The sequence below is a fragment of the Podarcis melisellensis genome (genome assembly GCF_964234715.1).
Source record: "Podarcis melisellensis genome assembly, chromosome: 1".
NCBI lineage: Eukaryota > Metazoa > Chordata > Lepidosauria > Squamata > Lacertidae > Podarcis > Podarcis melisellensis.
This window is the reverse complement of record NC_138528.1, coordinates 75,072,381-75,132,039: the sequence shown is the minus strand read 5'-3', so window position 1 is coordinate 75,132,039 and position 59,659 is coordinate 75,072,381. Positions and strand designations below refer to the sequence as shown.

At 43.8% G+C, this 59,659-nt stretch overlaps 1 protein-coding gene across 1 annotated transcript; it reads right to left on the bottom strand.

Annotated features, from left to right (window-relative positions):
- Positions 1-6,182: 6,182 nt before the first annotated feature.
- Positions 6,183-46,696, bottom strand: MUC6 (mucin 6, oligomeric mucus/gel-forming). Its single transcript, XM_081886321.1, has 41 exons — positions 46,570-46,696; positions 44,972-45,007; positions 42,121-42,159; positions 41,180-41,209; positions 40,867-40,920; positions 40,213-40,453; positions 39,197-39,323; positions 37,763-37,850; positions 36,972-37,081; positions 35,552-35,759; positions 35,098-35,220; positions 34,313-34,433; positions 33,667-33,805; positions 32,932-33,036; positions 32,456-32,528; positions 31,530-31,667; positions 30,775-30,936; positions 29,868-29,962; positions 28,453-28,585; positions 27,236-27,485; positions 26,088-26,140; positions 25,884-25,993; positions 24,500-24,651; positions 24,077-24,218; positions 23,563-23,673; positions 22,147-22,332; positions 20,881-21,120; positions 19,700-19,856; positions 18,261-18,410; positions 17,676-17,741; positions 16,985-17,020; positions 15,688-15,723; positions 14,156-14,188; positions 12,483-12,530; positions 8,939-9,397; positions 8,628-8,672; positions 8,071-8,520; positions 7,760-7,804; positions 7,195-7,644; positions 6,884-6,928; positions 6,183-6,768 (listed from the first exon to the last, which is right to left on the bottom strand). Exons 1-41 carry the CDS (start codon positions 46,616-46,618, stop codon positions 6,218-6,220), a joined length of 5,886 nt encoding a protein of 1,961 aa, XP_081742447.1. The 5' UTR covers positions 46,619-46,696; the 3' UTR covers positions 6,183-6,217.
- Positions 46,697-59,659: the final 12,963 nt, after the last annotated feature.

Here is a 59,659-nt window from a genome sequence, read left to right as displayed (position 1 = left end):
GAGGGAAAAGGCGGGCTCCCGTCACGGCTGGGATTTTGGGTTGCCCAGGGCGCCACACGAGGACATGAGGAACAGGTTCCCGGATGACTGAGCCAGACGAGTCTCGCCCTTTTTGGAGGGCTGGCTTACGTGGGACCTGGAGGTGGGAATCCCTCTGCCCCTTTGGCAAGAGAGGGCTCCTGAAAGACTTGTAAGCTGCTGCTGCAGAGCGACCAAGGAGACTTACCCGTGGTAACTGGGACGGTGGTGGTTGCAGGAGTTGTGGTGGCCGGAGTGCTGGGCGTTTCTGTGCTGGTAGGGGGAGCAGTCGTCAGAGTTGTGGCAGTGGGTACTGGAGTGCTGGTGGAAGTGGAGGTAACGGTTGTGGGCGAGGTGGTGGTGGTTGTGGTGGACGGCGTTGGAGGAGACGGTGTGGAGGGGGGCACGGGTGCTGTTGTGGTTGTCGGGGTTGGTGTGCTAGTCGCAGTGGATTCTGTCGTGGTGGAGGGGCTTGTGGTGGTTAGGATTTTGGGGTGATGCGTAGAGGTGGATGGTGTGGAGGCTGTTGCAGTGGTCTTTGGCGTGTTGGTGGTTGCCGTCTGAGTTGATGCAGTGGTTCTGGATGTGGTGGAGGGAGAGGTGGTTGGCGTGGTTTTCGGCGTGCTGCTTGGCGGTCTGGTTGTCGAAGGTGTGGTGACTGCAAAGGAGAAAGAAAGCAAGTGAAAGGGGGGCAACCACACGTGGGAACGGGGGAAGGAGAGAAGCAGAGCTCCTTCGGCACGCTCAGCGCCCTTACCTGTAGGCACCGGTGGTGGAACAGAAGTGGTGGTTTTTGGTGTTTCTGGAACACAAAAGAGCAAAGTCACATAGTGGCGGTGGGAGAGGGAAAAGGCGGGCTCCCGTCACGGCTGGGATTTTGGGTTGCCCAGGGCGCCACACGAGGACATGAGGAACAGGTTCCCGGATGACTGAGCCAGACGAGTCTCGCCCTTTTTGGAGGGCTGGCTTACGTGGGACCTGGAGGTGGGAATCCCTCTGCCCCTTTGGCAAGAGAGGGCTCCTGAAAGACTTGTAAGCTGATGCTGCAGAGCGACCAAGGAGACTTACCCGTGGTAACTGGGACGGTGGTGGTTGCAGGAGTTGTGGTGGCCGGAGTGCTGGGCGTTTCTGTGCTGGTAGGGGGAGCAGTCGTCAGAGTTGTGGCAGTGGGTACTGGAGTGCTGGTGGAAGTGGAGGTAACGGTTGTGGGCGAGGTGGTGGTGGATGTGGTGGACGGCGTCGGAGGAGACGGTGTGGAGGGGGGCACGGGTGCTGTTGTGGTTGTCGGGGTTGGTGTGCTAGTCACAGTGGATTCTGTCGTGGTGGAGGGGCTTGTGGTGGTTAGGATTTTGGGGTGATGCGTAGAGGTGGATGGTGTGGAGGCTGTTGCAGTGGTCTTTGGCGTGTTGGTGGTTGCCGTCTGAGTTGATGCAGTGGTTCTGGATGTGGTGGAGGGAGAGGTGGTTGGCGTGGTTTTCGGCGTGCTGCTTGGCGGTCTGGTTGTCGAAGGTGTGGTGACTGCAAAGGAGAAAGAAAGCAAGTGAAAGGGGGGCAACCACACGTGGGAACGGGGGAAGGAGAGAAGGAGAGAAGCAGAGCTCCTTCGGCACGCTCAGCGCCCTTACCTGTAGGCACCGGTGGTGGAACAGAAGTGGTGGTTTTTGGTGTTTCTGGAACACAAAAGAGCAAAGTCACATAGTGGCGGTGGGAGAGGGAAAAGGCGGGCTCCCGTCACGGCTGGGATTTTGGGTTGCCCAGGGCGCCACACGAGGACATGAGGAACAGGTTCCCGGATGACTGAGCCAGACGAGTCTCGCCCTTTTTGGAGGGCTGGCTTACTTGGCACCTGGAGGTGGGAATCCCTCTGCCCCTTTGGCAAGAGAGGGCTCCTGAAAGACTTGTAAGCTGCTGCTGCAGAGCGACCAAGGAGACTTACCCGTGGTAACTGGGACGGTGGTGGTTGCAGGAGTTGTGGTGGCCGGAGTGCTGGGCGTTTCTGTGCTGGTAGGGGGAGCAGTCGTCAGAGTTGTGGCAGTGGGTACTGGAGTGCTGGTGGAAGTGGAGGTAACGGTTGTGGGCGAGGTGGTGGTGGTTGTGGTGGACGGCGTTGGAGGAGACGGTGTGGAGGGGGGCACGGGTGCTTTTGTGGTTGTCGGGGTTGGTGTGCTAGTCGCAGTGGATTCTGTCGTGGTGGAGGGGCTTGTGGTGGTTAGGATTTTGGGGTGATGCGTAGAGGTGGATGGTGTGGAGGCTGTTGCAGTGGTCTTTGGCGTGTTGGTGGTTGCCGTCTGAGTTGATGCAGTGGTTCTGGATGTGGTGGAGGGAGAGGTGGTTGGCGTGGTTTTCGGCGTGCTGCTTGGCGGTCTGGTTGTCGAAGGTGTGGTGACTGCAAAGGAGAAAGAAAGCAAGTGAAAGGGGGGCAACCACACGTGGGAACGGGGGAAGGAGGGAAGGAGAGAAGGAGAGAAGCAGAGCTCCTTCGGCACGCTCAGCGCCCTTACCTGTAGGCACCGGTGGTGGAACAGAAGTGGTGGTTTTTGGTGTTTCTGGAACACAAAAGAGCAAAGTCACATAGTGGCGGTGGGAGAGGGAAAAGGCGAGCTCCCGTCACGGCTGGGATTTTGGGTTGCCCAGGGCGCCACACGAGGACATGAGGAACAGGTTCCCGGATGACTGAGCCAGACGAGTCTCGCCCTTTTTGGAGGGCTGGCTTACGTGGGACCTGGAGGTGGGAATCCCTCTGCCCCTTTGGCAAGAGAGGGCTCCTGAAAGACTTGTAAGCTGCTGCTGCAGAGCGACCAAGGAGACTTACCCGTGGTAACTGGGACGGTGGTGGTTGCAGGAGTTGTGGTGGCCGGAGTGCTGGGCGTTTCTGTGCTGGTAGGGGGAGCAGTCGTCAGAGTTGTGGCAGTGGGTACTGGAGTGCTGGTGGAAGTGGAGGTAACGGTTGTGGGCGAGGTGGTGGTGGTTGTGGTGGACGGCGTTGGAGGAGACGGTGTGGAGGGGGGCACGGGTGCTGTTGTGGTTGTCGGGGTTGGTGTACTAGACGCAGTGGATTCTGTTGTGGTGGAGGGGCTTGTGGTGGTTAGGATTTTGGGGTGATGCGTAGAGGTGGATGGTGTGGAGGCTGTTACAGTGGTCTTTGGCGTGTTGGTGGTTGCCGTCTGAGTTGATGCAGTGGTTCTGGATGTGGTGGAGGGAGAGGTGGTTGGCGTGGTTTTCGGCGTGCTGCTTGGCGGTCTGGTTGTCGAAGGTGTGGTGACTGCAAAGGAGAAAGAAAGCAAGTGAAAGGGGGGCAACCACACGTGGGAACGGGGGAAGGAGGGAAGGAGAGAAGGAGAGAAGCAGAGCTCCTTCGGCACGCTCAGCGCCCTTACCTGTAGGCACCGGTGGTGGAACAGAAGTGGTGGTTTTTGGTGTTTCTGGAACACAAAAGAGCAAGGTCACATAGTGACGGTGGGAGAGGGAAAAGGCGAGCTCCCGTCACGGCTGGGATTTTGGGTTGCCCAGGGCGCCACACGAGGACATGAGGAACAGGTTCCCGGATGACTGAGCCAGACGAGTCTCGCCCTTTTTGGAGGGCTGGCTTACGTGGGACGTGGAGGTGGGAATCCTTCTGCCCCTTTGGCAAGAGAGGGCTCCTGAAAGACTTGTAAGCTGCTGCTGCAGAGCGACCAAGGAGACTTACCCGTGGTAACTGGGACGGTGGTGGTTGCAGGAGTTGTGGTGGCCGGAGTGCTGGGCGTTTCTGTGCTGGTAGGGGGAGCAGTCGTCAGAGTTGTGGCAGTGGGTACTGGAGTGCTGGTGGAAGTGGAGGTAACGGTTGTGGGCGAGGTGGTGGTGGTTGTGGTGGACGGCGTTGGAGGAGACGGTGTGGAGGGGGGCACGAGTGCTGTTGTGGTTGTTGGGGTTGGTGTGCTAGTCGCAGTGGATTCTGTCGTGGTGGAGGGGCTTGTGGTGGTTAGGATTTTGGGGTGATGCGTAGAGGTGGATGGTGTGGAGGCTGTTGCAGTGGTCTTTGGCGTGTTGGTGGTTGCCGTCTGAGTTGATGCAGTGGTTCTGGATGTGGTGGAGGGAGAGGTGGTTGGCGTGGTTTTCGGCGTGCTGCTTGGCGGTCTGGTTGTCGAAGGTGTGGTGACTGCAAAGGAGAAAGGAAGCAAGTGAAAGGGGGGCAACCACACGTGGGAACGGGGGAAGGAGGGAAGGAGAGAAGCAGAGCTCCTTCGGCACGCTCAGCGCCTTTACCTGTAGGCACCGGTGGTGGAACAGAAGTGGTGGTTTTTGGTGTTTCTGGAACACAAAAGAGCAAAGTCACATAGTGGCGGTGGGAGAGGGAAAAGGCGGGCTCCCGTCACGGCTGGGATTTTGGGTTGCCCAGGGCGCCACACGAGGACATGAGGAACAGGTTCCCGGATGACTGAGCCAGACGAGTCTCGCCCTTTTTGGAGGGCTGGCTTACGTGGGACCTGGAGGTGGGAATCCCTCTGCCCCTTTGGCAAGAGAGGGCTCCTGAAAGACTTGTAAGCTGCTGCTGCAGAGCGACCAAGGAGACTTACCCGTGGTAACTGGGACGGTGGTGGTTGCAGGAGTTGTGGTGGCCGGAGTGCTGGGCGTTTCTGTGCTGGTAGGGGGAGCAGTCGTCAGAGTTGTGGCAGTGGGTACTGGAGTGCTGGTGGAAGTGGAGGTAACGGTTGTGGGCGAGGTGGTGGTGGATGTGGTGGACGGCGTCGGAGGAGACGGTGTGGAGGGGGGCACGGGTGCTGTTGTGGTTGTCGGGGTTGGTGTGCTAGTCACAGTGGATTCTGTCGTGGTGGAGGGGCTTGTGGTGGTTAGGATTTTGGGGTGATGCGTAGAGGTGGATGGTGTGGAGGCTGTTGCAGTGGTCTTTGGCGTGTTGGTGGTTGCCGTCTGAGTTGATGCAGTGGTTCTGGATGTGGTGGAGGGAGAGGTGGTTGGCGTGGTTTTCGGCGTGCTGCTTGGCGGTCTGGTTGTCGAAGGTGTGGTGACTGCAAAGGAGAAAGAAAGCAAGTGAAAGGGGGGCAACCACACGTGGGAACGGGGGAAGGAGAGAAGGAGAGAAGCAGAGCTCCTTCGGCACGCTCAGTGCCCTTACCTGTAGGCACCGGTGGTGGAACAGAAGTGGTGGTTTTTGGTGTTTCTGGAACACAAAAGAGCAAAGTCACATAGTGGCGGTGGGAGAGGGAAAAGGCGGGCTCCCGTCACGGCTGGGATTTTGGGTTGCCCAGGGCGCCACACGAGGACATGAGGAACAGGTTCCCGGATGACTGAGCCAGACGAGTCTCGCCCTTTTTGGAGGGCTGGCTTACGTGGGACCTGGAGGTGGGAATCCCTCTGCCCCTTTGGCAAGAGAGGGCTCCTGAAAGACTTGTAAGCTGCTGCTGCAGAGCGACCAAGGAGACTTACCCGTGGTAACTGGGACGGTGGTGGTTGCAGGAGTTGTGGTGGCCGGAGTGCTGGGCGTTTCTGTGCTGGTAGGGGGAGCAGTCGTCAGAGTTGTGGCAGTGGGTACTGGAGTGCTGGTGGAAGTGGAGGTAACGGTTGTGGGCGAGGTGGTGGTGGTTGTGGTGGACGGCGTTGGAGGAGACGGTGTGGAGGGGGGCACGGGTGCTGTTGTGGTTGTCGGGGTTGGTGTGCTAGTCGCAGTGGATTCTGTCGTGGTGGAGGGGCTTGTGGTGGTTAGGATTTTGGGGTGATGCGTAGAGGTGGATGGTGTGGAGGCTGTTGCAGTGGTCTTTGGCGTGTTGGTGGTTGCCGTCTGAGTTGATGCAGTGGTTCTGGATGTGGTGGAGGGAGAGGTGGTTGGCGTGGTTTTCGGCGTGCTGCTTGGCGGTCTGGTTGTCGAAGGTGTGGTGACTGCAAAGGAGAAAGAAAGCAAGTGAAAGGGGGGCAACCACACGTGGGAACGGGGGAAGGAGGGAAGGAGAGAAGGAGAGAAGCAGAGCTCCTTCGGCACGCTCAGCGCCCTTACCTGTAGGCACCGGTGGTGGAACAGAAGTGGTGGTTTTTGGTGTTTCTGGAACACAAAAGAGCAAAGTCACATAGTGGCAGTGGGAGAGGGAAAAGGCGAGCTCCCGTCACGGCTGGGATTTTGGGTTGCCCAGGGCGCCACACGAGGACATGAGGAACAGGTTCCCGGATGACTGAGCCAGACGAGTCTCGCCCTTTTTGGAGGGCTGGCTTACGTGGGACCTGGAGGTGGGAATCCCTCTGCCCCTTTGGCAAGAGAGGGCTCCTGAAAGACTTGTAAGCTGCTGCTGCAGAGCGACCAAGGAGACTTACCCGTGGTAACTGGGACGGTGGTGGTTGCAGGAGTTGTGGTGGCCGGAGTGCTGGGCGTTTCTGTGCTGGTAGGGGGAGCAGTCGTCAGAGTTGTGGCAGTGGGTACTGGAGTGCTGGTGGAAGTGGAGGTAACGGTTGTGGGCGCGGTGGTGGTGGTTGTGGTGGACGGCGTTGGAGGAGACGGTGTGGAGGGGGGCACGGGTGCTGTTGTGGTTGTCGGGGTTGGTGTGCTAGTCGCAGTGGATTCTGTCGTGGTGGAGGGGCTTGTGGTGGTTAGGATTTTGGGGTGATGCGTAGAGGTGGATGGTGTGGAGGCTGTTACAGTGGTCTTTGGCGTGTTGGTGGTTGCCGTCTGAGTTGATGCAGTGGTTCTGGATGTGGTGGAGGGAGACGTGGTTGGCGTGGTTTTCGGCGTGCTGCTTGGCGGTCTGGTTGTCGAAGGTGTGGTGACTGCAAAGGAGAAAGAAAGCAAGTGAAAGGGGGGCAACCACACGTGGGAACGGGGGAAGGAGGGAAGGAGAGAAGGAGAGAAGCAGAGCTCCTTCGGCACGCTCAGCGCCCTTACCTGTAGGCACCGGTGGTGGAACAGAAGTGGTGGTTTTTGGTGTTTCTGGAACACAAAAGAGCAAGGTCACATAGTGACGGTGGGAGAGGGAAAAGGCGAGCTCCCGTCACGGCTGGGATTTTGGGTTGCCCAGGGCGCCACACGAGGACATGAGGAACAGGTTCCCGGATGACTGAGCCAGACGAGTCTCGCCCTTTTTGGAGGGCTGGCTTACGTGGGACCTGGAGGTGGGAATCCCTCTGCCCCTTTGGCAAGAGAGGGCTCCTGAAAGACTTGTAAGCTGCTGCTGCAGAGCGACCAAGGAGACTTACCCGTGGTAACTGGGACGGTGGTGGTTGCAGGAGTTGTGGTGGCCGGAGTGCTGGGCGTTTCTGTGCTGGTAGGGGGAGCAGTCGTCAGAGTTGTGGCAGTGGGTACTGGAGTGCTGGTGGAAGTGGAGGTAACGGTTGTGGGCGAGGTGGTGGTGGTTGTGGTGGACGGCGTTGGAGGAGACGGTGTGGAGGGGGGCACGGGTGCTGTTGTGGTTGTCGGGGTTGGTGTGCTAGTCGCAGTGGATTCTGTCGTGGTGGAGGGGCTTGTGGTGGTTAGGATTTTGGGGTGATGCGTAGAGGTGGATGGTGTGGAGGCTGTTGCAGTGGTCTTTGGCGTGTTGGTGGTTGCCGTCTGAGTTGATGCAGTGGTTCTGGATGTGGTGGAGGGAGAGGTGGTTGGCGTGGTTTTCGGCGTGCTGCTTGGCGGTCTGGTTGTCGAAGGTGTGGTGACTGCAAAGGAGAAAGGAAGCAAGTGAAAGGGGGGCAACCACACGTGGGAACGGGGGAAGGAGGGAAGGAGAGAAGGAGAAAAGCAGAGCTCCTTCGGCACGCTCAGCGCCTTTACCTGTAGGCACCGGTGGTGGAACAGAAGTGGTGGTTTTTGGTGTTTCTGGAACACAAAAGAGCAAAGTCACATAGTGGCGGTGGGAGAGGGAAAAGGCGGGCTCCCGTCACGGCTGGGATTTTGGGTTGCCCAGGGCGCCACACGAGGACATGAGGAACAGGTTCCCGGATGACTGAGCCAGACGAGTCTCGCCCTTTTTGGAGGGCTGGCTTACGTGGGACGTGGAGGTGGGAATCCTTCTGCCCCTTTGGCAAGAGAGGGCTCCTGAAAGACTTGTAAGCTGCTACTGCAGAGCAACCAAGGATACTTACCCGTGGTAACTGGGACGGTGGTGGTTGCAGGAGTTGTGGTGGCCGGAGTGCTGGGCGTTTCTGTGCTGGTAGGGGGAGCAGTCGTCAGAGTTGTGGCAGTGAGTACTGGAGTGCTGGTGGAAGTGGAGGTAACGGTTGTGGGCGAGGTGGTGGTGGTTGTGGTGGACGGCGTTGGAGGAGACGGTGTGGAGGGGGGCACGGGTGCTGTTGTGGTTGTCGGGGTTGGTGTGCTAGTCGCAGTGGATTCTGTCGTGGTGGAGGGGCTTGTGGTGGTTAGGATTTTGGGGTGATGCGTAGAGGTGGATGGTGTGGAGGCTGTTACAGTGGTCTTTGGCGTGTTGGTGGTTGCCGTCTGAGTTGATGCAGTGGTTCTGGATGTGGTGGAGGGAGAGGTGGTTGGCGTGGTTTTCGGCGTGCTGCTTGGCGGTCTGGTTGTCGAAGGTGTGGTGACTGCAAAGGAGAAAGAAATCAAGTGAAAGGGGGGCAACCACACGTGGGAACGGGGGAAGGAGGGAAGGAGAGAAGCAGAGCTCCTTCAGCACGCTCAGCGCCCTTACCTGTAGGCACTGGTGGTGGAACAGAAGTGGTGGTTTTTGGTGTTTCTGGAACACAAAAGAGCAAAGTCACATAGTGGCGGTGGGAGAGGGAAAAGGCGGGCTCCCGTCACAGCTGGGATTTTGGGTTGCCCAGGGCGCCACACGAGGACATGAGGAACAGGTTCCCGGATGACTGAGCCAGACGAGTCTCACCCTTTTTGGAGGGCTGGCTTACGTGGGACCTGGAGGTGGGAATCCCTCTGCCCCTTTGGCAAGAGAGGGCTCCTGAAAGACTTGTAAGCTGCTGCTGCAGAGCGACCAAGGAGACTTACCCGTGGTAACTGGGACGGTGGTGGTTACAGGAGTTGTGGTGGCCGGAGTGCTGGGCGTTTCTGTGCTGGTAGGGGGAGCAGTCGTCAGAGTTGTGGCAGTGGGTACTGGAGTGCTACTTTTCGTTAAGGGTTTTGAAGTTACCGGTGTTGTGGAATGCATGGGTCCTGTCGTGGTTGTTGGGGTGTGTTTGCTTGTTACAGTGGATTCAGTAGTCGCTGTGGAGATTGTAGTCTCTGGCCTCCTTGTTGTTGCCGTTTGTGTTAATGCTGTAGTTCTGGAAGTTGTTGGTACAGAAGTGCTTGTTGTTGAAATAGTTTTCTTTGGAGTCGTAATCATTGTTGTGTGTGTTGTATGTCTTAGCGTCGTTGATTCTGTGCTCTTTGTATTTATGGGCGATGTTGCCTTTCGCGAAGTTAATGTTGTGCTGCTGGTGCTTGTTCCTTTTGTTGGCGCAGTCTCTGCAGGATAAGAGATTCCATGAAATAATGTGCTAACCTGATCAACCCAGGTTCATTTACTTAACTGTCTCTACTGTGAGAAAACTTATTTGAATCCATCTTATACAGCATTCTAACGCGACATGGGTTTATTTTCAAAGCAATTTCTCTTTAATTCTCTAATAACCTATTTCCTTTGAGGATATGCTCCTGAAAGTGAAAGCACTACAGCTCAGTGAGTATTGGTAAACTTTATTGTTATTTTTTCTTTTTGATGTTTCATGTATTCAGTTTTTCTGTATTGTTTCTATTTGTAATTTGGATTTTTCTGTGCTGGCATTCATTATTATAAGGTATATTGTTTCAACTGTTTGTTTTTGCTTTGCCTTGGTAACAACATACTGGATAAGTTTTGCTTTCTCTGCTTATGTTAATAACAAAATAATAATTTTATTGTTTATACCCTGAACACTGGGCTGGTATACCCTGAACACTGGGCTGGTTTTCTCCATCTATTCTGGGTGGCTTGAAGCACATAAAAAATTGTAAAACATTAGACATTAAAAATCTCCCGGTACAGGGTCGCCTTCTTATGTCTTCTAAACATCAGATAGTTGCTTATTTCCTTGAGTTATTTCCTGATAGGAGGGCGTTCCACAGGGCAGGCGCCACTACTGAGAAGGCCCTCTGCCTGGTTCCCTGTAACCTTGCTTCTCATAGTGAGGGAACCGCCAGAGGGTCCTCTGAGCTGGATCTCAGTGTCTGGGCTGAACAATCGGGATGGAAACACTCCTTCAGTTATACTGGGCCGAAGCCGTTTAGGGCTTTAAAGTGTCAGCATCGCCCTTGAGCCAGTGCAGCAATTGGACTCATGCACCTCAACCCCGACTGGGCTAGGCGAGCTGGGTAGCACTGCCAGAGACCACCTTTCTCACAGGAACAGGTCACAGTGCTGTGGACTCACAGCTTAGAGCTGAGAGCACCGGATTCACTGTCTCAATAATACAGTCGTTGCGCAGCAGAGTCTTGCAGAGTATAAACTCTGCAACTCTGTAGAATATCTTCCTTTTATTCTGTAACTACAACTATGATACAAAACTATATACAGAGCTGAATATTCTAAGCATAAATCAATGCTACACTGAGAGTCTGCAGCTGCTCTTAGCAGCAACCTTATCTCTAGACACGATCTCTAACACTCTCTCTCTCCCCGATACACTGACTGACTGACTCTCACACACACATTGATGTGGTGCTGGGGCAGAATAAGTAGATAGCAGAACACGCCTCCTCCTCTCTGGAGAGTCAGCAGAGATCATCAGGAGATCATCAGGAGATTCTTGGATATGGGAGGGGTGAAATCTCCTCATAAAGGTCAGCACCTAATTGTGCTCGGAAACGTACTGGGAGCCAGTGAGGATCTTTTACGACCGGTGTTATATGTTCCCGGCAGCCACTCCCAGTCACCAGTCTAGCTGTCACATTTTGGATTAGTTTAGTTTCTGAGTCACAGAGCTCATCATTGCAGTAGTCCAAGCGGGAAATAACCAGAGCATGTGCCACTCTGGCAAGACAGTCTGCAGGCAGGTGGGATCTCAGCCTGCTTCCTTGATGGAGCTGTTGTTGTTTTATGTTGCAGAGAACCAGCAAGTTTTAATTAGGGTTATGAGGCTTATATAGTGTTTCTTTTGGGACCATGTTTTAATTAATTATTTAAAATTATTCACCTTTAAATCAATAAAAACCTCCATGGAGTTTATATTGAACAATGTAAAATACTGCTTTTAATACTAATAGAATCAAACATTAAAAACAAATGGTCATAGATATTCTCAAAATATAAAATCAGCTGGCTTGAATGAATATATGAAATAAAGTTACAAGTTAATTTGGGGGGTGTTATTCAACTAAGGTTTACTCAGAGCAGACTTACTGCAATTAATAAGCATGGCTACGTTAGGTCTGTAAATTTCATTTTGTCTCCTTCTTAGCTGATTACCTTATCTGATTATCATCCTGTATGTCTTTTTAGGCTTTCCTAAACAAATATATTTTAAACAGGTACTGAAAACAGTACAGCACAATAATATTAGTGGGCAGGGGAGTTCCAGAGAATATGTGCTACCACAATGAAGGATTGATTCATTGCAAGCTGAAAGGAAGTGTTAGGTGGCACTTGTAAAACCATCATTTTGACAGATCAAATTCGTCAAATGGGCCACATGGGCTAAGGCAATCCTTTAAGTAAACTAGTCTAGTCCAAAGTTCCTGAGGTTTTTACACACTACAGTAGTACCTCGGGTTACATACGCTTCAGGTTACATACGCTTCAGGTTACAGACTCTGCTAACCCAGAAATAGTACCTCAGGTTAAGAACTTTCTTCAGGATGAGAACAGAAATCGTGCTCCAGCGGTGCGGCGGCAACAGGAGGCCCCATTAGCTAAAGTGGTGCTTCAGGTTAAGAACAGTTTCAGGTTAAGAACGGACCTCTGGAACGAATTAAGTACTTAACCCGAGGTACCACTGTATTAATAATATCTTGACCTGGTAGCAAATCAACAGCCCGTGCTGATCTCTTCATAGGAGCATAATATGTTGACAGGGTCTCCCTCCTGACAGCTATCAAGCTTCACCATTCAGCACCAGCTGTGCTTTCTGGATCAAGTACAAGGGAAGCCCCTAGGGAAGTACCCCTATCTCAAATGTATCCATTCCTGAGATGCTGTGGTCCATCTATCCAGGTTCAAACAGGGTTGTAGCCGTCTGAAGGTGATAAAAGGCACTCACAGCCACCTAGGCCACCAGTGACGATGTTGGATCCAGAAGCACCCCTAAAATTGTGTACTTGCTCCTCCTGAAGGAGTATAGCCCCATCCAGGGCAGGCATTTGGACTATTTTTCAGACATGGGGAACACTCACCTGCAGAGACTCCATCTTGCCAGTTCAACTTTGGGAGCAAATTGTTAATAGCTAGACAAGGAAACCAATTACAGGTGGTGGGGGAGAGGATAAGCCCTCGCTTCCCAGATGTCTTCAAGCAGTGCCTGGATAGCCATCTGTTGGAGGTAATCAGCAAGAAACCAAGGCGGATAATAGAACTGACCTGTTGTTGTTACTTTGACTTGCGGTTCTGTAACAGGCTGAGGGTGAGCTACAAAGCAGAAGTGGGAAAATACATTTCAATTAAGGAGTGCAAACAATCCACACAGCATTCATATTTTAATGAGACTAAAATACATGATTAATCGAGGTCTCATTGAATAATTATTATTCACAGAGACAGCACTGAAACCATTTCTTTATTGTGCGGTTAATGGAATCTAAATGTGTGAGATTGGGATTCTGAGTAACATATTGGTAACATTTATTATTGATAGCATACCATGAGGCATCTTGGCTATTTAATTGTACAACCCCTCGAAAGTGGCTCATTGGTTTAAATATCATCTTGTTTTCCACGACTAATTTTAGAAACCTCTTCAAGAGGAAGGTAATGTCAAAGTATTTTAAGATTTCCCATTGGCAACTATGCAAAGACAGACAGATGTAATCCATTTATTTATTTTGATTTAGTATCACTTTTCTATAAACATAGGGTTGTTGAGATGTAACATGACATGTTATGTGAATGGGCCTTGAGCTCATATGCTCCACCCTCCTCTTGCCCCTTCTTTCATGGAAAAAACATAGTTTACAATTCCACTTCAAACTCGAATTATAAAACAGCTATCAACAGTCCTGAACATGTCTAAAGGTAAAGGTAAAGGGACCCCTGACCATTAGGTCCAGTCGTGACCGACTCTGGGGTTGCGATGCTCATCTCGCTTTACTGGCCGAGGGAGCCGGCGTACAGCTTCCGGGTCATGTGGCCAGCATGACAAAGCTGCTTCTGGCGAACCAGAGCAGCGCACGGAAACGCTGTTTACCTTCCTGCCGGAGCGGTACCTATTTATCTACTTGCACTTTGACGTGCTTTTGAACTGCTAGGTTGGCAGGAGCAGGGACCGAGCAACGGGAGCTCACCCCAACATGGGGATTCGAACCATCGAGCTTCTGATCAGCAAGTCCTAGGCTCTGTGATTTAACCCACAGCACCACTCGCGTCCCTTCCTGAACATGTCTACACAGAAGTACAGTAAATCCTACTGAATTCATTGGGAATTGCTCCTTGGTACATGAGGATATGACTGTGGCCTCAGTTACTATCTCATGTAAAGAAAATATAGATGGCAAGTGTGATTCTTGTGACTATAATGACTGCTGAATCTAAACAAAATAAAAAAATTCCTTCCAGTAGCACCTTAGAGACCAACTAAGTTTGTTCTTGGTATGAGCTTTTGTGTGCATGCACACTTCTGACTACGGCAGACCAACACGGCTACCTACCTGTATGCTGAATCTAAATGTAAGATGCTTCTGGCACCTTGGAAACAGTAGCATATAACAATATGTTGGGACATACTGAATTATGCACAACTTGTTACACAAACTCATTTCCCCCCATCCTGATTGCAGGATGGATGATAACATACATAGCCATCCAAATTGTGCTGGAATAACAAGGACTGCATGTGGCGAATGTTCATTCACATCCAAAATAGACCCAGCAGTGAAAGTCTCATTCCCCTCACAGATCACACTTGTGGGATCAGCATACCTGTGTTTTATGTTCTTTGTTATCATTGGGCAATACTGGAAAATGGACTTGTTGCTTTCAGTGCACAAGAGTGTAACTTATATACCTGTAAGTAGCATGTGTTAAACTCTTATATTCACCTGTTTTCGGAGATGCTGTGGTCCGTGTTGGAGCTATGGAAAAGAGAAGAAGTGTGAGCATAATGTAGAATATAAAATTGAGGAGCTTCTGAGTTTTGAGAACACCAGTATATTTCATTCATATAGTCAAGAATTATTATTTTTTAATCAAAGAGTTCAATGTTCTGGAAACATCAGAATTCTTGTTTGTTCAATTCACACACACCATTCCCAAGGGGTAAACTGCCAAGCAGGGCGAGAAAACATTTCAACCATTTTCAGGGAAGTAAAACAGTTCACTTTGGCTTTAGGAATGGAGGAAGGGGGTACTTAGGGCCATTTATTGTGGAGCAATGGCAACACCTTTCTCTTGACACCCCAACTTTCAACACTTAAAAACATTGCTTGTTGTGCCTGAATCAGAGCTTTTGGGTGCCATTTTCCCCAGAATGCATCTGAAATTAAACTGGCAGTGTGAAACTAGAGTCACAAGAAACACAAAGAAGCAGGGAACAGGGATGCAAGAAGAGGAGGAGAGAAGTGGTCAAACACTGGGTTCAATTTTTTAAAAAAGCAAATGGAAGGGTGGAAGCACAATTTGGGCTTGGGATTGCCTAACATATAATCTAGATGTCTACAGCTTGTCTCTCCTCCATGATTACATACTAAATAGGCAACAACATGCAAAATCACTTTATTCACAAATTTTCTGCAGTGCTCAGCTTTTGATTTTATTTTTTTTGTACAAAGTGCACATAACCCTGTGTGTGTTTGGCTCAGCACTCTATATATCTGTGAATTATTTTGCCCATATGAATATATCCCATTTCTATTCTTTCTTCGAGAAACGTTAGAAAAAATAAACATTACAACTGCCAAAGGCTGTAAATTAATTCACTATGAAAGGTACCAGACTGAATCAATACTTCATATGAGAACATGTAGATGATGTCTGGCTCTTTGAGCTGTGGTCTCTGCAGAGTCTAAATAACAAAATTCTTCAGTTCCATACATATTTGCAAATGACAAGGTGTTAACATATGATGAGTAACACACAACTAATGATTTGAGGATCACAATCATGTGCATATAGTAGATGGGGATAAGCATCCTTGTCCATGTAACAGGATTGATATGATCATGCATCTCCATCCATATTGTGAAGTATTGATGAGGACTGCATGTGTGAGATGTTCATCCTCATACACTGTGCACTGATCACCTGCTGATTCTAACCATAGCTGTCAACTTTTCCCTTTTTTTAAGGGAAAATCCTATTGGGAATAAGGGAAATTCCCTTAAAAAAAGGAAAACGTTGACAGCTATGATTCTAACCTAGGAAAGGGTGGTTCCTGTAAATAAACCCGATTTCTCCAAAATGGATTTGATTTGATGGATCAACATATCTCTTTCTTCTGTTCACCATCATAATCATCACCACTGTTATTACGATGCAATACAGGCAAATTGATTGTTTCCTACCACTATGCAGACTTTACATTAAACTCAGTGTCATATATTTTAAGATACACATTTTAAAATCTTATACTCACTTGTTGTTGGTGATGGCGTAGTTGGAGAAAGTGAACCTGGTGGAAAGACAATTTTTTATTTTATTTATTTGTTTACTACAATTTATATATAGTCAACTGAACTTATGTGGGGGTTACGTTCCAGCAATAGTGTGTAAAAGCCAAAGTCGTGTATAGCAAAAAATAAAATAAAAACCTTCCAAATGTTCTCCTAAGGCCTCTCACACAGTCTCCAATGATCACTGCACCTCCAAATTGGGTGGGGTGGGGTGGTGGTATTGCCAATGTCCTCCCCTCCAAATGCCTGCCCTGCTCCTTTTTTCAGTGGTGCATATTCACACACGTTAAATTTGTGCAGGTTGCAAGTCGACTGTACTGCTTGAATTAATTGAATTAATTTTATAATGAAATGATTTTGGAATGTTGTATTATTTTACTGTTGTTAGCCGCTCTGAGCCCGGCTTCGGCTAGGGAGGGCGGGATATAAATAAAATTTTATTTATTATTATTATTATTATTCTTGATTGTAAAGAGGGTGGGGGACTAAGCCATTTAAAAGAATAAAACCATAAAATTATCAATAAAACCAGTTTTTAAAAGCTAAAATAGTAAGTATAAAACTGTGAGTGCAATGTAGCAGTGAGTATAAAATGGAATATGCAATGTTTTATAAAATCAAAGGGGTCGAGTGTTTTAGGAACACCAGTATTTTTCATTTTGATCCTCTACATGCAAATAACTTTAGTGGCAGGAGACCATGTGGACACATCACATACAGTAAACACTTGTTTCACCAAGTCGCATGTTGCACATGTCAGTTACAGTTGTGCAACAAAAAACCCATATAGATATAGAGTTGTATATATGTAGTTTTCTCACATGGAAGTTACATCTGTGTAGAAAAATCACTGAATGTGAACCAACTCTTACATTTGTTGATGGTGTTGTGATGGGAACCTCTGTAGTAGTATTAGTAAATTATACTAGCTATACTTTTCTATGATGAAGATTTCTTACTCGTCCATACCACAGAATTGACAAGAGCATGCAAAAGTACGGATGAAGTATTGAAGAGGACTGCATGTGCAATATGCTCTGATCATCTGCTTAATCCAATCTAATCCATGTAAATAATTCTGATTCCCCCCAGTGGATTTTATTTGATAGATCATCATATCTGTGTCTTCTGTTCATCATCATAATCACCATTATTGCTATGCAATATTGGCAAATGGATCATTTCTCATCCGTATACAAAATAGACATTATATTCAGTGTTACATACTTTGAAATATACATTTCAAAATCTTATACTCACTTGTGGTTGGTAATGGAGGAGTTGGGGAAACTGGACCTGGTGAAAAGACAAATGTGAGTTACAGTTGTACAACAGAAAAACCTATATATAAATATAGACTTTTACATATTTAGTTTTCTTGCATGGAACAACATTTGTGTAGAAAAACTACTGAATATTAAGTGACTCTAATTTGTTGATGATGTTGTGATGCTAACCACTTTTCAATAGTAAAAGTACAACTTTGCATATGAAGAAGTAATCTAGAATTCCAGGATTTAAGTAATTTGAGAAGTTTTAATTTATTGTGGTATAGTGGTTAGAGTGTGGGACTAGGATATGCAAGACCAGCATGTTCTAATCCTAGCTAATTATAATTTTACTACTTTTTCATCAACCACTGTATACACATCCTTCCTGAATCACCTAAACTTTAGACTCTAGTAGACATAGTACAGTACATTTCTTAAAGTTAAGAACAAACAAATGAATAAGTGAAGATAATGCAATGACAGCTTTAAGAGGTCCTCTGGTTAAATAAGAGTCTTAAATAAGACAGTTAAATAAGAGTGTAATCCTATGTATATTATCCACATTAGGGAAAAAGTCCCATTGAAATCAGTAAACATGCAAAGGATTTCACTATAAATGATGCTTCTTAAAATAGGAAATGTTGGAAGCAAGGAATTTGAAAGTGGACTTTTTAACCTACCACTACAAGGCACACATTTTTTCTCCTTAGGATTATAGTAGTCATGCTCTGAACAGTTGTAGCAGCCTAGGAGCAAAGAAGAAATATTGTTCATCATGCATACAGTAAAAGTTTTGGGTAAACACTAGTCTCAGAAAAAGGTTTCAGAAAGAAGAATTCCTGTAATGTATAAGACAGTCTTAGAGAACCAGCTATAAACCCACATTTCCAACCATGAATTCAGGTCTATTATTTCCTACGAATTGTTTTGTAAAAAATTTACAAAAGCATTTTGCCTACTTACTACTAGTTTCCTATCAATAATATCTAGCACACTCTGGCGGAGGAAGAGGAATGCAGGGGGAGTGCACTGCCCCCGGCAGCGCGATCCCAGTAGGGTGTCATCGCGGCTGCCCCCCCTGCGCTGGGCGCTATGCCCCTGCAGACGGTGTGCCCTGGCCCCAGGACACGTGCCATGCTCCTGCGGGCAGCGCGTCATGCCCCCTGGGACGCCTGCCAGCCCCGACCCTGACTGCTCTCCACCCCCACATGAAGCTCCGCCACTGCTAGCACGGTTGCTGTTTTTTAAAAGTAGGGGGGAAATACCTTCGATGTTTATTTCTCTGAAGGTTAGTAGCTGGTATGGACATTTACAGGGGCGATAATGCCAGGTGCAATTCAGTTCATTAACAAAGTTATGATAGGTGCCATCCATGGCATTCTTCTTATGGCTGTTGAAATAGTCACAGTAGACAGCTAAAGAGATGAGAAAATGACTGTTATTCAATCTATCCACTTACATTTCCTAAAGGAAAAAATAGCACACTGGAGAAGCATTGCATTGTTTTCCCCTGTAGCAAACTCATTTAAAGATGGAAGCATCTAGTGAAAGATCTTCATTATCTGTTTCTTATGTTATACTTGATTTCATCCTTGAAGGTTGTGGCCATATTCTCACTCTGGCTCAGTCTGCATGCAACAGTTGCAACACTAAGCCAAACCATAGTTTAGCACAAATATGCAAGGGTGCAGTTTCCTGAAGAGGAGATCACTACTGTTTTTTTCTTTCTTTTGTCCTCCTGCTGCTGTCAAGCCAGCCATGCTCTGGCTTAGGATGTTGTCTGAGCCCAGGCTTGTGGTCTCCAGACAAACCCTGAGTTGTAAACCAAGGACAAAGATCCTTGGTTACAACATGGTGAAACAAACCGTGAGCCTGGATTTTAATGGCATGCAAAGCCACACCACGGCTTACCTCACAGCAGCACCGGAGGAAGGCCTAACCAGCTGTGAATTGCTTTCCAGAAATCTGCATGCTCACACATTTGCATTAAGCCATGATCTAGCTTAGGTTTACATGCAAACTGGGTCACTGAATGCTTCCATACATGGGGTATATTGGTGCTTCAGTGTTGAGGAAATCTAGAAGAGCAAGGCTTCTTTACATAAATGAAGAATGTCTTGGCCATGTCTTTGGCAGTGGACCAGATGGATTTGGCTGTACTTTGACTTGAGATGTAAAGAAATCTGTGTAGAATCCAGTTTTTCATCATGTGCCAAGACTGGATTTAAAACTTCCTAGCTCCAGGGATTCTGTCCCACATCAGATTGTCCACTGGTAAATTTCTGCATGTGAAATGCTGCACTGAAAAAACTGGCATGATTGAAGGGGTAGGCTTCATATGCTTCATTGTTGCACAATTGCGCACATAATGTTCCAATAATTTACCTGTGGCTGCAGCTGCACCTAGAAAGCATTAAAGGCACTCCTACATCTGCACTGTGCAAGAGAGGCTTGACAGAGAGGACAAGCTGCTTGTAGTGGTGGCAGCTGGCCACAATTATTGATCTTCTCATTGAGTCGACTTCAGAGGGTTGATACGGTTCATGAAAACACTGCTCTAAAAATATGCTTCCTGCTCCATAGTTTTAGCAGTCAGCAAACTTAATAGGTATTATCCAGTTCTGAATATTATTAACATATAGAAGTATCAATGCATTTTAAGAAACCCAGCACACTTTAAAAGAGGCATTGTTAAGAAACTTACGACAGAAGTCTGGGGTTCTCCAGTCAACACAGACGCCAGCTTCTAAGCATGCTTTTGCATACACTGCAACAGCATCACACATGCACTCACAGTCCCCTCCTGTGTCACAGCCACATGAATCCCGGACACAAGCTTCATAATAAGGCCTGCGGTACACCTGGGGCAGGGAAAGAACAATGAAGCCAAACCAGAAAGTTGGTGTTAGTTAAAAGTTCATCCTTACATTTTCAGTGGGACCAAACAAGCAATATCCGCTAATCAAACCACACATCCACTTTACAGTATCACCTGCTGTATGAACAGAGAATGATATTTGGCCTAGCAAATTTCCCTTCCATAGGAACCAATGGGAAGAAAATGTAAAACAAACAAAGGTGAGAACACTGGCATTGCTGGGGAAGAACAGCGCCCCCACCCCAGATCCACTGTAGCCAATACAAGACTGAGAGGGCTTGGCTATGGTGCTTCCTAGGCTACAAACTCTCCTCTCCCACCATAGTTGGTTTGCTCTACCAGGCTGCAATCCTATGCACACTTACCAGGGAATAAGGCTCATTGAACTCATTGGCGCTTACTTCTATGTGGAGACATGTATAAGACTGCACTGTTAATTTCAATCACTTCATGAAATCACTGCTGGATTTTTCTCTGTGATTCTCTGTCTTGTTTTAACTGCTGATCTTTTATTATTGTAATATTTTACAATTCAAACCCCCACCTTATGCTGGGTTCAGGGCTGGTGATGGATTGAGTGGAAGCATCTCTCTGTGGGCTTCCACTGGCTCAGCCAGACTTCTCCCACCTGATGCCAATAGAGTGACACGAGTGTCACTCCATTGATGGAGACCTCCTTCTTCCACTGCCTGCATTGGGGTGGGCGGGAGAGGCCCACCACTAGTATCTCTGCTGGCCAAACCAAAATGGGGCGTTCTGAGGGTGGGGCTCATGGTCAGCATTAGGCCTGATCTGTGCACAATTGTTACGCTGCCGATTCGTCCCAATCTACCTTCCCACCTCCACTGTAAAGGAAGGATTTTTTTTAAGAAGTAGATAAATACATAATTAAATATATCAATTCAAAACAATAAAAAGACAGCTGGCATTTGGAAGCATGCATAGGTGGAAATGTTAGCACCTGAAGAGGCAATGTTACTATCTTAAAGCATAGGATAAACTTTTACCTTGCTGTGGCAGGAAGCAAATACTTGACTGTTGATAATGGAGCACTTCTTTTCTGCCCATGCTTTGCGATAGGGGTTGTTACTGCATGGATCAGCCACAAAGAACACATCCCCACAAAGGGGATTCTCTTTCCAGGAATTCACAAACTCCAGTTCATTGGATGCCACATATCTGCTTCGAGTTTCAAAGTCATCTCTTATATTCCCATTGTAATTACCACATAAACCACAGAGGTGATCCTAGATTAGAGTAAAATAAAAATAAAAGTTATGGACGTCAGAACAAAACATAAAAAGGGAACCTTTTAAAATGTAAATGAGCCATGTGAGTGGATGATATTGATATTGAGTGGATGACCAGTGATGGTAGAGCCGAGTGGAGAGAAAGGATCTGTTTAGTCCTTTCTTTGACAACTCCTTTGTTTAAAATTATCCCCAGCATTGCTTTCCCATTAGGAGGGGAGATATATGTATATGAGTTCCCCCACATCTCTTTCTTCTCTTAGAAAAGCAGCTGGAGTATGATTTTGAGCAGAGAAACACCCGACAAAGAAATAGTCCCACCTCCAGTTTCCTGCTCAATCTGACGTGACCCAAAGTCACTTTGCCTTGTAAAAAAAATATGAAAAGTGGAACTGCAAAGAGTGTCTGTCTTATCATTTCTCTGCGGAGACTAGCCTGTGATAAATCTTCCTCAGAAATTTCTGCTTACAACAAATTTTGGCACTGCAACTTCCCATTCAGCTTTATTAGCCTTTCCCAAGAAACAACGGATTAGGAATTGGCTACACATAGCATGCCCAGTTGTGTGGAGTGTGCTGCCCAGTGTGAAAAACCGGCAGACAGACCAATTAGCCAGCAGGGGAAAATTCCTCCCTGGCCCCAAATAGGGTTACCAAGCATTCCATAGCAAGCTGCTCACACAATCCAATCCACACACCTTTGGGCAGAACCACCATGTAATAGGGTGGGAGGGTTGGAAATCCAGTATCATCAAAAGAGCCCGGAGCCCAAGCACCATTCCCTTTTATAAGGAAAAGGCAGAGCTGGTTTGAGCCAGGTCACTGCCTCCACCTGACTTACAAGCCTTGACATGATTGACTCACATCACGGGCCTCTTTCACAACATGCAACAGTAGAAGTTCTAATGTCCCCTTCTGGCTGCAAGGATGAACAAGTCCCCTAGCTCCCCACTGTCTGCGCTGCAGCTGTGCCGGTCAGCAAAGGGCCACCCCTGAAGCCCCATGGTAAGAGGTTATTTATTACCTTTGCTCCTCTGAATATTTTGATGAATATGTTCATGTGCCTGTTCCAGACAAGGGACATGTCATATTTGCCAGGGATTGCAATCTCAATAATCAAGTGGAGGGCATTCTCTTCTATAAAGAACTCTGTCATAGGATTCCAACCAGAGACAGTGTATGTTCTGTCTGCCAAAGTGATTGTCAGATTCTGCAAGGAAAATAACATGTGACTAGAAAAGCTATCTAACAGAATTTCTGTAGACTTTTGCAAAGAATGAGTCGTTTACTTGTGTGCAATGTAATTTGGTCTGTGTTTTAGCAGCTCTATGGGAGGAGCCTAATCAATCTTTTTTTAACAAAAGAGACTTGCATACAATTCAAGACTGCAGTACACACACACTTTTCGAGTGCTGTCTACTACTTTGCTGCTCTTCCTTTAGAAAGGTAATCACCCAAGACTCATTAAACATCTCCATTCCTCACCCCTTTCGGTTTAGCCTTTGCTACAAAAGAGTGAACAGTTCACAATATTATTATTATTAATTTATTCTTTTTTAATTTGCATACCGCCCTCCATCTGTAGATCTCAGGGCGGTTCACAGCATAAAATTTACCAACATGGTGGGAGGAGATCCTAGTGAACACCTGCTGTATAACAATTTATCCCTCTTCTCTCTTCTCCAGAGCCCAACCCAGTCATGCCCTTAACTGAAATATTATCTTGCAAAAAAATTTACTGTAATGTTTTTAGTGGAAAGAGTTTGTAAACTTTTATTTATTTAGAAAAATTATAAACCTCTTCCCCCAAAAGATACGCCAAGCAGTGCACAAGTGCAAGCAGTGTACAAGGCGAATGGTCATATCTGCCTTTGAGGAATTTACCCACAATTCACTATTACACATAGGGAATGAGTATAAAAATAGAATGATTCTGTTATAAGACAGTTCTCTCTGGGTCTTTGCAATCTATAGTTTAATACACATAGGATAAAATCCCACCTACAGTGAAGTATCCAGTTAGTGTCTCCATAACTTAGGTGTACACAGGGCTGGCCCAATATATTTTGCCATCTGAAACAAAAGACAAAATGTATCCCTTCCCTCCCAGGTAGCTGCATTGCCAGTTGAATTTTACTTTAATTCCTGAGATGGAACATGGTTCTATATTGCACCTCAAAGCAACCAAAATCTGCTGCCTTAGGTGGCTGCCACACTCTGCCTAATGATAGAGTTGGCCAGGGCCTGCTTCTTCAGACTGGAAAATTTGACTCTCAGGCCCAACAGCTGTATATTAGTTTATAGTGCCTTGATACTAGAGGATGGCAGAGTGCTGGGATGACAAGAGTGATCAATCAGTTTCCTTGGAGGGTGTTAGGAAATTATTTCCAATGTGGTACAGATGAGTATATATCACATAACAACAACATTTCATCCTTACCCCAAGGTGGATCTTGATTGCTCTGGAACATGTGATCCCAGTATTTCCACAGACAACATTTTCAGTCACTATTTTGAAATGATGGGGAGAGCCACCCATGCCACAACCATCCTAGGTAGAGAAGTACAGTCAGATAACCATTAGATAGCAACATGTATGTGAGGATTTAAAATGCAGAGCATGGGTAGGATTATTGGATAACTCAGAATCAGAAACCCTTGCTGATCTACTGCAAACTACCCCAGAGATCTACCAGTAGATTCTGATCTACTTTTTGCAGAGAAGATCTGGTTCCACTTCAAATCCTGAAGCTGAATTTAGGGAACAAAGGCCATATGAGTTCATCTACTTCCTATTTTTAAGATTATAGTTGTAAAATATTTGAGACCAATTTTGTTCTACCTTAAGACACTCTTTGAACTTCAAGCCTTAATTTGAAGTGCCATATTGATTCAAATATGCTTATACTGATGATTATCATCATGGCATGTAAGTGCAGTCAAAGTGATATTACCATAGCTAGTATGTATTCACAGTTGCCATCAAACACAAAACGTTGTCCATCAAACGTGGTGATATGGCCTTCCCCATAGAGACTGCATGTTGAAGAGCATCTGGAATTTTGGATGCATTTCCATTTTCCTCTTGTGCAGGTGCTGATGAGGAACAAGAAACTTGTCATAAAGCCTTCAAATGCAAATAAAGGTAGCACAATATTGGGTAAGCATTATTCCTTGATGCCTTCATGTGATGTTACCTTAGATTTCCCAAAGTCCCATATTTAGTTTAGCTATATTTCAGGGCAGCTGGCACAAGCAATATATGTAATAGAATTATGTGGATGCTCAGATGTGATGTTTTCTAAGCTCGTTAACGATCATTTGAATAGCATACTTGCATGGTATAGCCAAAGGGATGAAAGCAAAAAAAATATTACCAGGACTTGCATTCAGTGTGAATCTCCTCTCCTTTTGCATATGAGATGCCACCATATTCACAGGGACACTCATCAGGTGGCACACATGTACCATCTAGCTTTTCATATAGTCCAGCAGCACAAACACAGCCTGATTCACACTTGCTGGGGACCTGGAAAACATCAGCCAGTCTCAAACTCAGATTTTGAGATATGCAAAGTCCAGCCCAACACCAGCCAACTATAAGGTTGCTCTTAGCCTGTGGCCCTTCAGATGTTGCTGGACACCCATCTCCCAACAGCACCAGCAAGCATAGCCACGAGTCAAATATGATGGGATCTGTAGTCCAGCAAACTCTGGAGGGCACCAGGTTCTCCTGCTCAATGCTGTTATGCAGCAACCATAAATAAGTATGTGAGTGATGGGGTGAGAATAGAAAGGTGAGAACAAAATTGTGGGCATGCTCAGACCTGGTGTTTTCTAAGTCATTGCCATATGACTGGGAGAACATTTAAAGGAAATCTGCATGTATATAAAGTATTTAGGATAAAGTTGTGATTTTTATTATACAGATATTGTGAAGGATCCCAGCTAAGTCTAAAAGTGAGGTACATATTGGGAGCTGGCCTAAGGAGGTCAACAGTGCAATCATACGTATGCCTATTCAGGCATATGTCTGATTGAATTTAATGGCACTTACTCCGAGATCAGTAGGTATGGGGTTGCATTCTAAGAGCCTGAGCCAGAATTTTCCTGCCCATATTTGAGTTCTACAGGTGGACTATGGTGGCCCTCAGGTTCCAGGTCTGCCTTTCACTCACTGAGCTTCTACTGCAGTGTGTGGCTGAAAGGAGGTGGGAAAAGTTATTCCCATCTTCCTTGCTTATGGTGAGAAGCTTGCAGTCCCCAAAGTGAGAGATTCCACAGCCCCACGCAAGTTATCAACTGGGGGGAAATTCTGGTCTCCCACACTTCTGGAAACATGATTGTAATAACCCTTAAGGAGCCACCAGATTGTGGAGGCTGGAATTCAAACCAGCACTAAGCATGGAGTGATGTCTCCCTGCCTCCCGGAACGGCATAAAGGTAGTTGTGAAATTCCTGCTATTTTTTTTCTATTTATGCCTAATATCTCATACAAAAAAATCAGTTATACACTATTTTCACTGCTCTGTGTTAGTTTTGTTACACTACGAATACATGGTTTTAATTTCATAGCAAAGAATGAGAGCATTTGGCAAATTAAGTACTACAAATTATTGCATGCTGATGATAATCACAATGATTATATATATATATTAATTTTGATTTTATTCTGTGCACCGCCCTGAGACCTCTTGGTATAGGGCAGTATATAAATTCAATAAATAATAATAATGATGGTAGCAAAAGTATTGAACTTACACATGCGATTCCAGTAGCCAGCATTTGGCAGGTTGGTGCACAGGCAGCTCCATATTTGCTTTCTGAGGGTCCTGAGCATGAAATATATTTTTTGGGAGGCTTGCAGTTTTCTAGGAAAAAGGAAATAAGATGCTTGTGAAATGATGTTTATGCAACATTTGGAAATAATGTGCTTTTCAAAAGAAAGGGTAAAGAGATCCATACCTGCAGGGTCAACAGGTTTGCCAGTACAACTCAGATTCCCATTAATGCAATAGCTAGAATAGAAAAATGAACATTAGATTACACTAAGGGAATGTATGAGATCAGGTATGTCTGAGCTGGAATACCTTCCAAAAGAGTTTATCAGGTTTTCTCTTTGGGCTGGCTTTCAGCAATTACGAGTTCAACAGATGTGGAATAAAACAGATTTAATACTGGCTATTATTGATTTATTATTAACAATCGTTATCTGGCCCAAATCCTTGAGAAGAAGCAGGATAAAACTTAAGTAAGCAAGCAAGTAAATAAAACATCAATTATATGGTAAATGCTATACAGAATGTAGAAGTGACATGACAATGACAGTTAGATGGAAATAACAAAGATGGCAATGGAGTGGATGGGGATCAGTAAAGGGTTAATAAAAGGTAAGAGGTAAGATATTTCAGTCTACCTCCTTAATTGGTTCCACAAGTGTGCTCCAAATACCTCCCATGCTAATAGCAGTATTATTTTATTCGTTACATTTATAACCCACCATGATGGAACTTGAGGGTGCAATCTCCCATAAAGACACTGAAGAGGCCTAGCCCGACTTAGATTCAGCAAGGTCGTTCCGCCATGTACCTTTAGACCAGAGATCAAAGACTACACCCTTGGACTTCGTTGTGCTATTCATATTTCAGATATGTAGGTCTATGCCTACAACATACCTCTTCAAAATGGGACAAGAATGGGACATTATGTGGGTTTTAATTATTTTACATTTCCTTTTTCTCTTAAAGCTCAGAAATATCTTTGATGAAATTTGTTTTATTTTCAACAGGATATTGAGTGTTCCTTTCTCAGCTCCATAAACATTAGGTGTCTGTTTAATTTATGTTGCTTCACTCCCTTATAATGCTATTTGTTGAAGAGATTTTGCCTCCCTCTCCCATTCACCATACTTCTATAATGCCCTTTAATACTTTTAATTCCTTTCAGGGTGTTTGACGTACACAAACAACATTGCAACCATAACATTTCTGAAATACCGCCCCACCACCACCGTTGCCAGTGTTTACTTTTCCTGCAAGACCATGCATTTGAGGAAACACTAATGTGCTAACAAAGCCAATGGAAAATCCTCATTTGCTGTAGCCCATACTTACCAGGTAATTCCACCAATTATGGTCGACTGATCAGCATGAATGAACTTCCTGTCTTTCAAGTAGCAAGGGCACTGGGATTTACGGACACACTCATTTTTGTGATTGAGATAGGTGCCTTTTGGACAATTGCAGCCGTCAATAGGGATGTCAGTGGGGTGGCACTCTAGGCCTCGATGGGAGAGGGACAGGCATGTCCGGTCACAGGCTTGAGTGTTGTAGCTGAATGTCTGATTACCAGTACAAGAAATGGCTGTCAGTAGAAAAAAGTATAGTACAATTAGGTTTTTGCTTTCAGCTGGTGAGATATTCTTCCCCCTTCATACTTCTGTCTCACGCGGGGAACAGTTGGCAGTTCAGTGAAGCAAGCTACCGGAAGTCTCTGGGAGGGACAAAATCTTATTCCTCTTTTACCAATTAGACTACTGATGGTGCAGTAGCTAGAAGGTCTGCAGAAAGTTCTCAGAGGACAACAAAACATGCTTAACTCTGCATTGGTTCCAACGATCAGCCAGGTACTCTCTTCCTTAAATAGTGCTTACGTGAGCAGCGTAATGAGGGGAAATTTCACAGTTCGCTAGAGTAGACCACCTGTGTGATTGACTTTAAGCATATGGAATTAAATGTCCCTGTTTCTTGTTTTGTGAGGGGGGACTATATCTATTATATGGGTTAGGTCAGACACAAGGTTCCTAAGTGAATGTTTCCTTCCCTGAGCACAATAAGTAAGGATGTATGTTATATGCAGGATCATTTGTGTGCATGGCCTCTCAGTTCTAAATGTAATCATTTAAAAAATAGTCTTGCCATTTATCATGGAGCAGTGTTTAAGGCAGGGCTGCAGCCAGCTTTAGTTTGCTGGGGCTAGATCTCAAAACCCCCAAGAAATCTGACATCACAATAAGATAGTTCATTGATGGAAATATTAGCGTCAGCATATGTCTGGACTCTGAAACAATACAGTGGTACCTCGGGTTAAGTACTTAATTCATTCTGGAGGTCCGTACTTAACCTGAAACTGTTCTTAACCTGAAGCACCACTTTAGCTAATGGGGCCTCCTGCTGCCGCCATGCCGCTGGAGCACGATTTCTGTTCTCATCCTGAAGCACTATTTCTGGGTTAGCGGAGTCTGTAACCTAAAGTGTATGTAACCTGAGGTACCACCGTAGTAATACAGGGGGGGGGGTATCCCTATAAGTATCAGTTGGAGACTACTTACTGCAGTTGTCTACTGTACTCCGCCAGTTCCCAAGAAACAGTCCCATTGAAGCACACACACGGGCATATGATCCCAGAGCGGAACAAATATAGGGAAAGGTTTCCTCATAGTTGCAGGCTTGGTATATACATCTCTGAAAACAAAGAGGCAGGATATGTTTTGTTAATAAGCAATCAGAACTGCTGACTGTAGATCATAAAATGGTTTGTCAGTGCATGTACATCACTCGATTGTATTGAAAAGTATTGCAACTGAGATTATATAAAAGTGCTATCTTTGGTGATCTGGGTCGGCTCTTTCACACAGCCCTATTCTGAGGGGGCAGTTAAAGTCCCCCCAGACTGGTGTTCCATTGTGCATGTGTTCTGCAACATTTGTGGTGGATTTATTCTGTTTTAGTTTACATATTTACGTTCTTTATTTTGGTCCAAAGACCCACAAAAGCATCTTCAAAAGCAAAATAAAACAGAAATACAGGGAAAGGATTCCATGGCAGTCACTATGTCTTATGCAGAGCATGTAGGTTTCTATTTCTTATTAAAAGCCTCCTTGATTGGTCTTTCACCATCTTTTTGGGCTATGATAGTGCCTTTAAATCCTGAGGCAGAGGTTATGGGATATTTCATACAGTGATCTTCACTCTTGATCTTATGTAATCTGTGGAATGTTTGCATCTGGAATCTACTATGGCCATGATTATCAGTGACCATCATATTTCATAAATCTGTCTGTACCTAACTATTGCCAATTATTCACCAAAGCCAGACTAAATGTATTTCCATCAAAAGTACTAAATGGCAGACTGTCTGGTATACCCTATCAGAACTTACTCTGCTCATGTTCTCAGGGTGTCGACTCTATGAAGCATATCCTACTACACTGTGAGCCATTCAAACAAGCCAGGGATCAGTTAATTTAACCTCTATTGGTAAACTTAACTGGAAAATCCAAAACCATCTATCTTAAGTACCTCCTTGGAGATATGTCAAATGATACTACCCTGACCATGGCTAAGTTCCTCTTGGAAGTAATAAGTTCATTCTGCAATTCTTCCCCAGAAGGGTTACTGCACAACAAAAGTGGGACAAACAAAAACCAGAATATTTGTGATATAAAAAGTTACAGGATTTCAGCTGGAAGTTGGATGTCATTTTGGCTGTGGGGAGGGGGGATATACAACTTTTTCTGATGTTTACAAACTTTGTAATTACCTGGGACTCAGTTATACAGCTGCAAATAAATGTTTTAAATGTGCTGTAAAGTGCAATATACAAATGTACAACTAGATGGAAACAGTGAGCTATGTCAAATTCAATGTATTTTTCAAAACTTTTTTTAAAAAAAAGCATTTTCACATCTAGTTCACATCTGAACATCTAGTTGCTGTCTTCTGAACATTTTACAGAAACCCCTACCTTATAAAATGGAACAGGATTCACCACAGAATGACATTTCTCAAATACTGTTTCTTTCTTGATAAGAACAGAGCAATGGGTCTCGGCACACATTTCTAGACAAAAAGATACAACCAAAGGTATTAGGCAAGTTCATTTATTCCCAAGCTAATATTAAAAGATGTGTACTAATAAGGGGGGGGGGGGAGATAAAACAAGTCCTGTGGTGCAGTGGGTCAGTGTGCCTGGCTGTTAGCCAGAAGGTTGGTGGCTTGAGCTCATTCAGAAACAGCTGTAGGAGGGATTCCAGCATTGCAAGGCACTGGGCTACTAGATGACCTTTGACATTCCTTCCAACTCTACAATTCTATAATTCTATGAATAATAGCCAGTGGCTATACCAATAGCCGACCTGGCCTATTTTCTGAATACTTGTGACAAATGCTGTTATTTTGTTATGCTTTTCTTGGACATTCAAGAAGTAAAGTGAATCTCATTTGTCATCTTCCTTTGACAATGATTATAGAATGTGTACATTTTAAAACTACCACAAATGGCTCTTGGCTGCCTCTTTCATGCTCATCAATCTGAGAGGCACCCTCAAGGATACAGCCCACAGTGACTTTTAAAATGATGCAGCATTAATGTTCCCCTTTCATATTTTGCATTTGTTGATAATGCCTCCTTCCCAGAGCACCACTTCTCTGATCTCCAAAGCAGCTCAGGGAGATGTGAATAGGTAAAACAAAAAGTTGCATGGGTTCCTGTTCATAATTATTCCCTCTGTCCCTCATATACTGAAAGCAAGACAAAAATTCTACAGCTCATTTTCAGAATCCTACCATGGCCTTGAATGTATTTAATATTTAAAAAGCTCAAATAAATAGAATAAAACAGAGTGCAAACAAAAGCAGACCATGTCACTTACTGTTTAATTGACTCATAGAACAAGGATCTGTATCTCTTTCTATGGCAGGGGGGCAATTTCCGGATCTCCAAGAATCCACAAAGAGAGGAGCTGTTCCTTCAATAATATCCATGCTGGTCATGAAGTCGTCTGTGGTTTCTCCATTGTAGTTACCACACAGCCCTAGTGACATGGAAAGAGATGTGCAGAATGAAAAGCTAGGAGCATTTTTCTACAGCAACACTGAAAAGTCTCTTGTTAATTCTATGGCAGGCCTGTGAATTATACCTGTACTATATATGCCTAATATAGCTAGCAATGTGAAAGCCACAGGTCTCCTCTCCATAAAGTATATGAAGGCCCTGGAGCAAAGAAGTTCTGGTCTGCCCAAAAGGCTGCATTGAATTGTCGTAGCTAAAACATTTTTAACAGTCTGCTTGAATCTCTGAACTAGTTTCCACCCAAGTGCAGAGGCGTTACTATAATTATGATTATTAAGATTTCTTACCCTCTGTTCACCATGAGGTCCCAGGGTGAGTTACAATTTAAAATACAATATCAAAAACAATTAAAAATAATATAGTGGTTCTCCACCGCTTACTAGTGTGGTAGACAGGTGAATGACATCTTTGACCTTTGCTGTCCCCCAGAGGTCAAGTATAATCTAGTATGGAGAGGTCACAGTTTGAAGGTGTCCCCAGGCTATGCTAGATCTCATCTCACAAACTATTTCCACATCAGATCTGGAATAGTTCAACAGAAACCAGGTACTTTACCTCGGGTATTGTCTTTGAACTGAAGTCCAACTTTAATATAAACTTGAAACACTGGACTAACTTGAATTACCAGCTCCAGCCCAAAGGTTGTATACATTTGAATGTGAGTAGATGACTGTCTGAAGATGATGATGTCTCCTAAAGAAATGAGATAATTGAAAAGATGATGACTGTTTTATCTATTTAAGTTATTAAATATTTTAAATATATTGATACGTTTACTTCTTTGTTTCTACTATTCAATTTGAATAGATTGCATTATATAAATATTGCATTTTTTGTTATTTTGATAGGAGGAATGGTTGCTTATATATTTATATTTGCAGCTCACCTACCCCAAATATTGAGTGGGTAACAACATATTTAAATAGAAATAATATAAAATATAGAACATATTGTTGGCAGGATTGTCTTTATCTGGATCTTCACTGGCTCCCAGTACGTTTCCGAGCATAATTCAAAGTGTTGGTGCTGACCTTTAAAGCCCTAAATGGCCTCAGCCCTATATATCTGAAGGAGCGTCTCCACTCCCATCGTTCAGCCCGGACACTGAGGTCCTCCTCCGAGGGCCTTCTGCTGGTTCCCTCACTGCAAGAAGTGAGGTTGCAGGGAACCAGGCAGAGGGCCTTCTTGGTAGTGGCACCCGCCCTGTGGAATGCCCTTACATCAGATGTCAAGGAAATAAGCAACTATCTGACTTTTAGAAGACATCTGAAGTCAACCCTGTTTAGGGAAGTTTTTAATGCCTGATGTTTTATGTTTTTAGATATGCTGTAAGCTGCTCAGAGTGGCTGGGGTAACCCAGTCAGATGGGTGGGATATAAATAATAATTATCTTATCTCTTATCACCTTATCTTATCCTATCTTATCTTATCACCATCTTATTTATTGGGTACATTTTCCATTTTCTTCTTTCTTATCTTACCTGATTTATAAGGGAGCCTTTTAAGTTCGTCCTCATCCATTAAAATTTCATTTTTGGAAATCACAATTTTGTCCTATGTGGAAAAGATAACACAGAATCCTAAACACAGAGCTGGGTGTAGGGTTAAATGCCACTCAGGGTCAATCTTGAATCCATGAATCAAGACGGATGTAGAATGTGTGTAACCACATGAAATAAATAAATTTTTGGAGGAATCACTGAAATTAACTGCTACCATCATTTTTGCAACTGAGAACAATGATTGTGACTATTGCATCTAGGTACTTATCTCACCTTTTCACTCTGTTCCGCATTCAAATGCTCGTATCTGTACATCTGGACTACAATTTAAGCACGTCCTTTAAATCCAGCTGAGATCAATGTGGCTTGGGCATACCTCATTCTGTGCTGAACTCTATCTGATTTTTTTCATAGTATGCACTCAGCAGTAACATTTCTATGAGAGGCACACTTACTTTTCCTGAGACATAAATGATGGCTGTCAGTGATGTCTCTGAACTGGAATAACCAGAGTTTTCATACACAGCCATCAGGGTTCCATTGTGTGGTAACATAGGACTCTAGAAGGAAAGCAAAAGCAAAATAATGCAAAGTTTGTAGAAGGGAGAAAACTCAATATGTTCACATCCACCATTTAAAATTATTGTCGAATGTTTCCATACTGTACCAAATGTTTCCTTTTCATTGACATTTTATTCATTTTGCTGCAGCAAATCCAGGTGTGCCACCAAACATACACTCAATATGGAGCTGTTGCCAATTGTGACTCCCTGACTACTTCCGTGACTGTGCTATTGTAAACATTTTGAGCCTGGTGGTTTGGAGGCAATGGTGCTTTGAATATGCTGGCTGCTTCCACTGCACTGGATTCTACCTCCTCTGCCCCCCACCCAATAGGATTGTTCTACCCAATGAACAGAGTGGAGAATGTTCATCTCCCACTTGTTTGAAGGCCCCCGTAATGCTTCTTGTTTCTCTTATTATTTGCACATGCCATAAAAAAAGAGGAATACAGAGTTGGATCTTATGGTTAATAGCATGACTGTGGTACTTCCTGTCCTCTATGAACAGTACAAGGTAAATGCTGACCCCTGGAAAATATTAAGCTCTCAGAAATGAAAATTCAGTGACTTTTAAAATATTATTTTAAAAACAAATCCGATAATACTGGTCATTATTAGGTAGAATACCTTCATAAGAATGTAGGTGCAAACTCCATGGAAACGGTATGGCCTAGAGTCGAATGTGGTAACAAATGACCCTCCCTCCAAGGAACATCTGCCTGGACATGGCAGTTCTGTGCAGCTCCACTGACCCATTGTACACTTACTAGGAAAAACAAAAGTACATGTCAGCTGTTAACTGGAAAAGCAGATCTAAGCTCATCATCACTTTCTGGGTTATTTGTTTTAGGTCAGGATAGCTGCGCAAGCACAATACATGTAAAAGCACATTCCCCCACCCCCTAAGGAGCCTCAGAACTGTAGTTTGTTAAGGGTGCTGGAAGCAGCAGCTCTCTGAGGAATAAACTACAGTTCCCAGGATTATTAGGGGGGTGCTTTCAATGCAAAGTGTGCACACAACCTATTATATCTCTCTTCATTTGTGCAATAATATTTGAAACCAATACACTTTAAACATGAAAATCCAAGTTGGACTTCTAAAGACAGTCAAAAATGCACATCATATCCTGATCTATGTGCAAAAATCTCTAATTTTTTTAAAATTTCTATCTCTGTCTTTTTTATGTATGTTTCAGCATATCAGTGCCAGGTATTCTAACCAGCTTCATGACCACAACCCATCCTTCTTTAATTAGAATACCACCGTACTCACCAGGTTCTACATGTTGCTTTCATAACATCACCAGGAGCATACATTTCCCCATTCAGTGTGCATGGACACTGTTCTACCGGAACACATGTTCGGTTTTTTGAAATGTCATCCAAAACAGTCCCTGTCAAAGGTGAAAGCAAATGAATGGCAAGCATTTTAATTCCTTCTAAATGTATATAGCATAAAGCTTGGGAACTTTTGCAAGGTTTTTTTTTTCCCTCTGGAGGAAATTCAGGGGCAGGTCTATTCACTTAGGTGCTCTTCATATCATGGACAAATTGTGTTCCAATTTCATAGCAATAAATCTGAATAGAGACCAAAAACCATAGGTAATTAACTAAATATAAAGTGTACAGCATACACAGTCATTTGGCCATTTGGCATAGTTGAATTTAAGTTACATATTCCTAAACATACTTTATAAAGAACTTGGTTTAGCTTCAGAATCACAGATAATTTCCACTTTAAACCTGTTCCTAAATAAGATGATTCCTCCCTGAATGACTATTTTTTCTACTAAGCCAGGAAAACACTCCCAGCTCCATCGAGCATCTTTACCTTCTCCTTAGGGAAATAATCTGGGTTGTCATGCACAGCCAATCCATAAACAAGTCATTTCTGAGCCCCATCTAACAGTGAAGCCCTAACTCAGCCCTACCTGAAAGTTAAACTGTCAGGTTCTAATTTGTAACCCTATATTCTCTTCTGACTGGATGACACTTCACCATCCCTGATTATCTTATGGGTCTCCAGGAGGCTGACCATCCATCACAATGTCCTTTTACCTTCTGGGCAGAAGCAGCCATATGTACAGTAGCTGGAACAGCTGTAATCTGGATTGGAACATGTTTTGAGACAGGGAGAACCACACTCTTTGTAGATTTGGTTAGCTGGACATCTTCCCAAAGCTGCAAAACACAATGGTTCAGAGAGTGAAGTTAGGACATATGGGAAGGGAAGAGGTACAGCAAATTGTCAATAAGCAGAAAAAGTAATGGAGAATAGCTACAGGGGGAACAAGGAGCAGCAACAACAATAAGGAGCAGGCGAAACACTGATGGGGAGCATACGGTACTTTCTTCCTGTCCTCATTGGCAGCCCTGTCTTAATACATGTAAATAATGAGGCATTTACTAGCTGTGCACATTTTATTTCAGAATACAGAAGCTGATGTTTATGGTAGTTTGGTCAATGTGTTGTTAATACCTGACATGTACAGTCATGATCCTCATAACTTACAGCAGAGGTCAGTGCTCCTCCAATCTGACACTTCCTGATGGGACATGGCACACTGCCTGGAGTACTCTGAAAGGGTAGCACAAGTACAGTTCCTCTGCCCTGGATCAGGGCAGTTTTGCATGTCAAGTTGGCAGCGGATAACAAACCCTTTCCTTGAGATGTTGCAAGATTGAGACACGAGTCCTAGAAGCTGGCTGCAGATCCTAGACTATTGGAAGAAGAAAGAAAGGCAGTTTCAATGAATGCAATGCATTTTGGGACAGGGTGCGATTATACCACAGACTGAATTGCTTTGACAACTTGTTGTTACCAAAAGCACTGTGTGCTTCCCCCTTATCACCATATAAGTTATGGACTGGCAACCAAAAGCCACAGGCGGCAGTCCCTGGATCCAGTGCATTGTTCCACCATCACCCATGTCACTTTCAATGGTGGCAAAACCTCCCACCTTGCTTCCTGTTGTCTGAGGGCTGAATAACATTTAATCCTGAACAGGAGAGTAGATAGGCAGAATTATGTGTGATATCTGTTGCCGTGTAGGGATTAAAAGGAGAGAGTAAGACACACAAAGCTATGTCATTTTACTCTTCCTTGTCTATCTAACATTAACCCTTCAGGCTGCTGCCCTGACTGTGACTCTCCAGGGTTCCAGACAGGAGTCTTCTCCAGCCCTATCTGCATTTGACCTCGGATCTTCTGCATGTTCTGGTCTTTTATCACATTTTGAAAAGTCTTAATAAAATCTTTTTTAAAATAAAGAAATGAATGGATCCCTTTTTTATTTGCAATGCACAGGGGCCACAGCAGAGAGCAAATAGTTGAAGCCTCTGCACCATCCTCCCACCAGAGTTCCGATCCAAATCAGGCCCCAGCGCACCTGACATTTGAATTGCCAAAAAATAATATATTAAAACAAATGGATCCTTTTCTAGCAATGCATATTGTCCACGTGTGTGTGTGTGTGTGTGTGTGTGTGTGTGTGAGAGAGAGAGAGAGAGAGAGAGAGAGAGAGAGAGAGAGAGAATGCATGGATGGGAGTGATATGAGAATATGAGAATGCGGATAGCGATGACCACTTTGGGCTCTGGCCACACTCATCTGGGGCTCCTGCCCTGCTACCAAGAGAATACAGTCTCCATCATGTTGTGCTGAAGCTAGAATGTGAGAGAAGCAGGGAACTAACTGGGGAGAATGCCATTCCCTCACAGCTGGAAAGCCTAAATTCTCCACTTTTGAAAATCCCTTTTATGAAAAACCTCCAAAAAGATAGGAAGCATTCCATGCTTTCTACCCAGTTCTTTCAGACCGACTTAGCCAATCTGCTACTGTATCTTCAATCATGGCAGTGTTTTCTCAATTACTGCCTCTGTCTAAAAGTATTGAAAGGTAGGCAGATCCAGAAAAATGATATGGTACATACATATTTCTTGCGAGGAACGTTAGAAACTGCCATTTCCTCAACTGGGCAGATCTCTGCAGGATCATCAATTTTCTGCAAGGCAGCATATTTTTGAGGTTCCAGAAGTTTGTCTATTAATCAAAGTATAAATTCAGTTGAGTTTGTTAGTGAAGAGTCCATCTTAGGCAACCTATGCACTATATAAATGGGGGTCCATTTATACACCTGACTCATTTTACATTAAAAAACAACAACTGTGCATGTAGGAAGATAGGCGGGTGGCTTGTTGTTGTCTGGAAAAATAAAACATAAGGAGTGGAGATTTTAAGGGCAGTAAAATGATGCCTTCTTGACTCTAGTCATGCTTTTCCCTTCATGGATGGGCTGTTGACCCAGTGAACATCTTTGCAGAAGGCAATGTTTGCCAATTTCCCCACTCCACTACAGCCCCTATACTCTATAGAAGTTTGGAGGACCCTCCAAACAGCACAGAGAATGGCACAGGGGGAAGGGCTTGGCAAAAGATTGCCTCCTCAGCTCTCCTGTTAATGGAAACCTCCACTAGATTGAAAACTCAATTGGATATAACCAATGCTTTTACCTTTTCTTATTATAATACCACAGAAAAGTGATGGGAAATAAAAAAACCATGGGACCTTACTGCCATGTGTGAACAAGTAGTCCTCATATTATCTTCTTTATTTTATCAACTATACTAGAAGTTTAGGCAATTAGATGACAATGTTTGGCTTAATAAGTTGTCATGAAATCCAAACCTTTCTGTCATTTATTTCTGCACCGGAAAAACTCACCTTCACTCATAAACTCATTTAATTCTTTCCCATCAAAGTTCCCACACAGTCCACATGTTCTTGTCATGTATTTTTCCTCAATCAAAACCTAAAAGAGAAAACTGAATTAATTAGAAAAATAGCTGTGCATTATATCTTCTCAGCAGATGATGTATTTGGTGAAATACAAAGCCCTGAGTGACTCAGGTCTCAAGTACTTAGAGGAGAGCTGCTCTCTGCCAGCCCATACATTAAGATCTGCTGAGAAGGCCCTCCTTGTGATTCTGTTACCCAAAGTAGCACATGTTGCTGTGATGTGGGGAAAAGTATTGTGTGCCTACTTGAGACTTAGCGTGCCTACTCGAGACTTGCACATATGCACAGAGGACACACATAGGTTGGCATACATAGACACACATCACCCCCTCCTAAGTTGATATGTGCAGATCAGAAGAGGAAGAAGGTTTACAACCCCCTTTCCCTATATGAGATTATCAGTCTGATGACTGGGGTGAGGGTGCCCATCCCGACAATGAGTCTACTTATTTCTTACGTCTTTCTGAGCACAGATTGATAAAATGCAGCGTTGTGCCATTTTTGCCAGGAGAATGCACACCTGAGTCAACACCAACCACAATTAGCGCAGCAGCAAGCTCAACGAAATGTCTGAGAACCGCTTCGTGGGCTGCTGTCCAGGTCAGATTGACCCATGTTGCATTATTAATCGTGCGACTACCCGCTATTAGATGAGGTTTTGTTTGTTTTTTGCTTTGCTTTTTTGAAAAGGAGTCTTGTTGTGACACCTTGAAGGCCAACAGATTTATGCCAACAATTAATCTGCTAGTTTTTAAGGTGCCACAGCAAGACTCCTTTTTGTTCTTGCTGTTAACAGGTTAACAGGCCTCCCTCGCTGGAATTTGTCATCCTGAAGAATGTAAGTGTTCTCCCCCAATCATATTTTCTATGGGTGAAAACAGATGACCGCTTAACCATGTGGCTACTGCTTCAGTGTGTTCTACCTGTCAGCCCTAATCAGGTACGGAGTTTGTCATCCCTAGGCTGTAGGGAGCCCAAAGTAATGCAATGCCTGCTTATATCCTTTACTTGCAGGGAGGATGGGAAGAGCCAGCTCATGCCATGTTGAGAACCCCATGAAGCCGCTGATGCCCTTTGTGACCGCCAGGGCAGGAGGCAGGGAGCATAAAGAGTAGGTAGCCAATACCAGGCACAGCAAGCTAATTCTAGTTTTGCCCCCTCTCCCTGCTGAGATCCCCAAGGGCAACACTTAGACTAAGGACGATGCAACTTATACCCAGGGACACACTCTGGACTGGTTGTAAGAAGGCAGGTGGGGGCTGGCTTCTTCATTACAACCATGCAACAATAATGTAAAACCTGTGCGGTTTTTATCATTCCAAAAATATGTTCAGAAGGTGAAAGCAAGTCTTTACCCACCATGAGATAATCATCATTATTCCAGAAAACGGCAAGCTCTATCTCCATCAGCTTGGCCACTAGGCGGATGGTGCGTCCAAAAGGTGTAATCTGAATTCCATTTCTGGTGTACGGCAGCCTGATAATACTATTGGAGTAGTATGGAGAAGAGGAAAGAAGAAACACATCGACTTAGAAACTTAGTAATTCCAAGGAATTTCTAGGCTTTGTGTTCTAAGTCAAAAGCTGTCTTTTTCATCCAAACTTTTTTTTATCATCCATAAATTAGAGATGCTTAGCAATGTCTATTTCTCACCATACACTTCCATTAAAATTAATAATTAAAAGTTTCCTAGTCACTTTTAACATTAAATTTAAAACTATATTTGTTAAAGATCAGACTGAGTCTGGAAAAGACCACTTTTCCCAATTAAGAACGCAAGGCGGGTGAAATAGTACCAGCAAAAATAAGCATTTAACTCATTCATGCCTAGTGGGATGCCTTTCATTATTAATATTCATGGGACTGTTTGGGAATTTTAAAAAATGCAGGCAAAAGAGCTCTAAAATCTACTAGAAACCAATTTCAGTTAGGAGAGGCCTCAGCCTTGGATCACACAATCTGAGGAAACTTCTGAGCATGTGTAAAATGCCATTCCTACTATGACAGAATCTTGGGAGTTTGGCAAAGTCCAGCTTTCACTTTTGACAAGCTGAAGAATTGGAAAGAAATGCTTCATTTCTGCCATCATGTTTTCATAAAGTGCAAAATATGTTGCTGTTGTTTGGTTAAACCCTAGGTTTTGGGGCAAACTCCTTTTGCATGGCAAGTTTTATGTTTGTCTCCAAACAATTTCCATTAACACTATAAAAATGAAAACCATCCCAATCACAAATAATATTATGTCAAAAACTGTATTAACAACACCTTCCGATAGGAAAAGAAAAAGGCCAGCTTGAAACCTGAACCTATAGTTGTTGATTTAAAAAAAGAGCAAAGCTTTCACCACATGAGCATTTTACTATCACGTGCTTACCCAACATCCTTGACTGATATGATGCCATTTTCAATTATGATAACATTGGGTCCCAACTCGATGATGATTCTGGTAATTTTTTTGTTTGGCCCACGACGGAACTGGATGTTGAAATCCGGGTTGACGTCATTGCATACGGTGGCAAAGATGTAATTGCAAGTCCCAGAAAAGTCATACAAGTAGTTGTCAAAAGTTGAGAAATGCCCAGTGCCCCAGGTGGAGCATGAGCCCTTATCCACAGCTTAAAGAAAGGAAGCAAAACTATAGTGAGGTTCTGTTGGGCTCTCATAATGCTGTTGGCCATTCTGAATGGCATTGTGCATATACTTTAGTAGTATTTTAATCAGTTGAATGGATTCATCTTTTAAATCTGTTCTCCTGGCTCATGATACATAAGCAGGGGCATGTATCGTGTTGTCTACCAACAATTATTTTTTCTAAGAGTTTCCATTCATAGCAGATGCCCCTATTAAGTCCCCGTCACATGTGCTTTTTAAAGAATCCAGCTTTCCTTGATGCAGAATTTGGACTGCTGAGTGCAGGACTGTAATAGTTTTTTAAAGTATAAAATTCACGCCGTGTTGCGTATATCTGCCTTTGGAAGTACTGTGAACCTTTCATCATGATTTCCCACTAAAACAAGGGGAGTAATACCTGTATGATGAAGACGGGCATGATCTAGACTTCTCAACTCTTCAGAATAGGTTTCTAGAAAATAGGAAAAGCTGCATATGTCAAGTCTACATAAGTTAGCATTTCTAGTTATCCTCCAATCAAATGCATTTTCATGATGAAAATATGACCCCCATACTATCCTGTAGCTCATTTTAGTTTCTAGAATGTCTGCAGGAGTATCTCATTATTGGGAAAGTAAAGAAAAGGGAATTAAAAAATGATCATTCCCCCCCCCTCCACTACAGGGAAGCCTGTCTCTGTAGGTTCTACTTCTAGGAAAAGAAATACTTACCAAGGTCAAGCCATTCAGCACTCCTTTGGCCTAAAGTGAAACAAAGGTATATTTGTTGTAGCAATGTTGGACATATATATACTGATTGTATTAAAATAACTTACGATTTACTGCTGAACCCTATAACAGAATTTCAATTTCCACTACTAGAAAACAGGGCATAATGATAATACACTTCCCCTCCCCAACGAAAGGTGAAAGGAAAAAAATGCTCTTAGATGTTATATTTCCAAAGGTAGAATTTATCTACACACACACACACACACACACACACACACACACACACACACTGCTTTGTTAATTGAATTACTTTTTGTGGCTTCAAATATAACAGCAAAGTGAAAACATTTCCATCCTTTGCCTGGCACATTTTGACCCTGAAGAATAGTCCCATGGACTTGAAGCTCGAAACACGCATTCTAAACTATTGGGAATACTAAATACCATTATTTTCCCAAGCATTACTTGACCTCTGACCATTCAGCACTGATCTTCTTCTCTTGAGAGAGACCTTTTGAGAAACCTACTACCACAGTGACACGTCCTGATGCCCTCCAGATATTGTTGGACTACAAGTTCCATCTTCTCTGACCACTGGGAGGGAGTTGATGGGAGTTGTAGTCCAACAACATCTAAATGGCACTTGGCTGGGGAAGACAGGCCTTGAGCCTCATTATAGGAGTAATCTCATTACAGTGACTGCTCTCCTGCGGTTCCATCCCATTCTGCTGCAGTGATGTTAAAAAATGGAAGACGTAGACCAGAAAGTGCTGGCAACATGTTTTCTTTCCCCACTGGTCTTGCAAACTACTCCTGCATCATTTCTCCCATTCCAGTATCACCAGGAACACATGGAATGGGGCTCGGCCAGAATAGCAGCCCCGCCACTGCTGTCGTATAAGAAAGAGTCCACAATGGATGTTAAATGTGCAAATTATTACCTCCTCCTAATGCCACTTCCTGTCTTTGAAAGGAGGCACCTATGAAATAAAAATGGAAATTAAATAGAGAATACATATACAATTAATTGAAACGAACAACTTTTCACAAGTATTCTTGGGATTATGCATCTTGGTTTTAAACTCATGAATGAAATAATTATTTAGGTTAAAAACAACAACAGTTGACCAAGTGGATATTGTCTGCATTAAAGCTATTCGAGTTTGTTGTTGTTTAGTCGTTTAGTCGTGTCCGACTCTTCGTGACCCCATGGACCAGAGCACACCAGGCACTCCTGTCTTCCACTGCCTCCCGCAGTTTGGTCAAACTCATGTTGGTAGCTTCGAAAACACTGTCCAACCATCTCGTCCGCTGTTGTCCCCTTCTCCTTGCACAACATCTTTCCCAACATCAGGGTCTTTTCCAGGGAGTCTTCTCTTCTCATGAGGTGGCCAAAGTATTGGACCCTCAGTTCCAGGATCTGTCCTTCCAGTGAGCACTGATTTCCTTCAGAATGGATAGGTTTGATCTTATTGCAGTCCATGGGACTCTCAAGAGTCTCCTCCAGCACCATAATTCAAAAGCATCAATTCTTCGGCGATCAGCCTTCTTTATGGTCCAGCTCTCACTTCCATACACCACTACTGGGAAAACCATAGCTTTAACTATACGGACCTTTGTTGGCAAGGTGATGTCTCTGCTTTTTAGGTTCAGTTATACAGTGCTAATCTTTTGCAAGCACATTTACTCCATCATTCAGAGAACCCTTACTCTGCCAATACAATGGATACAAAGGATAAGCAGCAGTAGCTTTTTACTTTTTAAGTAGTAGTAATAGGGCTGTTTTTTTTAATATAAAAAATAAGGTAGTAGTAGCATTTTTATCAGGAGAGAGAAAATGATCACTAGTGTCTTGTGAGTGCAACGGTAGGGCTTCCTTATTTGTTATGGAGCTGTCTCACTTTAATAGTCACATTAAATGGACAGACAGTTTCCCCTTCATAATATTACAGTGGCAAAAGAAGCTGCATGCATCTGGCAAAGTTTTCCATTTTATGCCACAGGTATCTTTCATTGAATCAGGAATGTTTAGCCAGGAGAAGAGGCAATTAAGAGGTGATATGATAGCCATTGTCAAATATCTGAAGAGCCATCAAAGATATGAAGGAGCAAATTTGTTTTCTGTTGCTCCAGGGGACCAGAGGGCAAGACCTGAACCAACATGTTCCAATTGCAGCAAAATTGACTAAATTTCAGTAAGAATTTTCTGACAATATGTGCTGTTCAACAGCCGATTGTTTTGGAAGATGTTGGGCTCCCCTTTATCAGAGGTTTTGAAGCAGAAGCTGGATAGTCTTCTATTAATTATGTTGTAATTGAGGATTTTCTGCATTGGAAGGGGTTGGTTTAGATGACCTTTGAAGTATCTTCCAACTGAGAACTTGGCTCTGCATTTGACCTGACAATCCTGATATTTTAGAAGAGCTGGTCTCAGAACTGAATTCGCTTATTTCCTTCTACATTTGCCCACAATAAGTGGTTGTGTCAATGATATATGAGTCAGCCAAGTGTGGAATGATATATTTTGGTATTTGCTGCATAAAAGTAGTGGAAGGGGCGGGGAAAAGAAAGTATCAAAAACTTCCTGATGGCTAAATGGGAAGGAAAATAATATCTACTTTGCATTTTATTCCAGGAACTTTTACCCATGGAAGATGCCTGACAACAGATGGAATTGCGCCAAAGGTAGTTTCTGACATTACTATGCTCTTCCCATTATGATGAGAATTGACACCATTGTGGAAATGGATTGTTTCAAGATGCTACTGTAACTTCAGAAACAAAATCTTTACAGCTCTGGCCCAGCATCAGAGGCCAGCATGATCAGGCCCATGCTGACACCCCTGAGGCACAGAGGGACCCATAATCAGTCCTGCTCACACCACCATTGAGGGCTCCATCAAGCATTGCCATCAAGGTTCCCACCATCGGCTTCTCCTGCTCTACTGCTGCGTTTTGCTGCTGCTGCCAGTCACTGACTCCCTGGACATATTTACTTGGCTTGACTCCCACCTATCTATTGCTGCCGCCAGGAAAGATAAACATGTCCAGGGGCAGCACGTGAACAACAGGCAGCAGCAGCAGCAAGCAACAGGGCATGGTCCCAGATGACACACATTAGGAAGACCTTCCAGATGGTAAGAGCTGTCCAATGGTGGAATGGACTACCTTAGAAGGTGGTGGACTTTCCTTCATTGGAGGTTTTAAAACAAGTTGGAAGGACATCTTTGGGCCAAAATACACAGGACACTAAACATATCATTTGAAGACCCTTATATTGGATGAGCTGATTGCCTTAAGCAGCAATCCTATGCACATTTTCCTGGCAGTTAGTCACACTGAACTCAATGGGACTGACTTCTGAGTACACTTTTAGAGGTCTGTACTGCTAAGGAGGTTTATAAATTGATCTGTGAAGTTTAAGTAAACTTTTTAATTGTTCTTTCTGGGGGTTGTTCTACAAATCCATCTTTCAGGAATATGTTCTTCTATGTGGTTAGTGTCAAATGGGTCATTAGGTGCATTAGAAAATATAAAAGAAATAAATTTAGAACTGTTCAGAACACGTCTGTATTGTTTTTAGAAAGAAAGACTTAAAACTATGTGCTTGGAATGTTTTTGGCAGTACTGGGACCAGTTGTAACAGCAAATAATTACAGGTGAAAAAGAAAGAGAGCAAATAACAAGAAACCATAATCTAGAAGAGAACCAAAATGAGTTACAACAGAGTTTTAGATAAGAATCATATACATATAGTAAGTGGGAAGAACAGTACATCTTTCACAGACTTACCTGATAACCTGTCTGAATGATCCATATGATTCTGATCTGAGTAATAAAGAAAAATAAATTTTATGAAACAAAAACTATGAAAGTAGAATATAAAACAGGTATTTTGAAACCACAATTGATAGCAAAGTGTTTATAGCCATCTTCATGGAGTATTACTGTATTAGCTTTTAACCGGTGATAGGTAAATAGAACCACCTTCTTCAGAGGCAAAATACCTATCATTACCAGATTCTGAGGACAAATGGTGTCAACTTCATGCTCTATTTGTGAGCTTCTAGAATCTAGCTTGGAATGCTGAACTACATGGATCTTTGGATAGATGCGGAAAGACATATCTTACATCCCTAGAAGGATTCACAGAACAAATTTATTTTTCGAATCAAAAAGCGTTGAAGTATTTATCTTCTTTCATGGAAGCGTTTTTCAAGTGAAATATACAAAATAATGTATTGTTGTTGGGTATAATAGTTGGGCTCCATCCTAGAAGAGTTTCATGTACAAGTATGCAAGATTGCTGAAGGAATATGTAAGATCTCTTGCTTCTGGGACCATTGGAGGCTGGTATTTAATGCAGTTTCCAGATATGAAAGTGTATTCCATTGAAGGTTCTATATGTCAAATAAAGAGGATGAATGCTGAACCGTGGCATGAAAAGGTGATGGAGTACATGGAACTGGCTGAGATGACTGGCTGAATCCGGGACCAAGGAGAAGAGTCGGTGGAAGAAGATTGGAAAAAATTTAAAGTTTATCTTCAAAAATATTGCAAAATTAAGGATTGTTAGAAAGAGGTTGGGAAAAGAAAATTATGTGGTTTTAGTGGAAATAACATAAAGGATTAAGTAAAAATGAGTTGGTGAAAGAGAGAATGTAAAATTATAGTATATTAAGATAAATTACGGTATTAAGATAAAAATAAGGTTGGAAGGATTTGCTGAAATAACAAATTGAATTAGAATACAAAAATGGGATGTGTGAGGAGGTCAAGGAAATAGGTGAATGCAAGCAAGTGAGGTTTGATTTGTTTTTTGTTTCTCTTTTTCTTTTTTCTGGTTTCTGTTTTCTGCCCCCCCCATATATATTGTTTTTTCCTTTTCTTTCTTTCTTTGATTGTTATTATTTTTTATTTTTTCTGTAATTTTCAAAATCTTAATAAAAAATTTATTTTAAAAAAAGAAGAAAAGCAGGGAGTGTTCCACAAGTACCCAAGAGAAATGTCAAAGTGCAAAAGTCAAGAAGAGAACGATCAAATCATTTAGTTTTGCCTAAATATTTTGTGTTTCAAACCAGTCATTCCCACTTTATAAGCACACTGGGATCCTTCCTTCTTTCCTTCCTTCCTTCCTTCCTTCCTTCCTTCCTTCCTTCCTTCCTTCTTCCTTCTTATTTGGTTAATTATATATGATGGGCATTCCAGACAAGCAGTGTCAAAGAAAAGAAGTGAGGTTAACTTATCTATAGCATCTTCTACCACTTTATTCCATCCTATCCCTATATATTGTATGTCCTCTAATGTTTTGGCATCCTTTCCCCCCAAAATGACAAGATCGAAAGAAGTCCCATGTTATCTATGTATTCTAGATGTGATTTTAGACTTACCTGAACTATGCAGGAGGCTGCAGAGGAGAACCAGTAGTGCCCAAAGCATGATGTTGAGTGGAGAGTCCTTTCCCCCACCTTGGACTCTCCTCCTCCCCTATCTACTCACAATGGGCAGTGCTGCTGCTGCCACTCTAGCCTCACCTTGTCAAGCTTGGATGCTTTATATATAGCATTACAAGGCCCTCCCTTATTCCCATGCACATTCTGAGATGGCTACAGCTGGGTAAAGTGGAGTAACCGCCAAACAGGATCTTCACTTTATCAGGCGTAATGCACGCAAATGCTATCTGGAAATATAAAAGAAAAATACACCTCCTCTACTTGAGTATCATTTTTCCATAGCTAGTTCAACGGACTTGGCCTGCGACAATTTACACAAACACTTTTAACAGTATTTGCTGTAGAAGTGTGGTGTGGAGTCCAAAAGAAATGCAGATCTGTAGTGCAGGAAATCTGATAACCCTGATAAAGGCAGAATGTAGCACATGGAAGATGGAGCAAGCTTGTTTTCTGCTGCTCCAGAGGTTAGGACCCAAACTAATGGATTTAAATGACAAGAAAGGAGATTCTGACTAAACATTAAGAACAGTTAAGTTGTTAAACAGAGGTTTGATGGCCATCTCTCAGGGATTCTTTAGCTGTGGTTCCTGCATTTCTGGGGGTTGGACTTGGTGACCCTTTGAGTCCCTTCCAACTCTACAATTCTATGATACATAGACTATTGGCCAAAGAGGCAAGAGGACTGAAGTTGGACAGTCTTGCTGTGCTAATATTATGAACAGGCAATGAAAGGAGACTCTCTCTCTCTCTCTCTCTCTCTCTCTCTCTCTCTCTCTCTCTCTCTGTGTGTGTGTGTGTGTGTTTAAAATAGAAGGCAAGGCTGATGATTTGAGATCCTACAGATACAGGTTCCTAATTTTCCTTTAAAATCTTTCTTTCCTCCAGTGTTTATCCCTTTCAAACATAGTGGGAATGAACATTTTTCAGCCCTAAGCAATGATATTTGTTCCCTGGAGGAGGGCTGGACAAGCATAATTATAAAGAACAAGCTTCAGAATGTTGTGTCAAAAAATGCCATTTGAATGCAGTTCCACTGTACTAGGACACCATGAAGTTCTTCTGTCCAGGTCCCGTGGAAATGAATGGAAGGTGTGTTCTTGTATGACTCCTGTCCAGTTTCAATGTGGGCTTTTGCCAGATAACTTTGTAGTGATTGTGCTCTCCAGAGGAAGAGGGAAAGAGCTGTAGCTCAGAGGTAGAAACTCTGTTTTGCATGCAGAAGGTCCCAAGTTCAACCCGTGGCATCTCCAGGAAGGCTGGGAGAGAACCCTGCCTGAAACTCTTGAGAACCGTTGAGTGTAGATAATACTGAGCTACTGTCCTGAGTTGGTAGAAGGCAGCTTCCTATGCTCCTATAAGGTTCTACAATTCTCCAGCCATCTCTTCAGATTAATAGGTAAAATATGGTGTGGTCTACCCATGCATTAAAATGCAGGGGAAAGTCATGAGAAAAAGTATTGAGTTAGTAGAATGTACTGCAAACTGCAAGTGAAGGAACACATTTTTAATGCTCTCCTTTGGCAAAAAACAATACAAAGCAAACATACAAAAATGTACTCTCCCTACTTCTACCATTAGGCAGAAGGAGGCAATCACTTCAGGTGGCAGAGCCTGAGAGGAAACATCCCTGAATATTTTGTCTGAGCCCTCCAGCCATTCCCCTTAGTTGTCTCATGCCTGTCCCAGGCTCCCTGATCTGTCCTACTGCCTCAGTTGTGGTGAAAGCTGCTATCTACTTACCAGGTTTGAAGCAAAATTTAACTGCTGGCCCAGTTAGCTTCTCTTTGTGGGATGGGAATGCCATCTTGTCCTTTGACTCAGGCAGCAAAATACCTTGCACCTGCCCCAGCAGAGAGGGGGCTTGGCTAGAACCTGTTTCACTCCTGAGTTACTCTTTTTTACTAGCAGAGAAGGAATGTTTTTTATTTTGTTTTCTGAAAATAGGGTGTGTTTTAGTGATATATGGGAGGTCACAGAAGAACACAAAACTCTCAAGTGTCAATTCAGGGTTTCCGTAGCTCAAAGCACATAGAGCCAAAATGCCTTCTTTTCCAAGACAATACAAGACGGCTACTGGCTCTGCAAACATACTCTGTCCACAGTTGCCAGCCTCCTCAGTTAACACACAAGAGGAAGACTGAGAGTTGTAGCCAATATAGTAGTACCTCAGGTTACAAATGCTTCAGGTTACAAACTCCACTAACCTGGAAGAGTTACCTCAAATTGAGAACTTTACCCCAGGATGAGAATGGAAATCATGTGCCGGTGGCGCAGTGACAGCAAGAGGCCCCATTAGTGAAAGCACACCTCTAGTTAAGAACAGTTTCAGGTTAAGAACGGACCTCTGGAACAAACTAAGTTCATAACTAGAGGTACCACTGTATAGCACTAAGAATCTTGATTCAGCAGCACAAGTGTTTCTCCTTGTGCAATGGTACATTCGCTTCCTGTCCCCCCACCTGCACATTCCCTCAATCTGTTTTGGGGTTTCCCCTAACCCTCCACAGCAGATTTGGGTATGGTGTGGGGTACATGAAGAGAGGAAAGGGAGAGAAGCCCATTGAGCCACCAGTAATAATTGCATGTGTGCAACTAGTGTAGGAACAACATGGAAGGGAAAAGGTGCTATTTGGTAACACCTTTTTCCAGAGTCCCTGGTTTGAATCCCCCAACATCTTAAAAGGTGCTGTAAAGCAAAACATCTTAGATACAGAGGATAGGACTGGACCAATCTTGCTTAAGCTCAAGTTCTCTGGCTGATTTGAGGATAATAAGATGCCTGAATGTAAGAGCATGTAACAATTTACACCAAGAGCTTAACATATTTCTTTCTCCTCTGGCTGTCTTAAGAACTCTGCACTGCATGGGAAACATTATTTTGAAATTAATTCCTAGGGACAATGGTTTCATGCCTCACTGTGTTGGCTCAATGCCTGCAATATCTCAGATTCCCTACGTGTTAGACCTCTGAGGCTGGAACTACATGTGTCAGCCACTCCTTGTGTTCCCCCACAGCCTAGGTGAAGAGATATTTGTAAATGCTGCACTCCACAGAGCAAAAGAGCAAGTTGACAGGGACAGAGAGCAGCAGGTATCAAAAGATTTTTTTGGGAGGGGGCGAGTTTCAGAAACATTTTTGTAAGCACTAGGAAGCATCCTCATAATCAGTTCCTGCATTTCATTCATTTCCCCAAAGATTACAGTATCTACCAACAAAGGACAGGTTTTATGTTTCTTATTTTAGACTGTGAACCCTCAGGTCAGCAAATTATCTGTTTTATGCTTGTAAAGCAATAAAGCACCAGGATTTCCTCAAATTCCTAACAGCTGAAATAGAAAAGTATTGCTTTTAAGACAGATCTTCACATTACAATGAACAAGGCAATTACAGAAAATGGAAAATAATGTATTGGATACCTCCTCTCAGACGCAGCCCCCCTCCCCTAGGAGCCAGGCCTCACGGTGAAAGGAGAAGACATGACAACATATATTTGAGATTAAAATGACCACAACTTTATTGAATTCAGATGTAGGTAAACTTTGGCATAGGCACTGGGCATGTATCCCTCTCAGCCCCCTGCTGGGGGTCTGAGGCATGACAGGGTCAGTAAGGGGAAGATGGGACCAACACAAAATGCGTGTTTACACAGCTGGTCCCTCCCCAAATCGCTGAGGACAGCACTATGGCCCATCTGCCATGCCACCGGAAGCGTGTGAGTCACCACTTCATACCTCTTTTAGGTGTTTGACTAAGGATTCCGCTGAAGGCCTAAGTCACCAAAGATGTGACAATTGCTATGGGGAAGGCGAAACCTGCAAAGCAGGGACAATTCCTTCCCGGCTCTGAAGACAAAAACCACCGTACAACCACAGCAATGCCCGCGTGCCTGGAAAGAAAAGGTTAGTCTGCAAGAAAACAAGATTAGAGGTGGGCTGGGTGGGTGACACTCTGGGGCTGACTATGCTGCCGAGAGCAGCGCCAGACCCTTTTTGTTCTCTTGGAGCGGACCGGAGCAAAGCTTCCTCCAGTGCAGTCCACTGGTGAGGGGAATAAGGCTCTGCTAATAACTCTCACCACCCTTAACAAACTAGATTCGCCAAGATTCTTTAGGGGGAAGTCTTGACTATTAAAGTTGTATAAGTGTGTTAAATAGCTTGGGTGGGTGTAGCCCAAATGTGTCCGTCCAGTGCACCATGGGGAAAAATAAAATGGTGGCTACCAGGAGGCCGCCTTGCAGTAAATTTGACACTCCTTACAGTTAAAGAAAGCAAAACAAAAAGTCTGTTCTGCCATGCTATATGGTAAGGACCCACCTACTCATGCAGCAGGAGGCCCAGCAGTTTGCCAAAGCTACCTCAAACCAGCATTTGGCCTTATTCAGAGGCTCCCATCCTCTCTGAGTTTCTGCATGGAGCTAAGTCCTGAGGACAGAATAGGCAGCAAACAGGGGCTGAACTGTGGCTTCATCTAAGATTTTGCACTTTTGAGGCAGGAAATGACAAGGATGTTTGCAGAACGCTAAGAGCTGGTAACAAGAAGCAAGTGATTAAATATCAACACAATGCTTTTACTCGGTTTTTTGTTTGTTTTTAAAGCTACAGATAGCATTTCTTCTACCAACGTGAAAACAATATCTGGTTATATAACTTCCAAAGACAGCATGCTTAGTATGAGAGTTGGCTGTAGTGGAGGTGGAAGTTTAGAGGCTGAGGCCAGAGGTTTTGTGAGGGTTTGGATTGGAGGCCAGTAGTTATAGCTAGGTCCTCTTTCAGACCACAACATAAAAGCTGTCTATTCACTTAAGCATTACAGTGGTACTTCGCAAGACGAATGCCTCGCAAGACGAAAAATGCGCAAGACGAAAGGGTTTTTCGTTTTTTGAGTTGCTTTGCAAGACGATTTTCCCTATGGGCTTGCTTCGCAAGACGAAACGTCTTGCGAGTTTGTTTCCTTTTTCTTATAACCGTTAATACCAGGGTGCATCCACACTCCACAAGACGAAAAATCCGCAAGACGAAGAAACTCGCAAAACGAATTAATTTCGTCTTGCGAGGCACCACTGTATAGCTTTTATGAGGGGGATGTTCCCTTTCTTCTCTGGCAATTAATACGAAAACAAAATACAGTAGTACTTTGGGTTACAAACGCTTCAGGTTACATATGCTTTAGGTTACAGGCTAACCCACAAATAGTACCTCTGGTTAAGAACTTTGCTTCAGGATGAGAACAGAAATCGTGCTCTGGCGGCGTGGCGGCAGCAGGAGGCCCCATTAGCTAAAGTGGTGCTTCAGGTTAAGAACAGTTTCAAGTTAAGAATGGACCTCCGGAACGAATTAAGTACTTAACCCGAGGTACCACTGTAAAAATAACTGGATGGTACATTCTGCTCCCCTGCAACCCACTGGTTGCCAAACCAGCCAAGAGGTTCAAATGCCTTTTAGGGACTCCTGGTTTTGAATGGGTAATCTTTGGGTATGAGGCTGGGACATACCATACCCAATAAGCTATCCCTAGCCATGTAGACTACAGCCTCAGAGCTTTCTTTAGACATACAAAGAAGTGACATATGCAACATCCCCCTCTGCAATTGGTAGGCGGTATGAAGCTTCTGGATCAGCAGGCCCGACACAAACACTGCAAAGTTGGCCTTTTCCTTTTGCCTGGTCAACAGAGCAGTGTTGCTGTTAGGTCAAGTTCCACTTAATTATGTCATGAGCTGACAAGAAGAGGACATATTTTAATGGATTGCCGGGTTAATATGTTGTTGGTCCCTCAGTATTTTATTCATACATAATTTTTAAATTATATTTCTGTGTATGTTGTAAACCACCCTGAAAGAGTTTACACTCACAGGCAGAATATACAAATTTTAAATAACAAGAAGAGAAGAAGAGTTCTGCTGCATCAGACTGAAGGCCCACAGCTTCCCACAGTGGTCAATCAGTTGTTGCTGGGAAGCTGACAAACCAGACATGAGGGCAATGGCCCCAACTCCTGTTGATGTTTCCCAGGCACTGATATTCAGATGCAGATTATCTGTGATCCTGGAGACAGCATATAGTCGTCATAACTAGTAGCCGTAGGTAGCCTAACTTTCCATTAATGGGTCTAATCCTCCTTGAAAAGTCATTTAAGTTGGTAGTTGTAAAACAATTCTGACCTAGATTGAACAGGAGTTGGACTTGACATAAAGAAGATTCATAAGTTCAACAAAGATACATGACCCCCATAGAGGGGTCCGCTGTTTTACATGACAATCTCAAGAAGTAAAGACAAGAACATGCTTCCTACTTTTATAGCCCACTAGAATGATTTTTTTTTTTAAAAAACCAAACATTTATACCCTGCTCTTCAGGAGAAACTTGCCCCCCCCGGTAAACAAAAAATTGAAAATAAAAATTACAGTAAATACAAAAACTATTGCATACTAACACCAACAGCAAAAAAGATAGAGCAGACAATTCAAATATTATAAAACTCCATTATCTAAAAGGCCTAGGCAAGTAAAACAAATCTTCACCTGGCACCTAAATAGCATACATTTAATGGCTTCACTTCATGGATTTTTATATAATCTAGAAAATGTTAAATCCAGCATTAATTTATAAAACCTCTGAGTCCCAGAAATGTCCCAGAAGTGTTGAGATTTTACAATCAATATTATCTTGACTGTAGTGTACCTGATACTGTTTACTGTTAACTGAGTTTCCAGGACCTGCATTTGTTTGTCCATAGATAAGAGAGGGAAAGATTATATACACCTGGCAAAAAAGTTCCCATAGTGATTTTAAGTCATTTTGACTTAAACATCAAAATTTGAGGTCAGAACCTGTACAAAGTCCAGATGTGGATAATGTCAATGGATGTTATGCAATATGTCATAGCTTTTCTGAATAAACGTATTGAAAAAATGTTTGGAATTGTTGATTTGGCTGTGATCTCATTAATGAAATACATATAGAGGGCTCAACTAAATGGTGTAATATTGTGCGACCAGTAACCATTATGGACTTTGAAGCTTAGTCTAGTTCATCTGTTGTGAATGTTGTTTTCAGTGTAATCATTGCTTAAGACATGTTTGCGTGGACAGGCGGAGTCCCCAGATCCCACGCGGTCCCCCCCGTCATGTGGAATAATGACTCAAGACAACGTGCTATGGGATTAAATTGGCCTCAACTTTATTAAATTTCAAATGTGGGTAGACCTTGGCTCAGGCATTGGGCGTTATCCCTCCCCAGTCCCCAGCCGGGGACCTAGGGAGCATCAGGGTTATCCGGTGTGTGTGTGGGGGATGGGCTGGCTCTGGAGAACATATGTTCAAGCAGAGATAGCCGCCACCGTTACGCCGTTGCCGCAGGGGAGAGCAATGACGACCTTTTGGCGTACGGTCAAAGCCTCCCTTCAGAAACCCCTTTAACGGGGAACCCTGTTATCGCCGCTGCAAAGAGGAAGATAGACTAAAGGAAAGGCCTGACACCGCCAAGGTTGTGATGTTTTGCTATGGGAAAGGCAAAACCTGCCAATGCAGGGGAATTCCTTTCCGGCCCTTTAACAGCGACCTTAACGTAGCAGTGCCCGCATACCTGTGAAGAAAAGTTAACCTGCAAAATAAGACATTAACTGAGGGTGGATAGGGTGGGAGAAGCTCTGGAGCCAAGTGAGGATTCCCAGGTAAGATCCTCCCTCTATTGTGTGGACAGGTAATCCCTACCTGGCCTGGTCTCCTTGGCAAAGCTTCCCCCAGGCGGGATTGGACAACTGACTGAGGTAGGCAGAGACCTCCAGGTATCCCACCTGAGGGAAGGTGAAGCCAAGCCTATGCTGATGGAGCCGCTCCAGATCCAGGGGCTGCGCGCGTCCACGCAAAGGCCGCCCCCCATTTTTATGCAGGGAGCGGTCATTACCAGCCTTTGGATCTAAGGGAGAAAAAGTGGGTTGGAGTGGGCAAATTTTATGGGTCCCTCCCATGCTGTTTGTGTCCCTCCCATAATGTTACTTTGCTATTTGCAAGGAATGTGCTTCCCATATCCATCTAAGTAAACAGTATTCAATTTTTGGCCTGATTTATAGCAACTGAGATTGTAAAGCAATTGTGTTGACACTTCATTTACTTAAAAGATTTATCCCCTGACTTATTTAAATATCCGAGGTGGCTTACTAGCCGGAAGGATTGGAGAAAACAAAGCAACTGCACTCTGTGATACTTCAGTTCCTCAGTGTATAGGTATGTCTATTAATTGCACATAAGGGGAAAGCATGGATGTGCATAAGACATAAGTGACATATTGAACATGCTCTAGAACAGCAACATGACAAGCGCTTGGCCTACGGGGAAGATTCTGTGTTAATTGCTGGATCTAAAGTGTAGATACAGCACACTTTATAGGTGTAGTACATCTTTTAGGTAACTTACAGACTATTACAGGCTTTTGTGGTTATGCACTTGCAAATGTCAGTGTTTCCCCTTTTGTTTCCTCTTAAAAAATAAATATAAATGAATCAATAATCAAAAACAAAACAAAGTCACCAACTATGACTCCTCAAATACAAATATGCAAATCAGAAAATGTTAAAAACCACACACAGATACATGGCTCCCTGCTAATAAAGGTCCAGACTGAATGGGTTGTAGCCAACTAGGTTTTACTTGGAGTAGACCCATTGAAATTAATGTACCTATGTACATTAATCATGTCCATTAATTTTAATGTGTCTACTCCAAGAATGCATAATGTTGATACAGCTCAGTCTCTTCTTCTGCAAACTCCACAGGTTGGCTGGTTTGTTTTTTAAAGTAATACTGTACTAGTATCATTTGTGGAAATCTAAGCAACAGTTGACATTGTACTGTGTTCTGATGCCTTGCCATGGGCCAAAGTTTCTCATTTAGCTCCTCCTCAGTGTGGGACCGGAAATCCGCTTCATCCCATGGAGAATCCGTGTTCCTTGGCAGGGCTTCTCTTTAAACTTGATTGCCCACCTAGAACTCTCCATTGTAATCCTCGAGGAAACCTGCCTGCTTCTGTTTCAACATGGCTATCCTTTAATTGATTAATGTAGCTTAATTTATTAAGCTCTGTTGACATGAGTAACATTTCTTTCATTTTATTTGAACTAGATTTGACCTATGGTTGAACAGTTAATGGCTGCTGGATTTGATGGTCATATCGCTGCAGTGCATGTGTCGCAACACCGTGCGTAATGTAGCATTTACTTTGGCACCAATTTATCCTTTTATGTAATTACAAATCAATTATGTAACAAAATAATGTTACACATCTTCTAACAGTCCAAATGATTAAAAATACGCTGGTGTAAAGCAAGTACAAATTTGGGTGAAATGCTTTTCTAGAATATTGACCCAAGAAAATATTAACATCATAGGTGAAAACAAGATTCATGAACACTATGCATGGCCAGTGTCCAGGGATGATGAAAGTTGTAACCCAGAAGTGGGGAACCTCAGGTACAATATGGACTTCCAGGCATGTCTACCTAGCCCTCTGAACTCTCCCCAGGCCACGCCACTAAGCAACCCAGCTTCATATCCTGATTTTATGTGGATGGAATATATCTTTGAACTCTGAAAATGCCTCTTTGCTTGTCTGAATGGAGGACAAAGAAGAATATGTGAGCATGTGTAGAAACTAGCTTACTGTACAAAGGTAAATTTTACATCTTTGGTTTGCCATTTTTTGCCTCTGGTCCTCTCCACCACTGGCATGTGGCCACAAGCTGGAAAAGGTCCCCCACCCCTGTTATCATCCAACAACATCTGGTGGTCCACAGGTTCCTCACCTCCGGCTTCCCCATTTCCTTCAAGTAAATTCACCATGCCGGAAACTCAAACCCAGCTGGTTATCTGCTTCCGTATGTAAGTACTTGCTTGGAGTAAGTCTTTCCAGGATATAATATTCCATTCCATGACCTATATAGATCTTTCCTTAAATTTGTTTTTGCTTTTGACTAAATTGAAATGCATGGCTGATCAACCCTCAGCAATTGCATAGTCAGGAGGGATAATACATAGCGCTGGTTTCCCCTTGTCCTCTCCAGGTGATCAGCAGAGCTGACAATGGTGACCATCTCTTTGCTAGAGCAGAAGCCCCATGTGCATGACTCTGGAAGCTGAATAAAGTTCTACCCAGGAGCTTTTTGTGTGCCCCGTTCAGGATATTGACAACTTGCCACAGCCCATCCTTTGCCTATAGATCACCATCACTGGGTCATGGTAAGTTTAGCACTTTTAGCAAGACTTCATTTGATCAATGTTTAATGACCCTCTGGCTGTGTTCCAAATATAGTACACAGGTTATAAAATTCCTTGTCTCTTATCAGTTTGCAGTTCTTGGGAAGCTGGCCCTTTCATTAAGAAAACTGTTAACTGCATTAAGAGTGTCAACAACTGCACAACCCAGATTTTACATTAACTATTTCCTTAATGCTTCGAGTGTGCCATTTCTTTTTGTCATTTCAGGATATTCTTAAGAACAGCATTGTTTAAAATCTGATTATTTAACAGTGGCTTGACCTCTTGACCTTTCTGCCTCCGCTCTTTGTAACAATGCATTGCTTATTTCCATTTGGTCTGATTTGCAATCGGGGCCTGGCTTGATAGGATTGTTGCTTTTTTCCAGACTTGAGCCAAAAAGCAGGGAGGGAGGCAGCAGCAGGTGATAGATTTGTGTGGCTTAGGATGTTGTGGCTCACGGTCTCAGTGTATGGAAGCAGCTACCTGGTTTGTGTGGTAGTTTGAATTAAAAATAATAATGACTCAAAATCAGACACAAAGAAGATGATCACAGGCCCGTCATCAGTCACTTGACAGAATTGTTGATAGTTAGCTCTCTGCAATTAGTGGCTATGGCTCACAAAAGGGGCAGAGTTGGTGCTCCTGTTGCAATAAGTGGACTCATGTATTAAAATCTGATTTTTTTCTAGAGGTCATTTCATGCTAATAAATAAATGAGCTTGACTAGTAAAAAGCATTTTGGGGTTCCAGGCAAGCATAATTTAGACCTCCCACTCACACATGGGCACTCACACATCAGCAACTGGCTTCCGTGGGCAACTGGCAGGGCCCTCTGCTGATGCCCGTCTTGGGCTCTTGTCTCCCTCTCCCCCACTTCTCTCTGAACTGAATCAAATTTCTGCCCCATCTCCAGGGCTTTTTTCAGCCAGAACTCACCAGAACTCAGTTCCCACACCTCTCAGGTGGGTGCCATTGCCATTATACAAGAACAAGGATGAGTTCATGGTGAGTTCTTCTTCCAGAAAAATTGCACTGCCCATCTCTGTGATGAATGAGTGAAAGATGTGTGCAATAGTTGCATTATTTGACTGTTAAAGTCAAGGTTTCCTAGCAAAGCCACTTGGGTCTTCTAGGGAAATTACTGAAACAAGATCCCCACCCGCCTCTTCTAACAGTGTTACTGCCTTTCAGTTAGCATGGTGATTATGAAGCTGCCTTATTTTTGCTCAGGGGATATGAAGTTAAACATTTCTGTAAGGACTTGTGATATCCCCTCTTACTTCCCACAATAGTGTGTGTTGTGCTCACTGCCACACTTGGATCAGTGCAACATAGGAGCCCAGAGGCATTCTGGAGTAATGAAGGTGGTGGGTGCTGCTGCAGCCACTTCATCTGGAGTTTATCTAAACAGTATTGGGCTGAGCAGTGCCACTGATCCCTGCTGATGTCACCTGGTCCAGGCAGATTAAGGGGGAGAGGCAGCAGCGAGGATGGGCAGCAGCATCACTCTGCCTGGTGCTGAGACAGGAGATCCCGGGTGAAGTGCCTGTAGCAGCCCCTCCACTGTCATTTTTCTAGGCGGTGCAGACCCCTGGAGGGCCCATTATCCAGGGCCCATTCAAGTCTAGTATTGGCCTTGCTGTCATGCACTCATTAACTGCTCTCTCATTGGTCACACATCCCCACAGAACACTGTCAATGCTGTACCAACCAGACAAATTGAAAACATAGAAATGTACTATTGCAAAAGGATCTGAAATATTTCGGGGTCACAATCTATTTGCATAGCTGTTTATCTGCTGGTAGAAATGTATCCTCTGGAGGATTTATTTATTTTTAATCACTTGAATGTAATCTCTGAGCAAATTACTTTCTGTACCCTATATTTGTTTCCACAATTCTCAATCACCTTCCCCAGAAAGGAAGCATTTGTGACTCGGTAATAATTGTTACAATCCATTACACCTACTAACAATTCTGTGGTGTTTGTTTTTTTAATGTTATGTTGAAATACCAGTAAATTCTAAATTGAATGTTTTTGTTTGTTTTCTTTTCTTTTACTAATAAAGTGCTGAGAGACAGGATTGACTGGATATTTGATACACATTCGAACCTTGAATGTGGGGGAGCCTACCAGAAGCCCGGAGTATATCCTCATGACTATGAATCATCTCCCAAGTTTGCAATTTTTTGTTTAGGTGGATTTAAAATGTGTGTGTGTATGAGTGTGCGTGCGGCTGGCACTCATTCTTTTTCCTTCCTTTCCTTGTATGATCCACCCCCTCCTGTCCAAACTTGGTATATTTCTGTACAGCGGTAGCATTATCCTGTTCTGTTTTTGGAAAAAGAAAAGCTAAACAAGCTAGAGGAAGGAGACTATTAGGAACAAAGTGATGGTTCAGATTAAGTGCATGTACAGATCAAACACTGCAAGCAGAACTTTCACATCCAGTCACATCTCCTGAAGATATAATGCTGTCATATGGTGGACTGTGGGGAAGCCTTGCAGACCTAATTAGGACTTCTGTGAGCTGGAGGTTTACCCACTGCTGGTCTACACCCTTGTTCCTGCTCCGTGTTTCTATTTTTAACTTAGATTACTATACACCTCTGGGACGCGGGTGGCGCTGTGGGTAAAACCTCAGCGCCTAGGACTTGTTGATCGCATGGTCGGCGGTTCGAATCCCCACGGTGGGGTGAGCTCCCGTCGTTCGGTCTCAGCTCCTGCCCACCTAGCAGTTCGAAAGCACCCTTAAGTGCAAGTAGATAAATAG

Excerpts from the sequence above, each read along its gene's own strand:
- MUC6 (XM_081886321.1), bottom strand. The coding sequence starts at position 46,618 with ATGCTTTGGGCACTACTGGTTCTCCTCTGCAGCCTCCTGCATAGTTCA. Across the intron at positions 42,160-44,971 it reads TCATTCAGACAGGTTATCAG|GTGCCTCCTTTCAAAGACAG; the intron begins GTAAGTCTGTGA and ends TTTATTTCATAG. Across the intron at positions 12,531-14,155 it reads CACAGCATCTCCGAAAACAG|CTCACCCTCAGCCTGTTACA; the intron begins GTGAATATAAGA and ends TCTGCTTTGTAG.